At 46.4% G+C, this 72,089-nt stretch overlaps 1 protein-coding gene and 2 non-coding genes across 3 annotated transcripts; 1 reads left to right on the top strand and 2 right to left on the bottom strand.

The window, feature by feature from the left end:
• Positions 1-6,379: 6,379 nt before the first annotated feature.
• Positions 6,380-14,018, bottom strand: LOC144118794 (evasin P1180-like). Its single transcript, XM_077651615.1, has 5 exons — positions 13,825-14,018; positions 9,861-9,902; positions 8,648-8,688; positions 7,752-7,823; positions 6,380-6,670 (listed from the first exon to the last, which is right to left on the bottom strand). Exons 1-5 carry the CDS (start codon positions 13,967-13,969, stop codon positions 6,518-6,520), a joined length of 453 nt encoding a protein of 150 aa, XP_077507741.1. The 5' UTR covers positions 13,970-14,018; the 3' UTR covers positions 6,380-6,517.
• A 29,661-nt stretch (positions 14,019-43,679) lies between these two features.
• On the bottom strand, positions 43,680-43,751 carry TRNAS-ACU (transfer RNA serine (anticodon ACU)). The gene has a single exon. It is a non-coding gene; the product is annotated as a tRNA-Ser (tRNA).
• Positions 43,752-44,807: 1,056 nt separating this feature from the next.
• On the top strand, positions 44,808-44,879 carry TRNAA-UGC (transfer RNA alanine (anticodon UGC)). The gene has a single exon. It is a non-coding gene; the product is annotated as a tRNA-Ala (tRNA).
• The last annotated feature ends 27,210 nt before the right edge of the window (positions 44,880-72,089 follow it).

Here is a 72,089-nt window from a genome sequence, read left to right as displayed (position 1 = left end):
TGAAAGGACCCCAACGCCTGCATCCTGAAATTCCTGTAGAATTTCTTGCAGGGACGATGCTGGGTCGACACCTCTTACGATACCCTTGACACATGCAAGCTTTTCGGGAATGGATGCTTTCACCGGCAGCGAGCTGAAATTTTTGCACTTAAGCAAGTCTGCAACACAAGCGATGTCCGAGGACTTGCACACAATTCCTCGACGGCCAAATGGACGCATCTCAGAGATCTGCAGGTATTGGGCAGTCAATTATCTTAGCTCCTGTTGAATTAGTTTGGGGGTTTTCATTTTGATCACACCCTCACCGATTGGGACGATAGCCACGGGAACCGCATCAATGCCATTTTTGTGAAAGGACTCAAGTGGCAGGCTTTGGGCTAGCAAGCTGGCAAACCAAGCTGCCGACCCTCCACCTGGGGAGGTCAACGACATCTCTCAGCAAAACGCACTCTCGGGTTCACATGAACTGCGTCTTAAACTACACCTTGGCCAAAACCCCCCAACGCAGAACGGGCTCACCAAGGATGAACAAGCCGGAACCACCAGAAGATGCAGAAAACAGCAGCGGCCTGCAAGAACACGTCAGCGCCTCTTGACAGCGGAACTTCTTCCACGTATCTTCTTCTTCTTCTTCTCCTCAAGTAATATGGCACATACCCACGTGGGGGGGATTGGACAAGGTACAGAGTAGAATGCCAATGAAGCATTTGCGCGGGGAAGGAAACGTCAGAAGACTGAATCAAGATTAAAAAAAATTGGAAAAATAAAATGAATTCAAGAGGTATGAGTTATCCGGAATAGAATCAATCTAGCCTTTTTTGGACATGCGAAAGAATTTTGTATATAGCTAACAAGATAATCGATTAGTTGCACTTATGTAATCGTGAAGGTAGCCGCATTCACTGCTTAACGGGAATCCCTTGGCACTCGCACCGAACGATAGAAGAACTGTTAGAGACAGAGGCAGTCCTAGTCTCGAAAGAGGAACCTCCAGATATTGTTTGCTCTGAACCGCGAACCGCCGGCAAGAGAGGAGAAAATGATCGATTGATTCAACTTGCCCACATGATACACAAAGGTTTGTCGCGGCGAACCCGCACCTGCATAAGTACAAGTTTAAGTGAGGGATTCTACATCGCAGGAGCGTCATGGACACTTCACAAAGCCTTGACTTACACCACCGGATATTCCATGGGTACTTTAGGTGTTGAAAGTCCACGGTATTAAGCAACGGATCAATCAAAGTGGCTGAAATATGTTGGAACCGCTGGAAACGTGAAGCTGCTAACAGAATGAGGTGAGGGACGGGATATATTACAGGTGCGCTGAGAGCTGATCTTGCCAATAAATCAGCCACCTCGTTAAAATACACGCCTGAATGCCCAGGTACCCAGACCAAACGGATCTCGCACACTCTGCTCGGAACAAAAAACCTAAGTGAACGAGTCAAGAAAGATTTTTCTGAATTTTGGAGAGAGACAATAACTGAAAGGCAGTCTGTAAAAATAAGAACCCGTGCGACATGTCTGGGAATTTTGAGAAGAGCCAAACCAATGGCCAAAAACTCTGCGAAGAATATAGGAGTATAATCAGGGATACGAACGGAGTAGCTCCAAGCTAGATCCTGCGAATATATGCCAATCACCGCCTTCTCACAACTGCCGGAGGCATCAGTGGAGAGAACAGTATGATGTGGAAAATTCTGTAGGTGTTCAGAAAGAAGACCTTTTAGGGTATGTGCGGGCATATGCTTCGCATGGGACGAGAAAATAAAGTCGTAATAGAAGACGGGATCAGCCTGCGTGTCAGCAACTCGTTGCAAGGAGATCAGATCAACCTGAAGCGGAGCTATCCGATTCTGTGTGAACCTAACTTGCAGAAGCTGATAACGTTGCCAGTGATTAGTCAAAAAAAGGTGTGGTTGGGATACAAAAATTGGAATACTAACGCCTGGGGCCGGGTCAAAAGACTTGAGGAAAGTACGCACTGTTAGAAGTTGGAAGCGGGAATAGAGGTTGGGGATACGGGCTTCCAGATAGAGGACAGCATTGGAAGCTGATGTTGGGAGCCCGAGGCATAGCCGTAGGGCACGCCTTTCCAGTAAGGCTAATGGCTGCAGCTTGTAGTTCGCGCTACCAGAAAACAAGGGGCAACCAAATTCCAGAATCGGTCTCATATAAGCCTTATAGAGCAACAGTAGCGTGTCACGACGCATGCCAAACTTTTTATTGCCAACTCGGGTCAAACGGCCCAGTGCACGTTCCCCTTTAATAACATTATTCTTAATATGGTGTCGCCAGTCCAAATTTTGGTCATAAGTAACACCTAGGAGTGGAGCGGTAGGCTAGCGAGATGTACATAGGAGCGTCGGGTGGAAATACCAGCACGCCACATTTGCTGCCATTAAGTGATAAATTGATTTGGTCCAACCAGACTTCAAGAGCATTCAGATATGCCTGCAAATACCCGTAGAGCACATGAATATCCTTTGCTGATGCGAAAAAAGCTATATCATCTGCGTATACATAAACTGTAACGTTGGGATGAATGGGGATGTCCCGAACTAATATGTTGAAAAGCAGCGGAGAAAGAACAGAGCCTTGCGGCACACCTCTTGATTGACCATAGGTATTAGAACAAAAAGATCCGTCTGTACAGAAGAAAAATCTATTTTTTAGAAATTCACAAATCCAGGCGAAGAGGTAATGCGGTGGTTGTAGTTGAGCAAGCTTCTTAATGAGGACTGTGTGCTCCACGCTGTCATAGGCCTTCGCAACGTCAAGCGTCACCAAGGCCGAAACTTCTCTCTGGCGCATTGAGAGTCGTATTCGGCTCTCGAGATCCACATGCGCGGACCATATTGAACAACCGCGACGAAAGCCAATCTGTGCGGGGCTGAGGCCGTTAATATGATGAACATGCTTTGTGAGGCGACTGTGTACTACTCTTTCTATTAGCGTTACTAAATTTGAGGTTAAAGCAATCGGCCGAATGTTGTCTAATTGAAATCCATTGTCTGCATTTTTTAAAAGTAAAATTATTTTCGCAATTTTCTAACTGTGAGGAATCCAAGAGGTTTCCAATGACGCATTTACAATATCTAGAAGGTGAGATGGAAAGTCGTGCGCTAAAATCTTTAACATGCCCACAGTAATCCCGTCAGATCCCGGAGCAGCAGAGTGCATCGAGGAAACAATTTGCAGGAGCTCCGACACGTCGACCTCAGGATAGTCCGAGCTGGGGGTGAGAGTGTGCAAAGGTTCTGCTTTCTGTACCTGGAAACGTAAGGCCAGCCCCTGCGCGATGCGTTCAAGGTTTTGCTTAGCCTTCTGCGGAGACATTACCATTGACCTTATGCGATTGGAGGCCGGAGAGCTTTTATTCTGCGCCATGAATCTATTGAGAGCCTTCTTATTCTGGGGTTTTGAGAGATACGTGTTTAAATTTTGATTATAATCCTCCTTTGCCTTTTCAACAGTTCATTTGAAACATGCAGAGAAGAACTTATAATTTATCCAATTAGCTGGGCTCTGATTATAGGAAAGGCTTTTCCAGGCTGCTTTTCTACGACGATAAGCTTTCTCACACTCCTCCGTCCACCAAGGAGACGGCTGTCTGGCAGGAGCAGTAGTGCACACCGAGAATACAGAGCTCTCAGCAGCATCTTGCAGAAAGGTAATTGTCCGCTGAGCTCTTTGTGCTCGACCTGAGCTAACTATGGAGGGGAGTGAGGCAGATATCAATTTTTTGTACATAATGTGGTTTACAAATTTCATGGTTGCACCACCTTTTCTGATAGGCGAGGATATAATAGAAAAGGTTATTGGAAAGTTGTCACTAGATGTACCTGAGTCTTCAGTTGACCATGCAGATACGCCAACCCCACGAGATGCTAATGTTAAATCTATGATTGAACGGGATCCTCCTCGCATAAAGGTTACTGCTCCGGAATTACAGCAGCGCACTGCATTCTTTGACATCCAGGACCACAGAAGCTGGCCGCAGGAGTCAGAGCGACTATCCCATACACTGTGGTGCGAATTAAAATCTCCTGCAATGACTGTGTTGTTTGCGCCGCTCAGTAAGGTATCCAAACAGTCTGTCCTATAAAACACCGATTGGGAAGTAGACGTTAGCAATAGTGACTTTGGCGCACTGTGGAAGGGAGATTTCAACCGCCAACAACTCACAGTCAGGGCGCATAACTGTCTGCGAGATTGATGCCCGGTGACATATTTTTGTAGAGATCATAGTTATTAACCCACCACCCCTGCCATTAACGCGATCTACCCAGAAAACACGAAATTTTTAAATGTGAATGATATAAGTGGAGAGAGCCACGTTTCTTGTAAAATCACAATATCTGGATTATGTTTATGAAGAAGTAATTCAAGATCCGGTAAACAAGAAAGTACGGAGCGACAATTCCACTGCATAACTTTTAGACCCGCCATGATTATCGACTGGTTAAAGAGGCATCAACAGCCTCCTTTAGCACATCAGTCTGGGGAATTAATTTGGGAGGTCCTTTCTTTGCTTTGACTTGCGGAACAGCTGACTTCGAGGGTGAGGAAGAAGCTCGACGCTTCTGGGAAGTGGTGAGCATTTCAACGTCCATGCTACAAGTATCTACGGGAGCGACACTGTCAGGAGCGCTGTTGGCAGGCGGTACTTGGGGCACGGTAGGAGGCGACATGGAATGACTCTTACTAGCAGCACTTGGGAGTGATGCCGGCGTAGCCACCGAAACATGTGATTCAGTAGGCAGAGATTGGCCAGCAATAAGTTGAGATAGAGCCTCGATGAAACTGCCCAGCATTCGCTCGACCACCACAGAAAGAGCCTGTTCTACTGAGGACACTATTGAAGTAGTCAAACTTGACGGTATATCAGCAACAGAGCTTCGCGCACGGCTGACATATGTATTATCCCTCCGATCCAGAAGTGCATAAGAATCTGCTCTCGAACATCGTTTCGCTTGAATGATATCGAGCAGGCTTTGTTCGTCGGCTTGTTTCGAGCAGTTGACATCATCAGCTGAGTGGTTGCCCTTGCATAGGCAACACTGGGGCTGATCAGAGGCGCAGCTGTCATCTGAATGCCCTTCTCCACAAACCCGGCAGCGGGTCGCCGACTTACACGCTTTACCACTGTGTGTGTGTGTTGTTGCACTGAAGAGGACGGAGCTGCAGAGGGTCCACACGATACACTATCGGCCAAACCTTGAGTTCAGAAGGACAGGAGGAACCAGCAAACGTAGTGATAACTGACTCTGTCGCAACACGCACACCATTGAATTCTCTACTGCACCGGTAGACAGAAAGAACCCCCACACCTGCATCCTGAAACTCCTTCAGTATATCCTGCGGGGAAGATGCTGGGTCCACGCCACGAACAATACCTTTGGAACATGCGAGCTGTTCCGGGATAAAGGCTTTAACCGCTAATGACTGAAAGATTTTGCACTGGAGCAGGTCTGTGACACAATCAATGTCAGCGGACCTGCAAACAATGCCTCTCCGGCCGAACGGTCGCACCTCAGAGATCTGGAGGTAGTGGGTAGTGAGAGATCTTAGCTCCTGCTGAATGACCTTGGGGCTTTTCATCTTGATCGTTCCCTCACCGATCGGCACGAGAGCCACAGGGATGATGTCAATTCCATTTTCACGAAAATTTTCTAGCGACAAGCTTTGGGTGGGCAAGCTGGCAAACCAGGTTGCCGACCCTCCACCCGGGGAGGTCAGCGACATACCTGAGCCAAACGCACCCTCAAATGCCCATTAACCTCGCCTACAGACCTAACCTGAGACCTGGCCAAATCCCCCACACAGAACGGCCTCACCAGAGATGACCACGTAGGCACCACCAGGACACCACAGTTGAGCTCGAAGCCAAGCACCAGCAAGAACACGTCAGCACCGTCCAACACCTCTCAAACTTCCCTCAAACTTCCCTCAAACGTATCAAGTCAAAGCCTTCTTCTTTTTCTTATTCTTCTTCTTCCTTATCTTCCCTATTGGTGGCCCCCAAAAAACTTCTGCAGAAACTTCGTCTTCTTAAGAAATTTTTGTCAGCGCTGTTTACACAACCACTTAGGAGAAAAACTGCAAGCAGCAGTTGGTTTCATGTAAGCAGTTTTATCAATTCTAATCAGTATTGAAACACTTCAGTAATTACTGCGTATTAAGTGGCTGTATGCCAAGAATTTTTGTTTCATGTTAGCTAACATTACATGCCATGCACACCAGTTTTATTTCTTCTGTCTGTGCTCATTTTGAGGCTTTCCAAATTTTTTTATGCCTGCCATTTCTTAGACCCGCACGTAAACGCGATACCTATATGAATCCGCTTGAAGCCATACAGTAAGGAAACAGGACAATTTCTTCCGGAGCTCAATTTTATTTTCATTTATTGTAGACTTAATGCCAACCGAAGTAAGAGAAGCCTCGATGGATATCTTTTAGCGCAAACAGCTAAAGTCAGCAGAAAATTGCGCACTGAAAAAGAAACCTCTGGCTCAGCGGCCAGGAGGAGTTATCCAGTATACTGGAAATTTCTGGCACACCACAATTCTGTTGTTCCTCTTACAGACTCCGTTCTTACATCTACCAAGAGGGCAGTAGAATTCAACATAGTTTGGCATCCTCTTAATCACGTCAAGTGGAATATCCTGAAACGAAAACGCTATGTTAGGAAATGAAAAATCAGGTGTTATACCCAAAACGTTTTCAAGGAAACGAATTTTCAGAATGCGTTCGTATGAAATATGTCAACATGAGTTTTTGACACGACGGGAAACATGCCGGAATGTTTTTGTAATTATTGTTAAGTGTTGACAGTAGTGAGAAATTAAGAGTTTAATCATTTTTAGAGCAAACATGTTTAAAGAAAAAGTACAACAAAAAAGAAGACTAGATGTTGGCAGTTCGATCCGAACCCACAATCTCCACATGTCGCCTACGTAGATCTATCAAATAAGCTACTACGGCGGCGGCCCAAACCATCTAGTTTGCTTGAGCCTTTCCTTTAGATTCCGCTCCCGTAAAGTTTCACAGGTTGGAGCCGTCTGAGGCGGTTGCATTTCTTTGTGACGGTCCTAAAGACACTACTGCGTCGTGCCCACCACTCCGTGGTCCTTTAAACAAACTGGGATCACAAGAACACCCCGTGGTGAGAGAAGCAGCTGTACCAGCCACTACAACCAGTGCTGCTTACTGACGCGCTTCGAGATTTTAGACAAAGAGGTCACTTTCAAGAACGGTCTGCATGCAAATAAAATAAAAACGAACGAGAACGTTCGTTCGAAATTAAAAACCGGCCATTAAAATCACCAGCATCTTTGAAGAATGCTGCGCTTGTCGTAGCATGCCCTCCATGGTTTGCTAAAAGCACAGAATTTCCTTTAGCTTTTCCTGTCGGCGTAATTTAATTCGTTTATCCAAGCTGTCTTGCAAATTTTGATTCTTTGTTTCACACAACAACCAAATTGCTTAACCTAAATGCGGTAAATTTGTAACCGGTCTATATCCTATATTGCTTCACAACCACCCATTTCTGTACTTTTGGGCAATAAACAAGTTGGAAACGTGCTCAGCCTTAGAATTCTCTAATTTGTAAAAACAGGAATGGTTGAATCCTAATATCAGTCTAAGTGCTTCTCATTTGTAGCTAACTCTCATGTTATCAGTTAAAAAGAACTGGCCGATGTTTTCTTTATGCTGAACTGCACTATTTTAAAAAAAGGCACTTACGAGACATTTTCTTCCATTTTTCAGGCTCTTTGTGCTTCCGTCGATGCATTCAATCTTGCAACCACTGTTAAGCTACACGTAAGAGAACTCGTATTAAAGGTGCTGAACTCAAAATAGGGTATTCTCATGTGCCTGAAGAACAAAAGTAATCAGTCTCTTGTAAAGTGGAATTAAGTAATGTTGTGGGTGATGTGCAAATGGCCGCAATACATGTGTTTTTCATAGAAGCAAGAGGCAAAATGAATTAAAGGCCCGCACTAATTTTTAATGCCTGTTTAGGCTATAAATAAAACGAGTTGGGCGCACATAAAAGAAGAACACCGAAACCCATTGAAGGCGGAATGAGCACAAAGCACTCTCTCCATCTTCATCGCTTTCCTGTGTTCGTCTTTCCGCTGAGCGCCAATCATTCTTAACATTAGCCATGCACCAACTCTACCAGTAAGATGTTGTTCTAATCTACAGGTTTAGGCGTGTAATGAAATTCTTGCCTTCAAGTGCATTCATATTTAAGCCACTACAAGAAAAACTTCGAAGGATACACGTACTAGTCATTCGAAATTAGGGAATATATGGATAAAGAGACGCGTCAGGGCGCATGCAAAAAGTACAACGCGGTACATGCGGGGTTTCGTATCGTCTTTGTATTCTGATATCGGTGTCTGTCCAGTTCTATATTAAGAAGTAAAGCATACATTTAAGTTCAACTGCCACATTCCGTGTATTTTAAATAACAGGCTGCAGCATTAACCTTTTAATATTCATTCGCTCCTTATTGTTGTTTGTGGCCCGCATCGATGTCCTAAAACTAATCAGTGAAAAATCTTTACATGGCTAATAATTAAACTCTCAGCCTGCCGCATCTGTTCAATCAAAGGCCAGGAGTTATGACATACTGGGCCTTTCGTTGTCTTCAGACCAGGAATAAGGCACGGCTCTGAGAATAAAAACGAAAAGAATAAAACAGAGAAAACGGGCGGGAGTTACAATATATCCCAGCAGAAAACGCTCAGGAGGTGCAAACATTACTACGACCAAACACATTCGTTCTTAGCAGTTCTTAGTCTCGCCGCTTGTAATTGATCTGAGCACAATATCGGAAATGCATTCGGATGGTACTGATCCGGAGTTCCCGGGTTTGAACCCGACCGCGGCGGCTGCTTTTTTATGGAGGCAAAACGCTAAGGCGCCCGTGGGCTGTGCGATGTCAGTGCAAGTTCAAGATCCCCAGATGGTGGAAATTATTCCGGAGCACTCCACTAAGGCACCTCTTTCTTCCTTTCTTCTTTCACTCCCTCCTTTATCCCTTCCCTTACGGCGCGGTTCAGGTGTCGAACGATATACGAGGCAGATACTGCGCCATTTCCTTTCCCGAAAAAACATATCATCATCATCATCATCATCATCATCATCATTATTATTATTATTATTATTATTATTATTATTATTATTATTATTATTATTATTATTATTGTTATTATTATTATTATTATTATTATTATTATTATTATTATTATTATTATTATTATTATTATTATTATTATTATTATTATTATTATTATTATCATTAACAGCAGTAATTTGTTTTTATTCCGCCTGGATTGCCTCAGCGGTCCTGTTTTTTCATGTCTTATTTTGTTTCTCGCGTTACGGTTGATGCGTATGTGCGCGTCCAGAGCATCAAATTATTATTATTATTATTAACAGCAACAATTTGTTTTTATTCCGCCTGGATTGCCTCAGCGGTCCTGTTTTTTCATGTCTTCATTTGTTTCTCGCGTTACGGTTGATGCGTATGTGCGCGTCCAGAGCATCAATACAGCTCTACTGTGCCAAAAGGCATCATCAATGTTTACATTGATTGATTGATTGATTGATTGATTTGTTCATTGATTGATTAATTAATTGTTTGACCCGTCTCCTCAGGAAGAATTCATTTGGTATCCTGGAGGTAGTTTCCGTATATCTAACTTAGGCTATTAGAGCAAAGTGATCCACAGGAAGTGGTTGAGAAAAAAAATTCCCCATGCAGCCGCAAATCAAATCTCGGGGTGGCAAGAAGATATAAGCAATCTTTCTTCCTTTATTTTTGTTTTCGGCAACACTTACCTTTCTCGTCGTATACGTCGTTAGTGGCCAGCACATGGTATTCTGCCAATAAATAACAACCAGTGGACAATACATTACTAGTAATGAAAAATTATATTGTTTGATTAATAAAACAAATTTAGTAAGAAGCGTTTACCTACATAATTCCCTCAGCCTCCGATCTCCATTCTAGTATCCATGCAAGTAGCACACTTACGTTGTATTTACTTTATGGGGCATTGTGCAAAGTTGCATACATTAAAATGTCGCAGCTTTTTGTTAGGGTTGGCCACCACTAACCGGATTTATTTCTTGCGAGCGAATCTTCAAAAGGCTGACATTGTAAGGGTGGTGTAGATTACGTTAAGTATCCAGCTGAGTAAAGTGCACGTCACGACGCTGTGAAAATAACGGCACGTGTTTCGACATTGCCTTGAAGGCGATATTCTCTAATTTATTTTAGCTTTATGGCCTCAGGTAAACAACTTCGAAAACTTTTTGCTTAATGGCAAAATGATCACATTGTTAATTCATCAAATGCCTTCATTAACAGCGAGCAGTAACCTTACACCACCCCAAATTGTGCATGCACACAAACGTGTACAAAGCACGCTGGTGACACTCAGCTGTACTTAAGATTCCCGCCATGGGGCCCTCTTTTGTTCCATTCAAGTTCTCCTCCTCCGCCTCCCGCCATGGGGCGTATAGCCGCACTTAGCAACGCGGATGTGTATTTCCGAGTCAGTAGCGTTTGCACGCAAATTGTCTTGGCTTTCTTTTTTTTTTTACAGTATAAAATACAAGGTCCGACAGAAAGATATGCCCTATGCACCCAACTAACACATGTTCAGGAACTGTGCAGAACGTTCAATCTGCCGAAACAGACAACAAATTAACAGAACGTCCCTATTGAACTGTAGCTACCTTTCATTATGTTAGCATTAATACTTTGTTTTCTTACTTCCTATCTCGCACCACTCTCCTCCCCCTTTCCCTCCTAAGGCTCCAAGAATTGCATCTGTCCGCCGCGGTGGCGCCGCTGTGGCTCCGTGGTTACGGCGCTCGGCTGGTGAGCCGGTGGACCAGGGTTCAATCCCGGATGCGGCGTCCGCGTTCCGATGGCGACGAAACGCAGAAATACGCCTGTGTGCAGAGCGATGTTAGCGCGCGTTAAAGAATCCTGAGCCGTCCACTAAGGCGTTGCCCATAGCCCACGTGTCGCTTGGTGACGTTAAACTGGAGAATTTAAAAATTGAAATTAAAACAATGTCATCCTCGCCACAAGATCCGCATGCTCTGTTTCTCTCTCCTCCAATGTCACTGCACCTAGCCACCAACAACAGACCTCTCACGTTCCCAACCCAGCTGTCACTCCTTTAACTTTATGCTACGCTTTCCTCCTTGTACTCCTACAGTTAAAAGAACGGGAGCTTAAAAGCTGCACTGTAAAACATTTGGTGGTTTTCCCTCAAAACACCCGGGGGGTATATTACCAAGAAGCTTGATGTGTTTGTATTTGCTTTGGTTAGTTTATCCCCGCTGGCCCTTCGTCCGATCCCGATGTCTCTGGTGGGCGATGAATTTCCAGTATTGTGAACAAGCGGGATCGTTACACCATGTTCGAGAGGACTGTAGCTAATTTAGGCGCCTGATTTCGCAACCTAATCGGCGCTCTTGAACTCGGAGCAGCCTAAAGCAATGGACGTACATTTTTATCACGAGGTCTACATAGTACACGTGCCAAGTTCTTTTCTGTTCGTTGGCTCATGTTCTCGCAATACATCGTGTGTGTTCCTCGTCAGCGGGAGTTTTTGCTCTTACCATCCTGCCTATGCCCACTACCATGATATTCAATTGAGGTGCTGCGTAAGAGCGGTTTTAGCGCGCACACCTTCCGAAACTGACGGTCGCCACCGACCTCCAAACTAAAGCCGCTGCTGGGTGTCGGCGCGAGGGCGCCAAATCATCCATGACCAAGTTGAAGGAGTGCCCTGCGAAGGCATCATCGAGCCATCGAGGAGCTCCCGGACTGCAATACTCCGTTTTTACGTCGATTGCTGTAGATTTAGCAGCTTTCGCGCAGCAGCGACACGTTTCATTGGACCGACGACAACAGCAACTTTTTAATGTGGACGGACATTGTGAGCGGCTGCTGGGCAATCTAAGTTCACGTAAGCAGCCCTAGCAACACAAGCCCCCTAACGCAGGATAGTTTATTCGAGTTTCAGGTTATGGCTGTTCGACAGCACCAGCAACACATGTCCAACATTCTGGAAAAGAAAATGCTGAAACCTAGAGTACTGTAAAATTGCATAGATGCAGCTAAGTTAACCAATGAGATGATTTCGAGTGGATGACGCAATGAGCGTATTAATCCCCTACAACATCTGACGCTCGAAAACTGCCTCGTTTTTGACCCGCCGCGGTGGCTCAGTGGTTAGGGCGCTCGACTACTGATCCGGAGTTCCCGGGTTCGAACCCGACCGCGGCGGCTGCGTTTTTATGGAGGAAAAACGCTAAGGCGCCCGTGTGCTGTGCGATGTCAGTGCATGTTAAAGATCCCCAGGTGGTCGAAATTATTCTGGAGCCCTCCACTACGGCACCTATTCTTCCTTTCTTCTTTCACTCCCTCCTTAATCCCTTCCCTTACGGCGCGGTTCAGGTGTCCAAAGATATATGAGACAGATACTGCGCCGTTTCCTTCCCCAAAAACCAATCATTACGTTTACGAAAATATTGAAGGTAATGATCCATTATTCTGATCTGCACTAAAATCCTTCTTTTAAAGCGTATCCGTCGATCGCATCGAACGGTTAAGACTGCCATAGAAAATCAACGGAGAACGCTTCTGACGATCACAAAAACGTTAATAGAAAACAAATGCGAGACTGCTGTCGGTTGATCAACGGATATGTTGATTGTTGTAGCGAAATTTTACATCTTATTAAAAGATTGCGTTCATAAATGGTTCCAGAACTGTTGGGTGTGTTTCAGCGAGCTATGCACACTGTGTAATCGGAATTAAAGTGCGATATTTGCCCGGTCTGCTAGATGCCGTCATTGCGCTCGGCACTGTGACGACCAACTGCAGAGGCTGCAGGCTCTATTTGAAGCCATCAAGTCTTCTAAACTCGCTCTAAACGCAGACAAGGGCCGCTTCGCCTACGAGGCGCTCCTGTTTCTCCATCATATCATCAACAAGGATGGAGTACGCCAGACCCATGGAAGAAAGCTTCTTTACGCTAATTCCCGCCGCCTCACGAAAAGAAAGCTCGCAGCAGATATCAGGGGCTCTGTGCGTATTACGGACAGATTGTTTAAAACTTTTACTCATCCCCAATCATGTGACGCAGCTGATAAAAGCCGCCGTGTCATCCAAATGGTTACCGTCGCTTTGAAGATAATTTCGCACTTCTATATATACGACACAAGAGATCAGTCTTTGAACCAAGGCAAGATCATGCATATATCTCATTGTTTATTTTTAATTGCTCATTATCGGTATTTAAATTTAAAAACGAAACGGAGCCAAATATCACTTGGAGCGATAAGCATGACATACGCATGCCGCACGCGATATTTTACAGCTGACCCGCCGCAGGGTAGTCAGTCCACTGTTCTACTTTGGTCAATTTTTCGCTTTAGCCTTACGCACCGCACCCATGCAAACTAGCAGATGTCGTAAGCAGGACCCGCTCAGACGGTGCATTTTTAACGGAACGCCAGTTTAGGCTGTAGTCCGGCCTCCGAGCAGGCCCGGCTACTGCGCGCACGCGCGGTCACGTGGTCGGGTGTCGGATTTTGCTTACCTGAGATTTCCTGGGTTAAGGTGTTACGCAACGTTTAGATATATGCTGTGTTACGGCAATAATGGCGTGATTTAGTCGCCATCTCGAGATCTGAGAGCGGACGGAGAAACAAACGCGAAACGAGCAAATGTAAGTAGATAGAGCTAACGCTCTTACGAATAACATTTGGAACTTACCGCACAGTACAAATAAGGCTAAAATATAGCCGACGGCTCCTGCATCCATGCTGCCTAGTACTCGTACCGGCGCACTATGCTCGTCGGAAAGTGTGTCCCTTAAATATACATATACGCCATAGCAACAGTTAAATAAAAACAACATGCCTAAAATTTCCTAGCATTGTTTCTGAATCGATGCTCCAGTCGATTGCGAGAAAGCGCAGCTAAAACACGAAAAACTCACCTCGTGAAAGGTGATGTCTCAAATAGAAACCTACAATGTGGGCGCTATTTCGGATCCGTTACGAAGTGTGCGGAACACAAAGAGCCAAAACCCTTTGTGCAGATAAAGACTGTGGAAAGATATAAAAGAGGTGAGTTTATGAAAGAGGCGAGTTTCCAACAGCTGCACGTAAATGCTTGCCGGCGTGGCACAGCAGCCTGCACGTAAGATCGGTCATAGCATGTGGATGACAAGAACAATAGAATTGCTTTCGGAAGCCGCAACAATCGCAATAGCACCATAGCAGTTGCTTGGTTGCTCGCACCTGCAGAATTCTACATCTCCAGCGTGTTGCTTTTTCCGAGAAAAGATCTCGACGCCACTGCCAGCAGGTTAAGATGCAGTATTGACCCCAGCAGCAACAACGGTCACTATAACGAACCATTTGTGCTTTGTATACCTTCATCTTTTAACTATAACAGCAAGAGACAGCACTCACATCATGCACAGACTCCTTTAAACAAGCAAATGCAGGTGAAATACTAGTAGACCTTCGTTAGGCTTCGCATACAATATCACGCGCACGTGCCTCTTATAAAGGTTTCAAAAATGCGTCAGCACTGCAGCCTTAAGGGCCACCCCGGTCCTCCCACGTAATGAAAGTCTGCACAAGTATGTGCCAATATGGGCATTGCGAGCAGTCTTGGAGTTGGCTGCTTCATGTAGATCATGTTCCTTTTTTCAGCGGTGAAATACTTAACTTTTTTCTCGCGCCTGCCTAAGAGGCAATTTTTTATTTCTATACAATTTTTTGTACGACCGCAAACATTCATCACTATCTGAGACGTGTATGAGGCTACTGCCTTTTTCGGAGAGCACACAGATCCGTAGCATAGAGAATGTTCACAAAAGAAAGAACTGTTAGACTTCGGCTGGAAATTATCTTTGCGGGGTTTGATGTGGGTCACCTGATTTAAAAGGATTTGTTTTCGTTACCACAAACGCTGGCAAAAGAAACTTTTTATCACATCTGAAGAAGGTGCCAAAGCGTTTTCTACGGGATAATAATAAGCATATTAAACGAGGAACATAAACATTGAATCACCAAGGCTCAAGTGCATGTGTGCAAAATGTCATAAAAAAGTGGAATTGTCGAAAGATCGAAAAAACAAGCGATAATACATGTGCCACAGGATGTAGAAAAAATTTCTTAAAACGCACTCAGCAAATTCTCTTAAGAATAACGCAGCCAAGGCAGGAAAACAGATGCGCCATTTTGTTATCCGAAAGCCAAATCAACCTGAAGCCTAACCATTGTGTGTCCCATTTAGTTATGGTTAAGGCTCCAAAGAACTCACGGCTTTACTCTTTCTTGTATTACTACATGGTGCTGCACATCTGAGGTTTTGAGGAAGTCGCCTATCTTGCAATCACCTGCCGAGTGGCCATCTCACTTCGCTTGAACGGGTCGTGTGTAATTGTGGAAGCGCTCGTTAGTATACATGTCAATTTATTCACACTGACAAATTTTTTTGAATTTTATATATCTCACTGACAAGGTACGGTGATGTCCTACGCAATGTTGCTCCGACAGGTGACAAGTTTTTTATTGCAGCGTGCCTCCGGATGCTGCAATACATTTTTCTCAGCTCCCCGGAGATCAGGACAGACACCGAACATATCCTACACCCATGACACGCATGCATTACCTCCACTTATTTCCTTTATCATTCGTATTCTTCATCTAGTGCTTGGCTTCACTCGGCTCCGGCATAGCCTTGGTATGAGCCTTGGGCACAGTTTCTTTCATGTCCTCCTCCGATGAACACGTTTCTAACTGCGTTCATCGGAGGGAAGAAAAGTGTTTTACGCTAAGGTGAAATTCATCTCAGCTAAACCAATACAGTACGTAAGATTGGAAGCCACCAAGGATAAGAATACTTGATGGTTTCCTCTCGGTGTTTTGTAGCGATAACTTTGAAGGTTAAGCAATGATTATCATCAGCAAGTGCAGAGCTGAAATGCAGTATATTTAGCTTCTGAAGTAAAATGTGAGCTGCCTTTCGAGGCTGCTTCAATTATTTCTCGATACCAAAAATCTGCAGCCCTTGCAAAAAATGGCGCCTGCTGTACTTAAAGCTCCAAGCTGGAGTTTTAAGCCCAGCGGTGTTGTGTATGTGCCTACTTGTTCTTGTACTGCGTGTGTTTCGCTGCTTCCGCTATTGCGCATTACGAACCAACTAGCCCATCAATTTACTCTATTAAATTATATATCCCTTCTCGCCAGGCGAACAAAATCCTTCCCTGGAGCAACTGCACCAAGAGTTCGCATTCGAACCTTCGTAACCTACGATGAAAATTGTCCAAAGTTCTGGGTTTATAGGCACCCTAAAAAAAAGTGGTTCGTCTCCGTAATACTGATAATCTTTTCATGCAGATGTACTTGTGTTTATGTCTGGGGGATCCAGCCAGGTTTATCGATCTCGTTTGCCGTCATAGGAATTCTGAGGTTTAAATGACAGCTGCTATGGATCCTCCAGTGGGCCTCACACAAAGAGGAAAAATAATGATTTATTAGAATGCTCAATCATCGTCTGGTTAAGCTCAAATGCTTACACAGTCAGCAAGATTACAACAGCATTATCCCTTATATTGATGTATATGGTTGTATTGTATTCTATTCCAGTTGCGTTATGAACTTAACTGGCCATTCAGAAGCAGTCCCACGGCGCACCTATCTACCGCGAAGTGTAGTTCCACGACGCCATTGCCGCGCACGACTAAGCGAATGTTCCGGTCATCTCGTCGGGAAGTCTCATCGCGACTCAATTCATTCAGCACAAAGCCTCAGAGGGGCTTCTTGCTCCATTGGCTGACGACGCTTTGAACAGATCACTGAGATTGTGCTACAGAATACAATGGCTGGTCCTTCCTAGAAAAACTTGCCCTATTTTCTTTTCTTCTGCCAGCACGATAACACGATGACAAAATTCACCGACTCAGTGAGCAACAAACAACGACAGTGGTGACTTACCTTGCCACGTGAACTCCCTGCAAGAGGATTCCTTGCTGGGGCCAGATTTCATGCCTGGACGTAAAACTGTATTGACCCCATTTAAAGATATCGTTCACCAAATCTTATCAGCTTCGGAACCCGTAACATAAAGTCGAAAGAATGCGTTCGATCACACTGCAGAGAATTTTACCTAAATCTTTACCTCACTTATTGGTAAAGAAAGTAACATGGACTCCCCTGCGACCAATATACAAGTAGGCGACCATGGCAATCATGTAAGGACAACAGTGTTTTCAGTTATTGCTCATGCTTTAATGCAGTTAAAACACCTTATCGCGGGCGCATTTTTCCCTAATCGTATTTGCTCCTTAAAGATAATTCCAGAACGCATGAAGACAAAGACGATGACAAGGAATTTATTTAGAACAAGTGTAATGTGATCAGCAGGTGGCGGCATCCTAAGGGACATATCAGCTACCCTAGTGACGTCTCGCTTGCTGTGTGCATCACTGCCGCCAGCACTGCTGGCAGGTTACTGCCATTTGATTTTAGCATGCCATCTGAAACCTCCTATGGCTTTCCAACCAGACAACGGAAAATGGACGCTCTCTGTGGTTCTTTTCGTAATTCGACTATGATAGAAAAAATGCAGTTTGTCAAATCACAGAACTGTTGAAAAGTAAGTCGAACCAATCTTTGTTCTCAATGAAGGATACGAACCCAAAGAACCGTGAAATTCTTAGTGCGCTTTCGCAGTGACAGTGGAGCGTCATCTGTTATCTCCCGTGGTCTTTTAACAGAGAGCTCAGGTTGCAGTTACGGAGGTTTCATTTCAACTCGCTTTTCTTCACTATGACAGGTATAGTTATTCATTCCCCATGAACGAAGACCGAAGACATCGTCTTACAGCTGCCATTTTGGTTACAGCATCTTCCATGAGAACTTGTGCGGGGTAGCCTAGGCTGTCATTCTGATTTAAAATGGTACGAACTTCCGTAGACTATGTTCGCTGCCAAAAGACTTTTTCCTCTCAATATGCGAAAATAGCGAAGTGTTAAGCTTGCTCTCATACAATGCGTCTCGCATGTACTGCACCTAGGTAGTTTGTATCATGGACAAAAACAACGACTGTTTAATGCTCTGCAAGCATTCTTCGTAGTTAACTTTGGAGTTGTTTGAGGTGCGTACATGGTGGAAACAGCCAGATCTTTTTTTGATAGATTGTGTTATTGCAGTACAGATCGACTACCTAAAAATGGACAACACTCCTCTATGTGTTTTTGTTTCGTATAAGACCAGCGGTGAGACCAATGTGGTTTAAGTACAATAGCAGTTTTTATATGAGCATCTGGATTGTCCACAATAGTTGGAAAATGTGGGAAGGTTGCTTTCCTTCATGATAAAACATGGCTTTAGAAGTATCGGCTAAATTTCTTTACACCTAGGCTTCATGCGTTATATGCTTAGGGTTTGTGACTACATTTTTGCTTTGCTTTATATTTTTCATCCAGATTGAATAAAAATATGTAGAAATAACCGTCCATTTCACTACCCGGTAATGCGACAGTTTAGTGCAGCAGCTGAGGTATTTTGAACCATAGGTGATAGGAGACTGAACACGAAGCGCGGAGCGGCGGCGGTTGTTGGCCTCGGCTTCTGTCGAGCGCACAAGGGTAGGGATCTTGACGCCGCCGGAGCTGAGCCCTTGCTCGGGCAACGCTTTAGGCTGCAGCAGGCACACAGAGAGCCCGACGTCAATCTGACGGTCTCACCTAGTCCGTGCTCACGCAGTGCCCTCCTCCTCCAGCTTCCTTGTACTGCATCCGCCCTACCCGCCTTCTTCGCTCTCCTCTTCGCGTTCTCTTCGCTGAACCCTCTTTCATTCCCCGCTCCGCTCCTCGCTCGATCTCATCGATCTGGTTGTACTTTCATCTTTGCTTCCCGTTCTCTCTCCTGGTTAGGAGGCGAACACCGACACCGCTCAACCAGACAACGGCTGCCTGAGTACTGCGGCTTAAAAAGTTTTCTGAAAATTCAATGCAGTAACTATTGGCTATTTTGTCGAAACAATATTAATGTCAGGAGTTAGAACAATAAACCAGCTACCACTAACGCACGCAAGAACGGCCACTCTTGCTCGTAAAGCAACCCTGGGGCGATCACTACACCGCTGTCGACACCAGTATTAGCTCCTTTGTTGGAATTTCGCAGTACGTAAGATCTGAATCTAGTTGCGTAGTACATAGCTAAGAGGTGGGCTAGCCGGAAACGAAGTCCTGATCTTAGCGCACGCTTTGACAGTAACCGTCTCACAGCACGATAAGCTTCTCAAAGGTTGGCTCACGAAATGCGTAAATCGTCGTACAGGACTAAAATTAAAAATTAAAGAGTATAATGGCGTCCTCCTCAGTCCATCCGCGAGTGTCACCCGGTAAACCTGCGGAACTATTGCAGGGCAGTATTATTATGTCTTACATTCTTAATCTAATACAATATCTGAAGAAGGGAGCAAAAAAACAGCACAAACCTTAACCACTACAAACTAAATCGGCACTTCCTAAACGTCATGGTGAAACATTTTTTTCATTCATTGAAAACTTTATTGAACCAAAAAGGTTGCGTTGTCAACGCCGTGGATGTGGTGTTGAGTCAAGGCTTCAGGCGATGGCCGCGACTTCGTGCCTGCACGAGACCTCCAGTGCCCAATTCATCACCAGCCTCTGAACTTCAGGTTCCGAGCTGGTTACCGCAGTCGCCCACTGTTCTTTGGTGAAACATACATCCAGCGAAAAAGTAATGCATTGTCCCGTATTTCCACGCAGTTATTGTGGAAGCGGAACAATACTTTTCTAGAAAGCCGTTCGTTGTCACTTGCTCGCCCTAAGGATACTAACCATTGGGCGGAGAAAGGGACGGTTTGTTTTCCCACTGTGACGTTTCTTTCTGTGCGCTATCCCACGGCAAAGTTCTTACAGCTTTCTTGTGAGCAGCGGTCAGAAAGTCTCTTTTTGAGAGCTAGAATGAGTATAAAATATTTTAAAAACAATATTTTAGGAAGGCCAACAAATATTTTAATGCTTATTAGAATTCCAAGAGACGTACTGAGAGGGAAAAATGGCTGGTGGTTTAGCATTGCTAAGCACGAAATATTCTGCGAAAGCAGAATTTTTTTTTTGCATGAGGACACAACATCCGGGTACCAGGAAGCGCGATTGAGTTATCCAGCGACAAAGTGAGCCAGGCATGCGCAAAATCAACTTTTCCATCGTCAATGCCAATTTGCCCGATGCCCGCTGGTGGCTTATGCTCCAGTGCTCCAGTACCGCGTTTCTGCAGCAATGCTGTCAACGCCGAAGCGTATTGCTCTTGTGCCTTGTTTCTGCCACAACGTTGTCCACGCCAAACACGGAGCGCACATCTCTGTCACTACCGCCCCATAGCTCAAAGAGCAGACCTTCGTTTTATAGTAGTATTAGTTAAGGAGAAGACGATGTGCAATACACAGCGCGAGAGTGTGTTCTGGTTTAGCAGGAGGCGAGGTCGGCTGCGGCGATAGCTTAGAGCTCCCGCGCAGTGACAAGTGAATCTGATCTGTTCGCGCCGCCATGGGTTCCAATCCGAGTCGCTCCAATATTTATTTGGTTTATGTTTATTTGTTTATCTCACTGCCTACAAACTTACAAATACCGCAGCATCTTGCTCGGGGCTTGCCCATCGGAATGGTGCTTTCGCATTAACACTCTAGAAGGCGAAGTCAGCTCATTCAAGAGCATCTTTTCTGACTCCTAAACAATGTATAAAAATCCACAAGCCATAACTCCTGGAAGACTGCACGCAAGTATAAAGGGATATTGTAAAGAATTCGGTTCAAAATTTAACGAACGCAGTGGCGCATACATTGGACTTTGCGGCTTTCTGGTGTATTGAGCAAAATATTCCTAATGTTCAGTTGAATTTACGCTCAGAATCAATGCTGCAACGGAAAGAAAAATAATTGCGGAAAAACAGAAGACGAAATACGGGCCGCTTGAGGCAGATGTCTGCCTGCAATCGTATGCGCATCATTGTTGTATTTTCACGTATCTTTGCTTTGCAAGACACGCAAAATACTCGCACAAGCGAAAACAAAAAAAGAGATATTACATCGAATGTGAAGCACACTATTTCTGGCACTTGAAGAAACCATCACATACGGCCGGCTTCTATTTCTTAAATGTGGTCCTAAATCGCTGGCTGAAATCTACCCTCAGCCATTCGCATAGAAATACGAAACAAGGCAACAATAGAATCATTGAACAATTTAAAACTTGCACAGTTAACATGTTTCAATATCGCTTAGTTTTAGCAAGCACAAAATAAAATGATTGATAACAAGAGCGCTTTTTTGCAAGTCAGAAAAGTTGTGTTTGCCCCATGAAGAGAAGCACTTCCTATACACAGAAAGTTCATTAGAACTCTAAAATCGAACTTCTCATTGTTAATCAACCTTTCAAGGAAGCCAACAGTCGCTGAAACCAAGTCAAGCATAGGGTGATGTATGTATTTTTTAAACTTAGACTGGATCGATCAGTGCTAAATTAGTAGTGTAAAAACTTTCACCTCACCCTCTTCACCCTCATCCATAACGTTCTACGTCACAATCGCGGTGATACAGGACGTGCTACGTCCACCATTATAGAAGAGGGTGGCACTGATGAACCCTCTCAGATTCTCTTACACGCAATAAGCATAAATACCCACGAGAGCAGCAGATTGGACAGCCGTCGCCGTAGCTCAGTTGGTAGAGCACCGGCCACGATATTCAGAGGTCGTGAGTTCGGATCCCACCGCCGGCATGGTTTCTTTTTCTGCTGCTTTACCAGTTATTTTGTTTAAGCGACAGATTAGTCAAAGAATTAAAAAATATTAATTAAAAAATAAAACACAATAGAAACATTCCTTTCCGCGCGTTGGCTTTGGGGACTGTTGCCTTAATATGTTTGTCAAACGAGCCCCTCATTTCCTTTACCTTGCCTGGTTGTTTTTTCTGCTGGTTTATAAATAATTTTCTTTAAAGGCAATTGATTGGCACTAGAAATTAAAAAATAGAAAAAATTCTCCTATGCACCGGGGTTTTCGGTGACTGTTGGTTTCCTTAATATGTTTGTCAAACAAGCCCCTCATTTCATTTTGTTTGTCTGCTAATAGCTTAACGGGGGTCTCGGTTGTGGCAGTCTTGATGCCATAGGTAGCATAAGAGGGCTCTCGCACAGTTTCTGCCCTCGCCAAAAGATGACGTTCTACGTCACACTTGCGGTATTACAGGACGTGCTACGTTCACCGCTATGGACGAGGGTGGCGCTGGTGAACACTCTCAAGGTTCGCTTACACGCAAAAAGATAAATACCCACGAAAGCAGCAGATTGGACAGCCGTCGCCGTAGCTCAGTTGATAAGAGCACCGGACGCGATATTCGGAGGTCGTGGGTTCGGATCCCACCGGCGGCATGGTTGTTTTTTCTGCTGGTTTATAAATAATTTTCTTTAAAGGCAATTCATTGGCACTAGAAATTAAAAAATAGAAAAAATTCCCCTATGCACTTGTGTTTTCGGTGACTGTTGGTTTCCTTAATATATATATATATATATATATATATATATATATATATATATATATATATATATATATATATATATATATATATATATATATATATATATATATATATATATATATATATATATATATATATATATATATATATAAATATATATATATATTGTAAAGGTGTTTATTCGAACCGCAGGTCAATAGGCGTTGGTCGGAGGGTAGCACGACGAACACACCCACAGGCGTCACTCGAGAATTGCAGCTGCACTTCGTCTACCTCTTCTCTGCGCTGCTTGAACTGCTGCCAGTCGGTCCCATTACAGTTATTTCCTCGCCAAAAAAGGAGCCGTCCTGGCGACTTACGGGGAGGAAAGCATGGGCGGATCGTAATAAGACTTGAGGCGCTCGACGTGCACAGTTTCGCGCCCCCGGCGGCGGTGGTCCGCAGAGGGGGCGAGCGGCTTAACTATGTAATTCACGGGAGAAGTTTGTTGCACCACGCGGTAGGGTCTGCGATAGCGGGAAAGCAGTTTTGTGGCGAGGCCGGGAGTGGAGGAAGGCACCCAGAGCCAAACAAAGGCGCCAGATGGGTATGACGCGGGAGGGTACGAGGAATCTTGACGGTGCTTCTGATGCGATTGGAGCTGAGCAGTGAAAGAGCGGGCAAGTTGCCGGCATTCTTCGGCTTACGGTGAGCTTCGGAAAGTGATGTGGTCTCGGAAGGCTCAGGCGATAAGAAAGAATGGTGTCCATGGTAGACGTAGGCTCCCGGCCATATAAGAAAAAGAAAGGAGGAAACCCGTCGTTGTCTGCGGAGCCGTACTATACGCGTACGTGACGAAAGGGAGCACGTGGTTCCAGTTGGAGTGGGCGGTGTCAACGTACATGGCGAGCATGTCACTTTGTGTCCGGTTGAACCGCTCAGTCATGCCGTTAGTCTGGGGGTGATAAGCGCTGGTGCAGCGATGAACGATTTGGCAATGCTTTAGAAGGGCCTCGACGGCGTCCGAGAGAAATACACGGCCGCGGTCACTTAGCAGTTCTTTAGGGGCGCCGTGACGAAGAACAAGACTGTGTAGAATGAAGTGAGCGACATCATTTGCGGTAGCAGATTTGAGAGCCGACGTTTCAACGTAACGTGTTAGGTGGTCAACGGCCACGAAGACCCAGCGGTTGTTAGCCGATGTATTTGGAAGCGGTTCATAAAGATCAGTGCCGACGCGGTCAAAGGGACGGCCAGGGCAATGTAACGGCTACAAAAAAGCGGCGGTGGGGTGAGTAGGTTTCTTGCGATGTTGGCAGGTGGTGCACGACCGAATGTAATGACGTATGTAGCGGTACATACCTCGCCAGTAATATCGCAGACGAAGGGGAGCATACGTTTTAAGTACACCAGCGTGACCGCATTGTGGAGGGGCGTAGAAAGAGTAATAACAATAATAATTGGTTTTGGGTGAAAGGAAATGGCGCAGTATCTGTCTCATATATCGTTGGACACCTGAACCGCGCCGTAAGGGATGGGATAATGGAGGGAATGAAAGAAGAAAGGAAGAACAGGTGCCGTAGTGGAGGGCTCCGGAATAATTTCGACCACCTGGGGATCTTTAACGTGCATTGACATCGCACAGCACACGGGCGCTTTAGCGTTTTTCCTCCATAAAAACGCAGCAGCCGCGGTCGGGTTCGAACCCGGGAACTCCGGATCAGTAGTCGAGCGCCCTAACCACTGAGCCACCATAGCGGGTGTAGAAAGAGGAGCAGATGGCAGCACGGAGGTGTCGAGGGACCACCAACAGCCACTTCTGCCCGTCGGAGAGGTAGTTACTTCGGTATAGGAGGCCATCACGAACGGCGAAGTCGTGGGCTTGGCGGCGAAGGGGCCGGGACGAAGAATGCGGCGAGGAATTGTTCAGAAAGGTGAGCAGCGAGGTGATCCATGGATCCTTCAGTTGTTCGGAGAGCATATCACGGACGTCGAACGGCGAGAAATCGTAGGCACAGACGAGGGCAGAGGGTGAATCGCACGGGAGCGGTGATTGATAAAGGGCGTCGGCGTCCGAGTGCTTCCGGCCAGGGCGATAAATGACGTGAATATCAAACTCTTGGAGACGTAAAGCCCAGCGGGCGAGTCGGCCTGAAAGATCTTTGAGGGAGGATAGCCAGCAGAGGGCATGATGGTCTGTGACGACATAGAAGGGCGGCCGTAAATGTAAGGTCGGAACTTGGCAATCGCCCAAAGGATGGCAAGGCATTCTTTTTCTTTGACAGATTAGTTCGACTCCGCCTTGGTGAGGGCGCGGCTGGCGTAAGCGACAACATATTCCGGATACCGAGGCGTTCGCTGGGCGAGAACTGCGCCCAAGCCCACACCGCTCGCATCAGTGTGAATTTCTGTCGGAAAGGCGGGATCAAAATGGCTAAGGATGGGGGGAGAGACCAGCAAGCGACGTAAAGTGCTGAACGCTGTATCGCAGGCTGGTGACCAAGACGAGAGGTTTGGTCTGCCGGCAAGAAGCTGCGTTAAAGGGGAAATGATACAGGCGAAATTGCGGATGAAGCGGCGAAAATAGGAGCATAATCCTATAAAACTGCGAAGTTCTTTTAGGGTCGTCGTTTTGGGGAAGTCAGCGTCGGCGCAAACTTGGGAGGGTCAGGTTGAACGCCGTCCTTGGAGATGACATGGCCTAATATTGTCAGCTGCGCAGCACCGAAGCAACATTTCTTCAAGTTGAGCTGTAGCCCGGCATCAGTAAGGCACGTGAGTACGCGCTGGAGGCGCTGCAGATGGGAAGGAAAATCTTTGGAAAAAACGACAATGTCATCCAGGTAATCTAGGCAAGTTTCCCATTTGAGGCCGCTGAGAATATTATCCATCATTCTCTCGAATGTAGCTGGAGCATTGCAGAGGCCGAATGGCATCACATTGAATTCATACAATCCATCTGGGGTGATAATTTTCGGCCGGTCAGCGGCAGCCGTCGGCACTTGCTAGTAGCCGTAGAGTAAGTCGAGATATGAAAAATATTCCGTTCCCTGCAAGCAATCCAGTACGTCGTCGATTCGGGGTAGAGGATGTGTGTGTGTGTGTGTGTGTGTGTGTGTGTGTGTGTGTGTGTGTGTGTGTGTGTGTGTGTGTGTGTGTGTGTGTGTGTGTGTGTGTGTGTGTGTGTGTGTGTGTGTGTGTGTGTGTGTGTGTGTGTGTGGGTGTGTGGGTGTGTGTGTGGGTGTGTGTGTGCGCGCGTGTGTGTGCGCGCGTGTGTGCGCGCGTGTGTGCGCGTGTGTGCGCGCGTGTGTGTGTGTGTGTGTGCGCGTGTGTTTGCGCGTGTGTGTGCGTGCGTGCGTGTGTGTGTGTGTGTGTGTGTGTGTGTGTGTGTGTGTGTGTGTGTGTGGCGATATATATATCGTTTGATACACATGCGAAGGAAGCGAACAGTCACCGAAACCTAAAGCTTAAAGAACATTTACTATAAAGCAGCAAAAAAAACAACCATGTCTAAACGGCGGCATGGTTGTTTTTTCTCCTGCTTAATAATCAGTTTCCTTTAGGCGGCAGAATAATTGAAATATTATTCTCCCGTATGAGCAATTCAATTATAAAAATAGAAACGTTCGCCTATGCACCTTGGTTTCGCTGACTGTTCGCTTCCTTTGTATATATATATATATATATATATATATATATATATATATATATATATATATATATATATATATATATATATATATATATATATATATATATATATATTGTTACGGCCCGCTCAGCAGAAATCATCCAGGATGTAGCAGCCCAGAAAAAACCTGGCCGGCAGCAATTCATTTTGGTCTCTTCCGCGCTGTGTCTTCTTTGTAACATCTTTCAACAGCTGGATAGGGGGGGGGGTAAGACCAGCTTAAGGTCATTGCGATCCGCGCAGGCAAGCGGTGGGCACGGCCGCCTTAGGTGATGCGTCCCAGCGCAATAGACACAGGCTCCACTGCATCGGGGCGTCGACTTTCTTTCCACGGTGGTCCCGTTATGTCGTTGCATTTTGTGAGGAAGGATCGAGGCCTTCCAGGTTCATGATGAGGCATTCTGTGTTTAGGTCCTTCGCTCGCACGTAGTTTGGTGCGCTCTAGTCATCTACACATAGTGAAGACGTGAAAGTTTAGTTTGGCACCGAACTATCCTGGCAAAGTTCAGAGCCATATATATTTATATATGGCTCCATTTTCAAGGGAGGTATTGAATGTTTCTCAAATACTTCGCTGATAATATCAATGACATAGTTAAAGGGTGGCACCTGGAAACCATCTATATCACTAGACCTGCTATTACAAAGGGTTGCATAGTGGTTTTTGGATTTATATATATATATATCAGAAACAACTACACAGCGAAACTGTACCTCCCCATAATGTTGAATAAAGTACAATTACGGCTAGAAACAAATTCATACACACAGTTTTGAAAACATTATTACAGGAACGACAGTTTCATAAACTTGCAAAAAATGAATGATCTGTGCACTGTCAAATCAAATTGTTTAGAGAAAGTGGGCCGTTGTAATTAATGCTCTGTCGTATGAAATTGGTGCAGGTTTGCCGATTGATGACATGAATTTTTATCCGCGTACAGTAATTGTGGGACTTGTGTTCAAGTGTGTACATTCCCTTGAAATATTTCACTGCGTTTGCAGATGCAGTCCTGTAGCGCCTTAAGGAGGTATGTTTGTATAGCTGCAGAGTAGGAATGATGTTCAATTAATGAAAAATGGCTTCTTTAGGTTCGTCTCGTGAAAAGTTGACAATTATCATAGGTACTCGTTTAAGTAATTTTGTAATGTTTGCAGTAAAAAGCAGTAGCCTATAACAGAAGGAAAAAGAAACTGAAATATGATTGTTTTCACACAGCGTGGAAAAATACCGATGCCTAGAAAGATACCCACTACCTTTGCTATTTTTTATCGTGTCGTCTATATGTTTATTTCATGATAAATTTTTGTTGAAATACACTTCAAGGCTTCTGAATTCCGAAACAAGCTAAATTTTAGTTGACCCTAGGCACTGTGAAAATCCCAGAAAATCAATTATCCTTTTTCTGGGACAAAAAATTATTGTTTTGGTTTTCTTAGTATTGATATTCAAGGAATCAATGGCTCTCTAGTTATGAAGAAAATGCAAACACTGATTTGCCTGCCGAAAGATATCCTATATATAAGTTAATTTTAAAAAAAGGCAGCTTATCAGAACCCGTTATAAATGTGCATTTGTTTTCTAGATTGTATTGTCAGTTATGTAAAGATAAAATGACAGCGGACCCAATATTCTGCCTTGAGGGACACCAGCTCGTACAGCCTGTATATCGGAAAGCTGATAGTCAATTTTGACCTGCTGACCTGCTGACAACGAAAGGTTTAGAAAGATCGAAATAATTGAACTAAGACGTCGCGAAAACAGAATATGTCTAGCTTGGCTATTAAAGTCTCATAGATAATATGATCGAACGCTTTTGAGAATTCTACAAATATGCTAAGAATAAGCTCTCAGGCGCATAGGAGGGTAGTAAATGTTTCAGAGAGCGAACACATCCGTAGCATAGAGAATGGTCACAGAAGAAAGAACTGCTGGACTTCAGCTGCAAAATATGTCTGCGGACTTTGACGTGGGCCACCCGACTTAAAGAATTTTTATCAATTACCACAAACGCTGGAAAAAGAAACTTTTTGTCATGTCTGAGGGAGGTACCAAAGCGTTTCCTACGGGATATTGAAGAGCATATCAAACGAGGAACATAAAGACTGAAGCACCCAGACTCAAGTGCATGTCTGCTAAATGTCATAAAAAAACTGCATGTGTCAGAAAAACGACAAATCAAGCTGGTATACATGCGCCACAAGCTGTCGAAAAAAATTCCTAAAACCCACTCAGAAAATTACTTTATTAACGAAGCAGCGACTACAGCGAAACAGATACGCCATTTCGTCATCCGACAGGCGAATCGATGGGAAGCCTAACCAATTGTGTGTCCTTTTCGGTAGAACTCACGGCTTTACTCTGTTTCGTATTACTAGATGATATTGCACTTCTCAGCCTTTGAGGCACAGTCCCCTTGCTTGCATTCACTTGCCGAATTATTATCTTACCTTGCCTGAACGGGTCGAGTGTAATTGTGGAAGCGCTCATTGGTATATTTGTCGGTTTGTTCCCACTGACAAAATTTTATTATTTTGTTTTACAAATCTCACTGACTAGGTTATTCTCCAAATTACGGAGATGTTGTTTACAATGTCGCTGCGACCGGTGACAGGTTTTGTATTGCTCTGTATCTGCGGATACAGCAATACACTTGTCTCAGCTCCCCGGAGATTACATCACATACAGAACATATCCTACACCCATAGAACGCTTGCATTACCTCCACTTATTTCTCTTATTATTCCTTTTTTTCTTATTGTGCTTGGCTTCACTCGGCACCGACATAGCCTTGTACGGGCTTTGGATATAGTTTCTTTCATGGTCTCTTGCGATGAACGCGTTTCTAACTGCGTTCATCGGAGGAAAGAAAAGTATTTTACGCTAAGCTGCAATTCATCTCAGCTAAAACAATACATTACGTAAGATTGGAAGCCGCCAAGGATAAGAATACTTGATGGTTTCCTCTCTGCGATTTGAAGGGATAATCGCGAAGGTTATCGCTTAACCGCAAGGGTTAAGCACCGAGTACTATCAGCAAGTGCAAAGCTCAAATCCAGTATATTTAGCTTCTAAATTGAAATGTCGGTTGCCTGTTGAGGCACCTTCAATTAATTCACGATCCCAAAAATCCGCAGCCGTTGCAAAGGATGGCGCCTAGTCTTCCTTGGCTATATCAGGCACCGTAAATAACCAATCTGATTCTGCCAAAGCGAAGAGCTCGTATCCACTGTTCGGCATATTACCAATGCAGTGCTTTCTTCTCAACCCTAGTCACACAGCCGTGTGGACACCCGAACCGTGCGCCGTAAGCGAAGGAATAAAGGAGGCCGTTAAAGATCAAAGGTACCGTAGTGGTCGTCTCCACGTCGAAGCGATAGTTTCCAACTTGATGCGGCCTCCCCGTTCTTACCGTTCAAGCCGCCGCGACGACTGCGTTGGTATCCAACTGCAAAAGCGTGCTTTGATTGTGTTCCGCACACTAGATAGGCAGCGAGCTCTCCCTGCCACCCTGGGAGGTGGCATGCAGTTAATGATTGATCGCGAGAGATTGATTACCGAATGAACGCTGCAGTGCCGCATGTCAGCCACAACGCTGTCAGTGCTAATACATTCAGGCCACATCTCTCTTTCACCACCGCCACATGTATCAAAGCACACGGACGCCTCATACCCCTTGGTATGAGGCGTCCACATATCCAGGGAGCCTGTTATGCGCCCTTCCTTTCCTCAAGGCCATCGCCGTCTAGACCACTGTCAACGCCAGCGCCAATGAACAGTGTGAAAACCGACATCTTTCGCTTTGTATATCCTGGATTAGCTGATCTAATCCGGATTAATTTTTTTTGCTTCATCATGAACTAATCACGCGCGCCACATCTACACGTTTCTTATTGTTTAAATAGTTTGTGCATATTACCTCTCCCCTATCCTCTCCTCGAGTCCCCCTCACCTTTTCCAATTCATTTCTCCATTCTTCCTGCTGAACGTAAAAGCGCAAGAAACAAGGACGCAGAATAAGACAACAAGAGCGCTCCCTTCCAACTCATTTTATGACATACAAGAAACCGAATTTTATAGTCTTGATAATGACATCAAGGCATTACCACAGAGTGGTGAAAGATAGATTACAGTCATCGAGCGTCACACTTGAACGATAAAAGATAGGACATCTCTTTTTGATAGAGCAGAATTGACGGAGCCCTTGCGCAGTGATCGACATTCTGCGTAAGTGCTCCGTCAATTCTGCTGTCACAAAAAAAGATGTATCTTTTATCGTTCAAGTGGGACGCTCGATGACTGTTATCTATCTTTCACCACTATGTGGTAATGACTAGCAGGCATTATAAAGAGTATAAAATTCTGTTGCGTGCATGTAATAAAATCAGTTGGAAGTGAGCGCTCGCGTTGTCTGTCTTATTCTGTGTCCTTACGGCTTAACAAAAAGGAGAAAGACCAACTAGATGCTATTATTCGAAAGGCAGTTAAGACGGCGCTGGGACTCCCTTTATGCACATCCACTAAGCGCTTACTACCGCTGGGGATTCATAACACCATCGACGAACTAATAGAGGCCCACCGTGTAAATCAAATTGTCAGGCTCACAACATCTAAGCCCGGCAGGAAAATATTACAGAAGCTGAGAATCAAACCACCCCGGGAAGTCGCTGGCAAGATCGACATGCCCATGTAGATGAGATCACACATTACGACTCACCCCATACCAAAACGCATGGATGAGGAATATAACAGAGGACGGAGACTAGCCAGAGCTAGACACCTCTCTAAGCGCTGGGATGGAAACAAGGGCACGATCTACGTCGATGCGGCTGGACCCGTTAACGGAGTCGCGGCAATTGCAGCAGTTTCCCCCCGGGGGGATATCATTGCAAGCAGCCTTATCCAAGCGGTGGATACCACATCGGCTGAAAAAGCAGCTATCGCACTAGCGATATCAAAGAACCGCGAGGCAACGGTTATGTCCGACTCACAAGCAGTGGCACGCAATTACCTCAGACGCCGCGTTGGCGCTCCGTGTTGGGAAATTTTGGAAAGGTCTAATCCTTCCAACATCCAGATCTTCTGGACGCCAGGACACCTCTCAACGACGGGCAATGAGGCGGCCAACACAGCTGCTCGAGCTCTCTTCCTCCGAGCATCTGGAACGCAGCCTCTCTCTGACATAGTTGACAACCCATCACCCTTACTAAGCTACGCAAAATTACGGAGTACTATAAGATCACAAGAAGGAAATATCCTCTTCCTCACAAAACCCTAAGTAAATATGAAGAGCACATAATCAGACGACTACAAACTAATACTCTGCCCAGTCCTTACCTAATGAGTAAATGGTACCGAGAAACCTACCATTCGTCCTGCCCCTTCTGTGGAGCAGTTGGCACACTCTTTCACGCGGTTTGGGAATGTCAAGAAAACTCAGACTTGGACAGCAATCCCGATCCGACTCATGAGCGCTGGGAGGCAACCCTTCATAGCCAGAACCCACTCGACCAGAAAAAAGATGGTTGAGAGGGGCCTGATTATGATGACGACCAATGCGTTCTCGTACTGAACCCACCCAGTTTTTGTGCTCTGAATAAATGTTTTTCCTCCTCCTCCTCCTCCTCCTCCTCCTCCTGTGTCCTTGCTTCTTGCGCTTTTACGTGCAGCATGAAAAACCAACACACCAAAATTCGGCATTTATTGAATTATCTTCCTGCTATTTTTTATTTCCGCTGCGCCAGCTCAGGTGCTTTAGAATCGATGGCAGATGGCGGGGCTAGCAAAAAATTTGGAGGCCGCTTAAGCTTCGCCTTTAAGAGCAGGACGCCACAGCTTGCTGCAGCGTTGCCAAGGAATCCACGGAACGTCATCGTCCTTGGTGCGACCACTTACCCGACAACTTAAGGAAAGGAAACATATCTTTGTGGACACCCGAACCGCGCCGTAAGACAAGGAAAATGAACATAAACTTTTTTAAGGAAAGGAAAGGACGCCTGTCTCACGTATCTCAGTGGACACCCGAACCGGGCCGTAATGGAAGGAAATTGTAATGAAAATTGGTTTTAAGGAAAGGAAATGATGCCTTTCTCACAATTCTCGCTGGACACTCGTACCCGCGCCGTAAGGGAAGAGAAAATCTCTTCCCTTGCGGCGTGGTTCAGGTGTCCACCGAGATGCGCCTTTTTCGCTCACGGCCAGACACCGGCTTTTCCGCGACACGAGTTCCTTAACGCTGGGGTCTTAAAGACTTTTCCTTCCGTTTTGATTAATACTTTAATAAACCACTACTTCTACTGCCCCACTTTTGCGCCCCAGCGGCACCTGCCGCGGTGGTTCAGTGGTTGGGCCGCTCGAGCGGCTACTGATCCGGAGCTCCCGGGTTCGAACCCGACCGCGGCGGCCGCGTTTCGATGGAAGCGAAACGCTAAGGCGGCCCTGTGCTGTGCGATGCCAGTGCACGTTAAGGAGGAGGAGGAGGATAAATTTTATTTTCGTCGACCAAGGTAGCAGTTGGTGTGGGGTTATATCCCCATCAAGTGGCCCATTGCGTTCGGCGACTTCTAGGGCTCTTGTCACAACCCGGATCTGTATGTCCGAGTCGCAAATGAGCAATGCGGCCGCCCACTGGTCAGGATTCGAGAGCTGCAAACCTCACGGAGGGGAGTCCTGAGGGCAAGCCCAGAATATGTGGGATAGAGTGGCATGCTGGCCACATAATTGACAGAAGGGAGAGTAGACCTGAGGGTATATGCGGGCATATATTGCTTGGTTGGGGAATGTGTTCGTTTGGAATTGCCTCCGCGCAACCTCTTGGGTTTTTGTTAGAGAAATACGTGCTGGGAGATATAGAAGTCTACCTAAGCGGCAGTTCATGGTTATATCATGAAATGTAACCATACGGTCTCTCGCCGTCCTCAGTACGGGCGACAACACATGCCGGTCGACGAATCCTCGGGCATGATTGTGGGACGCCTCGTTCCCTGGATGGGATAGTGCGCAAGGAGCCAGATCAATTGAATCGGGCGGAGTTGGTGTTTGCTAGAGCGGAGGAGAGATAAGGTGACGGGGGAGACCCGGCCTTTGGCGAAATTGCGAATCGCAGATTTATAGTCGCTGAAATTCGTTTCTGCAGAGGTGGAGACCATCGCCAAGGCTATGGCCGCCTCCTCGTCCTCTTCAGACGATCTGGCGGGAATGAAGCAAGCAACCAACAGCCGTCCATAGTTGTTTCCAACCGCGAGCGAAAAAGCATCGCGATTATAGTATTTGGCGGGGTCGACGTAGACCGCTGTCTGATCTGCTAAGTGCTTTTTATGCGGAGACAGCCCTGTACTTGCGGCGAGCGACATGATAATCTGGGTGCCTGCTTTTCGGGAGAGAGGTAACGATAAGGTTGCTGTGGATATGGGACGGAAGCTGGGCCTTGTCGGCGACGGCTGTTTCGAAGCTTATTCCAAGCTTGTCGAGTATGTGACATCCCGTAGAGGTGTGGGTGAGACGGTCGTACTGAGCTGTGAGATGAGGTTCCGAGAGCTCCACCATAGTGTTGTAGACACCTAATGTCAGTAGTTTATACGGAGAGCCGCCTTGTATGCCTGTCTAATAAGGCAGTCAACGCGGTCCCGTTCCTGGCAGCTATGGTAGAGGTAGGGGAAGGTGTATGTGAGGCGACTGATAACAAACGCCTGAACAAGACGTCAGAGGTCAGCCTCTCGCATGCCTTTGTGTTTATTAGCAAAGCGACGAATTAGACGAATGGTCTGCGAGACAGACTGTGAGTTTAGCCAGTGTCGGTGTTTCTCCGATTGCCCTAGATGAGAAGCCCCTATACCCTAATGCGGATACTTCGCGTATGTGTTGCCAATAGCAGTAATGCAGATGAGAGGATGGCAGTGGAGGCCGGGTTGACCACGAATGAGCAGCAGCTCGGACTTGTGAGGTGAGCACGAGAGGTCGGCTCCGGCTACGTGGCGCCCAATGACATCGACCGCTTGCTGAACTGCGGATTCAACCACAGCATCGTTGCCTGTTAAAACCCAGAGGGTGATGTCCTCTGCGTGTAAAGTATGGAATAGCCGGGCGATAGCGTCTAGTTTTGAAGGTAGCTTGAGCAAGGCGACATTGAAAAGAAAAGGGGACAGAAGTGATCCTTGGGGGTGCCAATGCTACCGAATGTTATCGGGTCAGAGAGGAGAGAGCCACAGTTAATTTCAGCTGTACGACCAGAGAGGAAGGTGCGTATATACTCGTAGGTAAGGTGACCAGGATTTAGTAGGTAGAGGTTAGCGAGAATAACCCCGTGCGAGACATTGTCAGATGCTTTAGTTAAATCAAGCCCTAGAATAGCCTTTGTGCCGCTCTGGTAGAGGGGCACAGTATCTCTCTCGAGTGAGAGCTGGAGCATAATGCCTTGCGTAGAGAGATTTGAGCACAAGCCGATCATGGTACGAGGTAGAAGATCATTATCTTTAACATAATGATTAAGACGGTTGAGAATGACGTGCTCCATCAGTTTTCCAGCACAGGAAGTGAGGGAGATGGGGCGAAGGCGTTCGAGAGCTAGTCGTTTGCCTGGCTTCGGTATGAAAGTCACGCATGCATGTTTCCATGCTGCTGGGACTTCACCCTCTCTCCAGCAATCATTCATGCAGGCAGTAAGAACCTCAATGAGCGGGTCATCTAAATTACGGAGAGTTTTGTTGGAAATGCCCTGCGGTCCCGGGCCAGAGTTAGAGGGCGCAGTGAAAGCGAATCTTACCACAGCCTCCGAAATCTCCGCTTCGAGGGCAGGGTTGGCACCACCCATGTACGGAGGAAGGGGATCCGGGGAAGTAGTATTGAGATACTGGACACGAAGTTCATCGAGAAGATCCTGGTCTGAGCCGGGGTGTTGATGGATTATTCGGGAAATGCTGTCTCGTAGGGATGTTTTGCAAGCGTCCGGGTCTAAAATGTATCGGAGAAGGTTCCAGGTGCGGCTTAGCCCGAGCTGACCTCGCATGTTGTCACAAACTTCACCCCGTAGCTGGGTAGCCAATGAGAGAGTGTGCCCCTCAATCTGTTTGTCTATCTCAGCTATTCGACGCCGAAATGTTCTATTGTGGCATTGTGTTTTCCAGCGGTTTTGCATGCGTTCGCGGGCCTGCCATAGGCGGACGAGACGCTTGTCTGTACTGGATTTATCAGCCATGGCAGGTGATTCCTGAGTAATAGCAGAGACATCTTCCTGGAGATTGGAGATCCACACGTCCAGGTTATTAATCCGGGTATGGGCGTTCAGAGCATGTAGGGAACGAAACTTGTCCCAATCTGAGATTAGTCTCGGGCGACTTTTCCGATGGTACGAGGACGTGCTGAGGGTGGTCGCGAGGATATAGTGGTCACTGCCAAGGGTATTTCCAGTGTTGAGCCTCAAATCGATCCTCACGTTTTTGCAGAATGTTAGATCAGGTGAAGTGTCAACAGACACATTGTTTCCTGTGCAGGTGGGAGTGTCAGTATAAGTAACAAGGGTGAAGCCCAGTTCCTTTGCCCGTAACCGCAGATTGTTACCCTTTCGGTTGGCGGCACGGTAACCCCAAGCGGGGTGATGGGCATTTGAAATCTACAATGAGACCTCAATGGTGCGCGAGCTTGTTGACATGGGAAAGAAGAGGGGGTGAAGTCACGTCTTCTGTCTTTTGGGGAGCTATAGAGGTTAAGAATGAAGAGGTTTGGTCGCCCCTTTTACATCGCAGATGTTCGAGCAAGACGCTGTCTACGCCAACGTCGTCTAAGGAGTGTTGGACGGCCGGCAGGTTGCGTTGAATCAAAATAGCGGTGTCGGGAGCGGTGACATCTAGAAGGTAGTATGGTTTATAGCCAGGTAGTTTCACTGTGCAAAGAGTTTCCTGGAGGGCGATGATATCAGGGTGACGAAACCGCCTGCAGTTTCATTGCCACAGGTTAAGTAGGTGGCGGGGCGCCATGGTGAAGTGTGGTTGAAGCTAAGATGGGTTTCGGGGCTGGAGCAGAAGGCAAGCGATCGTATGGTTTCACCTTCTCCGTTCCTGCGCTACCCGTCACAAATTCACGACAGCTTACCATCCCCAAACGGCTTTACTGAGCGCCTTAACCGCACCCTGACGGACATGCTGTCCATGTATGTCTCCGACCACCATCATGACTAGGACGTCAGTTTACCCTTCGCGACGGTCGCCTACAATTCCTCACGCCATGATACCACCGGATATTCCCCCTTCTACCTGCTCTTCGGCCGCGACCCGTTGCTACCCTTTGAGAGCTTACTGCCTTTTGACCCTTGCACTAGTAGTCATGCTTGTGACGCCATTGCCCGTGCTTACGCCGCCCGCCAAATCGCTAGGGATGGTCTCCACGCTCCTCAGACGGCTCGAAAACGTAGTTACGACCTTCATCATCGTGAGGTCCACTACCCTCCCGGCTCCCTGGTACTCCTCTGGCTCCCAGCACGCCGTGTGAGACTGTGTGAGAAGCTCTTGCCTCGTTGCGCCAGTCCTTACCGCGTCTTGAGGCAACTAAGCCATGTGACCTACGAACTCACATCGCTGCACCCACACTCTCCTTCTGTGCCACCCTCCACACAGCTTGTGCACGTCGCCCGTCTTAAGCCCTATCACTCGGACCCAACCCCCTAGGCCGCCCCGGATGTTTGCCTTCTCCCGCGGGGCGGAGGGGGGCGGTAGTGTTACGGTACACAGTCTCGAAGCGGAGAGGAGGTTGCTCTGACGCTGCAGCTAGTTCTTGAGTGACCTCGCTTTCTGCTGTTTCTTGGGTGTACGGCCGATCATTCCTGGCGCTGAACTAACCCCGAAATAATAAGCACCTGCCCCGGTGGCTGAGCAGCTACTCTGTGACCGAGCTAAGCGCCATACATGTCATCCGCCTAGTGAATCCAAGGTCGCTTGAACGAATCCCTCTGGATACAGCTGCATTTCGATAAGGGAGAGAGGGAAACACGTCCTTCTGCTAGCATGTCACTTTATATTAATGAATTCTAAGTAGTTGATCAGCTTGTGAACATAAAATAGGGTTTAGTGAGAATGATCCGAAAGGGTGCTGAATCAAGTCGAGTGGATACTTTTTCCAACCGCATGGTGTGTTATTGAGCGCACAGAGTGTGTGGAACCAGAAGCAATTTCTAGCCACTGTACTCATAAAATGTAAAAGGATGTCTCTTGCGCAACCACCAAGAAGCTGCACTTAAGTCACTGAACAGCATTGTTTCTCAAAATAGACATTAGAGACTACCAGATGCATTAAAAAATATTAGCTGTGCTTCAACTACTGCTGAACCTGGTTAGAGGGCGAAAGCGGCCCTCTATCGGGCAAGCAGACGCGGTTTGACGTCTGCAACGTTGAGTGCGTTCCGCACACTGGATAGGGAGCGCACCCACCCTGCCATCAACCGCCGCGGTGGCTCAGTGCTTATGACGCTCAGCTATTGAGCCGGAGTACCCGAGTTCGATCTCGACCGCGGCGGCAGCGTTTCGATGGAGGCGAAACGCAAAGGCGCCCTGTACTGCGCGATGTCAATTGACGTTGAAGATTCCCACGTGGACAAAAATATTCCGTAGCCATCCACTACCGGAGTGCTGCGTTTTTATGGCTCCTGTGTTTTTATCGAGACAAAACGCTAAGCCGCCTGTTCGCTGTGCGATGTCAGTGCACGTTGAGGATCTCCAGGGGGTCGAAATTATTCCGGAACCCATAAACACGGCACCTCCTTTCTTCTTTCACTCCCTCCTTTATCCCTTCCTTTACGGCGCGGTTCAGGTGTCCAAAGATATATGAGACAGATACTGCGCCATTTCATTTCTACAAAAACCAATTAATATTATTAGCCATCCACTACGGCACCCTTTCTTCCTTTCATCTTTCACTCCCACCTTCCTCCCCTCTCTTGCGGCTTGTTTTCGGTGTCTACCGAGATATGCGAGACAATTACTGCGCCATTTCCTTCCCTCAAAAAACGAACTTTCAGTTTCCGAGTACGAACCCGACCACGGCGGCTGCGTTTCGACGGAGGCGAAACGCTAAGGCGCCAGTATGCCGTGGAAATGTCAGTGCACGTTAAAGATCCCCAGGTGGTCGAAATTATTCCGGAGGCCTCGAGGCACTGCGGCACCTCTTTCTTTCTTTCTTCTTTCACTCCATCCCATATCCCTTGCCTTACGGCGCGGTTCACGTGTCCGCCGAGATGCGAGACAGATACTGCGCCATTTCCTTTCACAAATAACCAATATTATGTTCATTACCGAAGCGGAAAGATTGACTAGCGTTTTCTCGTCACGGTTATGGGCACAAACAGCGCAACTGAACGAGTCATGGAGAAGAATTCGCTAATGTGCTTGGAAAAACGAATGAAGTCATCTCAGTTACCATTATCATCAAACGGAAGTCAGAGTGCTTGGAATGTGGCTGTAAAACACAGGACGAAGTAGCAAAACCATCGCCTCTCTTAAGAGTACAACAGAGCAAGTCGCCAGAATCAGGCGAAGAGTGAGCAGTAAAAAAAGGGGATGATAGAACAGGATACTCTGTCTCATAAACAGTCTCGTCGCGAGCAGGGTAACGCGCAGTCTCCCCTGCCACGAAATAAACACGCAAAAAACTCTACAAATCGACACCACACTACGCAAATCGTACAAAACGGCGCTCAAACTTCCAATGTCAACACCAACCGAAAACCTAATGGGACTGGGAGTATCGAACACCTTCGACCAGCTACGAGAAGTGCAACGTAGTGCGCAACCAGACAGACTCACTCAAACGAGAACGGGAAGACACCTAATGGAGAAATTTGGGCTACCCCTGGGCACCCAAAAAGACAAGGAGGAGAATAATAATGAAGACAAAAAAAACATCCGGGTAAGACCCTTACCCAGACACATGGACCTCAATATACACCATGAAATGCGACATGCCAGAGTCCGAGCACTCAGCTGGAAATTCAGCGACAATCCCAGCGTAGTCCACATTGACGCAGCAAAGTACCGATACCAATGTTAATAATTGGTTTTTTTGGGGGGAAGGGGAAAGGAAATGGCGCAGTATCTGTCTCATATATCGTTGGACACCTGAGCCGCGCCGTAGGGGAAGGGATAAAGGAGGGAGTGAAAGAAAGCAAGAAAGAGGTGCCGTAGTGGAGGGCTCCGGAATAATTTCGACCACCTGGGGATCTTTAACGTGCACTGACATCGCACAGCACACGGGCGCCTTAGCGTTTTTGCTCCATAAAAACGCAGCCGCCGCGGTAGGGTTCGAACCCGGGAACTCCGGATCAGTAGTCGAGCGCCCTAACCACTGAGCCAATGCGGCGGGTCCGATACCAACGCAAAACAAAACTGAAAACGATCACCGTTGTAACAGACTAAGGAGGGAAGGAAAGAAATAACCAGCGCAACGATAAACAACCCAAGCATAGAGGCAGTTGAAGAGGCTGCCATTACTCTGGCAATATCGCACGGCAACGTAACAGGACAGAACCTCACTATAGTGACGGGCTCTAAAGAAGCACGCAGAAACTACACAAGAGGCAGGATCGACAGCATAGCCAATCATATTCTACACACGAGAAGACGGATAAACACTAAACATAACATAGTATGGGTTCCGGGACATGAGGGGATGAGGAGCAACGTGGCAGCAGACGAGTTATTCTACAGTACGTCAACCGAGCAGATTCAACACTTTGCGCCACGGTCACCTTTGACCCTGTTACCCCACGTACTGAGACATACTCGATCATTACAGGGGTCAGCGGAAACGCTACCCAGCCTCACACAAAAGGCTATTCAAAGAGGAGGCTGTAGACGGCCGCCGACTACAAACCGGTACCTAACAGCACATGCACAAACAACACAAGATTTTCCCTGCACTATATCCAGACGAATGTCCGTGGTGCCAATGAAAACCTACACTCGAGGATGTCACATGGACGTGCCCCCATGCATACTTAGAGCCTAAAATAGACCACCCGAGTGTGACGCAGTGGGAGCACTTGCTGGCCAGCCAGGACGAGGAATCACAACGATTTCGCGTACGTCGAGCCACGCTGGCAGCTGTCAAGTGGGGCATCCTGAACCGAGGATCGATAACGGCGCCTAGTTACCCGTTAGGGTCACGAACATTTCAAACTGGATGCCATTACAGTATTTTCTATCCATCCATTCATCGTCGTTGCGATCGCCTTCGCTCGCTTCGCCAGCAGCGTCGCACGCCTGATAACATGTCGGAGGACTGAAAAGGACAGCTCGCGTGCGCCGCAACCACAGCTCTGTCGTCTTTATTGCGACAACAACATAGCTAGACAACCAGACTAACCTGGACCTGCAATCATGATTAACCAAGGCTACCATGCTATGCCTAGGTTTCGCTACGTATATCCTGGCATAGCCGAGCTAAGCCACTGTCAATTTTTTTTTTAATTTTGTACAATATTCTGCGCTAAGAAAATTGGATTGCTTTATGAGAAAAGAAAATGGCACATTAATTGTCTCGCATATCCGTGGACACCCGAACCACGCCGTAAAGGACAAGAGGAAGATGGAAGTGAAGCAAAAAAGAGATAAAGAGTGCCGTAGGAATAATTTCGACCACCTACTTAGTGATATTTCATGTGCACTGATATCGCACAGCACATGGCAGCCTTTGCGTTTCCCCTCCACCGAAACGAGGCAGCCACGGTCGGTTTCGGACCCGGGACCCGCGCGCAAGCCATTTGTTTACTACTGTTACCACTGTAGCTTGACTCACTGGTATCCTATTTCTCTATTTGTAGCTTTCGTCTTTCACTTCTTTCTTGACTGCGCAGTTAGGGGTTTTAGCGCTTTTGTTTGTTTTTTATCATTTCGTCCCTATTTTTAGCGCTACTACTATGTCCTCTCGAGGAGCCCATCAAAAGTGTGAAACGTACTAGCGCTATTTTTTAAAGCGAGCGCTTCACTATTCCCCTCCGTAGGTTATTCGCTGTGTGCGCCGTGTGCGCGGGTTTGACCTTGAACAGACCATGACCCACATGACAGCTACGTCGTCAATCAGCCGCCGCCATCGCCGAACCCAGCGCTCGCATGCTTATATAGGCCGTCGACGTTCATTGTGTTCATTGGCGTTGACATTAGCGTTTACAACGTTCGGCACTCCGTTGATTTTAAGGAAATGAAAGGGAGCTAACTGGCTCCCTGGGTCAGTGGACGCTTCAATCGCGCTCTGTGGTACGTAGAGGTGGAGAGATAGGAATGTGGGCTGCATTAATTAGCACTGGCAACATTGTGGCCAGCCGCCGACCGCGGCGGCTGCGTTTTTATTAAGGAAAAACGCTAAGGTGCCCGTGTGCTGTGCGATGTAAGTGGACGTTAAAGATCCCCAGGTGGTCAAAATTATTCCGGAGCCCTCCATCACGGCACCTCTTTCTTCTTTTATTCTTTCACTCCCTCCCTTATCCCTTCCCACACGGCGCGGTTCAGATGTCCAACGATATATGAGACAGATACTGTGCCATTTCCTTTCCCCAAAAACCAATTATTATTATCAACAATGTGGCAGACACAGAGCACTGAAGTAATAAGCCGCAGCGTTTAGGGTGACCAAACTGTAGCACTGCCTATTCGGTGCGCGGAACCTTCTCAACGTTACAGACGCCAAGCCGCGTATACTTGCCCGATACACCACAGCTTTCACTATCTAACCAAGTTCAGCAGTGTTTAGCAACTAAGTTTTTAACCAGGGTCACTCAGTGCCAACGATTCGACCGAGCGAACACGGCTTCTCTAAATGTGAAGTATACAGTTCAGCAGGCTGAAATAGGAACATTCAGTCGTGTACGCGATTTAATCGCTAGAAGCTAAGGCTGCCGCTATCCTCGACGCGCTCGTGCACATCCCCTGCCGTCGACCACGCCAAAGAAAATATGCAGGCCTGTGAGGCAGCACAGCAACCGCTCTCTTCCCGCCCCAAGCTTACAGAGGGGAATGGCAGGCGGCCCTGCTTGGTGAAATTAAATGAAGTGAAACTTGGTTTTAAAGCGAAAGCTCTACTATTGCCCTTTGTAAGTTGTTCGCTGTGTGCGCGAGTTTGACCTACAACTGAGTAGAAATAATGACAGCTATGACGTCACTCAGCCGCCGCCGCCGAAACCGATAAAGTGCGGGAGCTTCGACACCAAAGGAAAGGAGCATAAATGGCCGCCTGGGATAGTCGACACCTCAGTCGTGCTTTAAGCTACGTGGCGGTAGGGACAGTTGTGCGCTGCAGGGTGGCTTCCTGGCCTTACCAGCCTGGGATCTTGGGGTTCTCGCATATGTGGCGGGGTCTCCTGGTCACCGGGGGCATCTGTTGCTAAACCGTCGTCGTCGCTTCAGATGATACGGTTCTCGCGATACGCGTCCTTTCTTTTTTGATCTTTCCTCTCGTATCTGTTTCAACCCTTCATACTATCTGCACGTGGCAGCGATTGTGGCTCCGCTTGAGCCAGTGGGCAGGTTCATGCACTTTCCTTTTCATTTTTCCTTCAGTCGCAACGAAAACACGCCGCATGCGTTGGCATTGACAACGCTGTGGCAGAAACGCGCCACTGAACCTGTAGGAAGCCGGCGTTCAATGTGTCACCAGCCTATCGTGACCAACCATTAACTGCCCCGCCACTTGCGAGGCTGGCCGGGTGGGCGCGCCACCTATACAGTGCTTCAATACATCCTTTGATGGCACGTGCCAGTTCTGTGGGGAGGTGTCTGACACCTTCCACATGGTTTGGGCGTGTCAATCTAACCCATCTATCCCCCCCAACCCCAACCCCACCAGAGAGGACTGGGAGGCGGCCCTGCTCGGCTGTCAAGACCTGAAGAGCCAAAAGGCCTTGGTTCAACGGACGCGGGCGGCGTTGCTTGCCAATGTGGCCCCGGAATAGGGCCTCCACCTAGTACTGTGAGGGGAAAGGGCCAATAGGGTCCTACCCCAATCACCTTTCTGTAAAAATTTAATTGCTTATAAATATTTTTCACCACCACCACCTATACAGTGTGCGGAACGCACTCAACCGCCAAGCCGCGTCTGTTGAGTACACCAGCGATGTACCACAGCCTTCGCACTCTAACCTAGTTCAGCAGTAGTTAAACCCTAATAATTTTTTTAGGAAAAGAAATGACGCAGTAACTCTCTCTCATATATCTCGGTGGACACCCGAAACGCGCTCTAAGGGGGGGATAAAGGAGGGAGTGAAAGAAGAAAAGTAGAAACGGGTGGCGTAGTGGAGGTCTCAAGGTAATTTCGACCACGTGGGGATCTTTAACGTCCACTTTCATCGCACAGTCCACGGGCGCCTTTTGCGTTCCGCCTCAATCGAAACGCTGCCGCCGCGGCCGGGTTCGAACCCGGGTACTCCGGATCAGTAGTCAGGCGCTCTAACCACTGAGCCACCGCGGCGGGTGGCCTTGCTTGGTTGCCCGGACCTTCAGGCCCAAAGGGTTTTGGTCAGGAGGGTTAAGCTGACGGATTCGACCACAGGGGTCCCGGAATAAAGACTCCACCTGTTTCGGGGCTCGTTAAAGATGCTCACCTCTTTATTTTGGCTGAACAAAGGCTTTTCAGCACCATCGCAACCATTCACGGCGTTTCCAGCAAAACAATGGCGTTGTTTGTTCCGAACGCCTGCCTTCATTTTTCGTCGGCTAGCCTCACAAAAAAATTGGCTGTGGTCTAGCTCTGGTTAACCCTAGTTGAATGGCGAAAGCTTCGTTTCCTAGGCACCTCGTCTACGCAGGGTCTCATTCCGATGCTCACGAGAACTCAAAGCGGTCTCTTCCGCAGTTGAAGAGTCACTCCGGGACGTGGCACGATTACTTCTAGCCGCATCTTTGTTTCGACGCTTCTCGAGTCGTGCGGCGCGCTGTTCTGGCGTCTCTTGAGCGCGTTCTCTCTTCCTCGCTTCGTTCTGTCGTTGTTGCGTCTCTTTCGCGCTGCCCATAACGACTAGAGTCCACTGGGGTGAAGCGCATATATAAACCTGCCGCGAGGCGACACCTTCTCTCCCTCTACCCCAGCGGAGCACATCTGGTGGAGCGAGCGGTGACGGCAGCGGCGTCGACGGCTTCGCCATCTGTTGAAGCGCGGCTGCGGCATTGCTAGGCAACGGCGGCTCAAGGTGGTTCGTTGGCCACGGCATACGGCTGAAGTGCACGGCGAGCCGAAATGGCTCGCTAGCTGTAGTAGTAAAGCTTTCGCTTAAAAACGTGCAGAAAATCTTGTTCTCATGCTGAATTACGAGTCAAAGAAGTGCGTTCGTTTAGGTGCACCGCGCTACACTTTTTGTACACTAGCGAAAAAAATGGAGTCATGCTATACCGATCACAATAGTTTAGCCAGTGTAGGTAGAAAAAAATGGCTCTGCTGCTGCTTTCCTTTCATATACTAATCATTTTTGTTCATTCGTAGTGAACACCGACAAAAACATTTGACTCACTAGTGCGGTGAAACGTCGTCGGGGGTGTAGCTCAGAGGTAGAGCGCTCGCTTTGCATGCGAGAAGTCCCGGGTTCGAACCCCGGCTCCTCCACTTTTTGGTTTCTGTTCTGTTTCCCATTTAAATGTCTAATGCTCTCTAGAACATAACGTACAGACCTGCAGCCTCTGTGGTGCTTTTTTGGCCGTTCATACACCTTCGCGCAACGCTTCAAATTACCTCTTCACCTTACCAGCTATACCGCCGTTCTGAATTTTTTTTAATGACTAATAATCATGACGAAAACCACAATATGCTGTTGAGCAAGAAGTCGCTAGTTTCCGCATTGTACATGCGTCGGAAATTCTGTGAAGGCGGATTTGAGGACGCACGGCTTCCTGACCTTTGAAAGCAGGCTAGAGAGGCTCCAGCTGTTGAAATTCTTCCTTCAACGTGGACCAAAAATATGCATTTTAGGTAAAGTAAAATTGACGCCAAAAATTGAACCTTTCTACGAAATCGCCGGACATGGTGCTATGTGCATGCCACGTGAGAGTACCGTAATTGTTAAGGGATGAATGGAATGCTGCTGGTTTTTGTTTGCCCTTTAAACTGCTTTGGAATAAAAGTGCTTGAAAACCATTCGTGCAATGTAAGCCTGATATTCTTCCTTCCTGTCCTGAAGACGCGTTACTGCTTTCCCAAGCGAACAACATTTTTCCAGTTCTTCCTTTTCATCTCATCTACTCCTTATTTTGTTAGTTTAGGGGTGTTTCTTTTCTGAGCGGGTAATAGAAAAATTTTGATGCAAATGAGAAAAAAAAATAAAGATTATAAATGCTATTAGGTTGGCCGATGGAATCAAGTGCAGGAGTGACCGTTGATGCATTAACTGCGTTCAAGCATGATAAGATGCCGAACTGACCGATAAAATTCCCGTTGCGGCCGGACGCCAGTACCTCGTCGTTTTCAAAGTTCGGGGACCCGCAGTAGATGGGGAATTTCGACCTCTAATGCCTGGAAGCGGCATATCAAAAAAGCCTAAGATGGAGAAAAGGCTTCGGCAGTGGAGCCATTACCGCGTGACGGCCAGCGCGAGTGCAATCACGACCCGGATTCTACGAAACGCTGCCTCGTCTATTGACGGCGGGAGAGGTTTACCGCCGACTTATGGCCCAAAGCAAGTGTGCGGCGCAGGGAGTGCTCCTTCCTCGTCAAATAGAGGGCGGCGGAATCTAGACTGAAGTGGTGGTGGTGGTGGTGGGGTAACACGTTTATTAAAACAGCCTTTATATTGTGCGTTCAACAGATCCTAGGCCTAGGTGACGAGAGCACGTTGCAGGTTCACGTCCCGGGAGGCGAGCCAGGTGGGCCACGGTGGGGTCGGGGAGAACAGATAGGCAAGGGACTGGAAGGCCGGGTAGCACCGTGTAAGGCAGTGCTATATATATGCATATGTGAGTGAGCCGTTTGAGCCCGGAGGTGTGGATCTGTACGTTTAAAAACAAAATTTTGGTGGTGTACCAAGGTTATTGAATTGTATTCGGCGACGAATGCGAGCTTCATGGATGTGAGGTGACTGGGAAGTTGAGGTGGTGTCGACGGATAGATGGGAAGGTTGGTCGCAAAATTTGGGCGGCATTGTGAACACTGGAGGCCACAAAGAGATTAGGGTGCTCGGAACTGATCCAGAGTTACCGGGCTCGAATCAGACCGCAGCGGCCGCGTTTTGATGGAGGCGAAACGCAAAGGCCCCCGTGTGCTGCGCGATGTCCGTGCACGTTAAAGATCCCCACGTGGTCGACATTATTGCGGAGCCTTCCACTACAGCACCTCGTTATTCCTTTCCTCTTTCAGTCCGTTCTTTATCTCTTCCCTTATAGCGCGGGGTCCGCCGCGGTGGCTTAGTGGTTATGGCGCTCGGCTGCCGGCCACAAAGTCGCGGGTTCAATCCCGGCCGCGTTGGTTGAATTTCGATGGAGGCGAAATTCTAGAAGCCTGTGTGCTGTGCGATGTCAGTGCACGTAAAAGAACCCCAGGTGGTCGAAATTTCCGGAGCCCTTCACTACGGCGTCCCTCATAGCCTGAGTCGTTTTGGGACGTTAAACCCCCTTAAACCAAACCAAACCTTTTAGAAAGGTTCACGTGCCTGCCGTTATATGAGAGAGATACTGCGCCATTTCCTTTCTCCCGAAACCAATTATTATTATTATTATTATTATTATTATTATTATTACCTTTCAAGTTAAAAGCTTCACTACGCCACATTTTCGAGCCGTCAGCGGGGACACAATGAATATGATGACAGGCGACCAGCGTGTGGGATAAACGAGACGCCTCAGTGATTCAAGTTTGACCTTGAATGTAGCTAGAGGTCACGGTGGCCGCAAGTTTCACTTTGAATGTAGGTATAGGTCAAGCCGTCAGAGGAGCCGAAATTTTGACCTTCAATGTAGCTAGAGGACACTGTGGCCGCAAGCTTCACCTTGAGTGTAGGTAGAGGTGAAACCTTGAGCATAACTGGTGGTAGTCAGGCAGCGACACCAGCGGCAGGAGGTAGGGCAGGAGGGAACCATGCTCAGAAACGGGCCGCGAACCAACGTAGGCGCGTGGGTTGACTATTACGATGACTATAGGGATGAAGATCACGCAAGTCTATTTCTAGCATCAATCAACCCAACAAACATAAAAACTCCTCAAAATCTCCCAGAACTATCCCATCTGGACATTTGGAATGTCCCCAGGAGGTTCTCATTTTTTCCCGAAGCACGAAACAAAGAAGAGAGAGGCGGGAATAAACGCTGACTAACAACCAGATTTAAAATCCACGTTCTATAGAATATATACATCTCGCTCGGGCAATAAGGGAAAGACAGAATCATGACAAACGCATAAGGTGTACACATGCTAAAAGATTAGGACAACGCACGCTGATAATCAATTTCTCTGAAACAAAGCGCTATTGAAGTTATGCAGACACACTCGTCGCTCTTTGGTCGGACGCTGAAGGCTTCTTCAATCTCCCTGGTTCGTTGATCAAAATACGACGGGATGACCATTCTGCAGATAAGCTGCGGAGCGCATTCATGCTATCTGCACTGTTTCGCTAATTCACTGCTGATGGCGCCCTTTAGGGATCTTTTCTGCTCTCAAAGCCGTTTATTCGAACAGCTCCCTGTTTGACCAATGTAGGTGCGTCCGCATGACAGAGGTACTTTATAAACCCCCTTTTCACACATTTCACATGTTTTTTCTGGTGCGTTTTTCTTGCATTGATTTTTTTCTTTGCTCGCTGTTGACTTTGGCGCAATGGCTCCTTAACTTGTTGGGTGCTGACATGAACACTTTTACACCAGCTCTTGCTCTTACCCTTTTGAGACTGTGGGAAATGCTATTAATGCAAGGAATGACCGCGTACGGCTTCCTTTATTCTGATGTGGTTGTGACATAATTTCTGGCTCTAGGTTCTGCTCCGTTCTGCGACACTGGATAGCAGTCTCGTCGGGCATCCTGCTGCTTTTAGCCCACGGTTCTGGGTGTCAAAACTGCCTTGAACCTCATGATGACAGGATCTCGTCAATGCGGCTCTCATTGCTGCTTTTTTCTACCCCCGCTTGATGATCTTGGAGTGCGCAGATGCGTAGGGGAGCAGTCGCTTCTAGCTTCGTGGTCCGTTCCGCCAGCATACGTGAGCGCCTAGAAAGGCTAGCCTCAAGTCAAGAAATCGCATAACGCTGTTTTCTGGGAGTTCACTTGTTATTCCTAGTCCTAGTTCTTCTAGTCTTTTTATTCCTTAGCAAAAGTAGCAATGAGAGCCGCATTTACGAGATCCTGCCATCATGAAGCTCGAGGAAGTTTTGACGCCCAGCACAGTCGGCTGAACGCAGCAGTTTACCCGACGAGACTGCTATCCAGTGTCGCAGAAGGGATTCTGCAAGCACTTAGAGGCAGAAAATATGTCTCAACCACATCAGAAGAAGGGAAGCCGTACGCGGTCATTCCTTACTATAATGATATTTCCAACAGTCTCAAAAAGGTAGGCGCAAGAGCTGGTGTAAAAGTGCTCATGTCAGCACCCAACAAATTAAGAAGCCTGTGCGCCAAAGTCAACAGCGAGCAAAGAAAAATCCATGCAAGAAAAAGTACCGGAAAAGAACATGCGAAATGTGTGAAAAGCTTGGTTTAGGAATTACCTCTGTGATGCGGATGCACCTACATTGGTCAAACAGGGCACTGTTTGAATGAATGACTTCGAGAGCACAAAATATCCCTAAAGGGCGCCATGAGTAGTGAATTAGCAAAACATTGCAGAGAGCATGAATGCGCTCCGCAGCTTATCAACACAATGGTCATCCCGTCATATTTTAATCAACGGACCAGGGAGATTGAAGAAGCCTTCAACATCGGGCAAAAGAGCGACGTATATGCATCAGCATACTTTCGATAGCGTTTCGTGACAGCGAAATCGATTATTTGCATGCGTTGTCCAAATCTTTTACCACGTGTACATCTTATGCGTTTGTCATGCTTCTGTCCTCTCCTAATTGCCGAGCGAGATGTATATATTCGATCGAATGTGGATTAAAAATCTGGTTGTTAGTCAGCGTTGATTCCCTCCTCTCTCTTCTTTGTTTCGTGCTGCGCTGCTCCCGCCACAAGAACATGAAATGTGCTAGAATTTTACACACAAAGGAAATATTTATTGAAAAATTCGCCAGATCCCGCCCATATAACAGGAAATAGGAGCGCAATACAGATGTAATTTCAGTTTATTAGATGTGCTCTTTGCTTTTAAATGAATACAAACAGGAGACGCATATGTATGCACCATTTAACACAATGTACGGAGCACTACGCCACCAGCAAATAATAATGGCCGAAATTTTCTCTAGCTCTGAGAAATCTGAAAAAAATGGAGCAATAAAAACATAATACAGGCTGAAAGTTGATGCACCTTAAACAAACATTCTAAAGGGTACAAAAGCATATATGCACACGAAAAAGCAAACGCATGTAAAGAGCAACCTCGGTGCCAAAAGAAAAGACGATATGGGCGTACGATACAGATACGCGGTTTCAGGTTACGGATATTCTGCTGGGTCAAACCTCCCTCTTGCTCGAGCCTCGGAGTAATCTTGAGCGTGTTATGAAAACACGAAAAAAATTAATTCTACGAGGCGAAAATAAAAAACGAGCATAAACCACATACCTTGACGACGTTCCCAACAGAAACCCGGGGATGAAATAAAATGCTGCAACTGTATATATGAGTTCAACGCAGCCTTCTGTCCTGCGCCTTCTCACGGCGCAGCGAACGCTCAAACATACGCCTTACATCCTCGTTACACCCCCGTTCCGTTTTATTTTTTTGTGACTAAGTGTGGAGACAAGACAGCTTGGAGTCGGATGGAAAGGAGGGACGTCTTGAGGTATGAGCCCTGGCTCGCCGCACCCAAGGTACAGCAGACAACGCGTGCGGCACAATACGGCGTGGGAGGCGAGATCAAGGTGATCAAGGTACAAGTAATCCGGTGGGGGTAGGTTGGGAGTCAGCGACGCGAACACAACACAAACTATACCGCTGCGACAGGACGGCAATGTAGGTAGAGGAGGTTAGTCTGGTATAAGAGTAAGAGTCTGGTGGGCTTCCGAAGATCTATCCCGCCTATGACCGCATTGGACGGCCACGCTGCCACCAACAATGCGGCACAGTCGTCGAGGGGCTGAGGGATGCAGAGTGCGCGCTAGGAGTCGCCCATTGCCTTGAAATCCGCTGCCGTGAACGACGCCTGTAAGAGCGCCATTATGGCGTAGGGCCATGAAGCTGTGCAAAAGACTTGCGATGCGCCGCGCGCCGCTGCACCAGTTCCAAAAGGAATTACGTGGGCACGCCGAGGTGCGCGGGAAAGCTGCCATGAATCCGCAGCCACGAAGTTCACGACAGCCCAGTGATGAGAGAAAGAGCTGCTGAGCGCTGGGGCTTGCGCGCGAGCGGCTAGGGGCTGCGCGAATACGTGTGCGCAAGATGGCTTCCGTCCAGCGAGGAAGCCGGGCGAGCGACGGGAGGCCCATTACTGCGCCTCTGCTAGACAGCGGCGCAACGAGGACTGCTGGTAATTGGAGATGCCTGCAGGGACCGCCGCACCGTGCTGAAGTTGCAAACACTATTGAAGACAGGCACGTTGGTGACCGCCGCTCCCGGCGATGGAATGAAAAGGCAGACCGCCGTCGCCTGCCTGCCTGCAGCATGGAGCCGACGACCCACGAGAGAGATGCGGGGTGAACTGCGCTTCCTTCGGCTTTTCGAACAAAACTGTTTGATCTCTCAAAACGGCGAGTGCAAGCGCAAAACCTTCTCTCCCCGTAGCTTTTGGCGCGAGGGAGAGAGAAATGGGAGCAAGGAGTCAACTTGTAGTTTTTGTTGAAAAGCATTGGTCCCAAAAACGTTCTCCCAGTTACCTTTCTGGGAGCAAAATGCTAATATTTGTTTCTGTTTCTGCTTAACACCCTCGAGAAAACGTTTCTAGGACATTAGTGGGCGCACTTCCCTTTTGCTTGTGTCTCTATGTTCTGCCTCAACGGCCTGGAAATGTTCGATAAATGTTTTACTGGGACAGGGACATCCCATCCTTTCTGGGCGCTCCAGGGGAGGTACGTTGTTTGCTGGGAACGGGAAACTTGGGCGCCTACCCACTCCAGTAGAAAACGTGAATAGCATGGGACAGGCGGCTCAGTTTCTGTCGCAGAAATGCGGTGAATTGCAGGAAAAGATATCTAAGCTAGACAATGAAATCAAGGGCTTGAGAAAAAGAGTGACAGAAATGAAAGAAAGATAAAAGGCGCGTGTATCTGTAGGATCAGACCTCCAACAGTGGGTGAAAAATCTTGAGTTCCAAAGTAGGTGAATGAACCTTGAAGTCCACGGAATCCCCGTTGTAGAGAGTGTAAACTTGATGTCCACTCAAAATGAAATCGCTGAGAAGCTCCAGGTATCTCAGCTTGCAGCAGCTTCGGCTTACCGCTAGGCAAGGCAACGTGCAAGGAACTACTGTCTTCTTTACATAGCAAGGGACCAGAGACACGTAGCTCCAGAAAAAGTACCCCTTAGGGACGGCGCCCCACGTATTTTCTGTTCTGAAAACTTGACTGAGAAAGATGCATCAAAAGGGAAAGGTGCAAGTTTGCTTGGTACACAATCGGCAAGGTCTTTGTTCTAAAGACCGAGGAAGCTGATGCACTTCTCATTAAGGATACGGGAGAATTTGACGCACTGTAAAGAGTACAATTTGCTGCAATAACTAAACGATCTATGATGAAGTGGAGTTTCACTTGCCGAATGATGTAAATGAAATTGTGGCAGCCTTTCCAGTAGCGTGCCTAGAATGTATCTACCTAAATACGTAATCTGTGAAAAACAAGGATCCGTGTAGCTGTTTCCTGGATTTTCTTTCTAGTTTTTTGTAATCATACTAACTGAAGCATGGCTTACTAACGAAAGTGATGTTTTTTTATGTTTGGGATTAGCATTGTATATTACAGGTGGCGTTCAATGTCAAATCATTAGTTCTTATACTGCAGTTTCACCAGGGTATAAAATATTGTCCGTGGTCGCTAACAAACATGTATTTTCAGCGTGCTATCGACCACTGCCGAGTAATTTGTCTGCCTTTCTGCGGTTCTACGATCATTTGCGTGCATTTGTGGTTAAAAATGTTAACTTCAAAGCAATAATAGGCGGGGATTTCAACATTCACATGAGTGCAGCAGTCATTCATTGAATGTTTTCAATATGGGTACATTATCCAACGGTTTTGTAAACCTGATTAATGCGGCTACTATGGTTACACCCGAAGGTTACTCAGTTCTGTATTTATTAATCTCTAATTCCATGCCATCAAACATTAGATGTAGAGCACTGTCATGTTTATCAGCGATCATTTGCCAGTGTTTCTGTGTGCAGGAACACACTGGACAACCTCCGAAAGTCCATTGTGTATCTATATTTGTAAATAAAATTTTATGCCAGCAGTCATAATGCCGTAATAAAAGAACGAAACAAGCGGGTCGAGGGAAAACCTTCCACCAGTGTTGTACCAGTTAATTACAGACGCGACTCCGAAATCTTTTGGCGACTCCCTGTTCTCAGAAGAATGGGCCGAACCTAATGGACGCCATTGAGGCTTACAATATGTTCACTTATATACCGACCATGTTATACCACAAAAGCTTCCCTTCCAGAACAGCCGCCACGGTGGCTGAGTGGTTATGGCGCTCGGCTGCTGGTGCGAAAGATGCGAATTCGATCCCGGCCGCGGAGGTAGAATTTCGATGGAGGCGAAATTCTAGAGGCCCGTATATTTTGCGATGTCACTGCACGTTAAAAGACCCCAGGTGGTCGAAATTTCCGGACACGTTCACTACGGCGTCTCTCATAGCCTGAGTCGCTTTGGGACGTTAAACCCCCATAAATCTTCCATAACCCATAGAAAAAGTTAAAAAAGCACAAAACCCTGAATTATAACTGAATTACGGCATGAAATTAATGTGAGGGACAAGCTCTGTGTTCTGCGCTGTTTTTTGTCCCTTCCTTGTTTGGCTTTGACGCGTTGCGGTGTTTTTCAAGAACAAAGCTATACCAACATTTCCTTCAGACGCCAACGTCCGATGAACATGTTGCATTTAAAAGCATCGCAGTATGCCAACCATGATGTCGCATTTAAATGAGGCATCTTTCAATCAGGCATCTTTCCTGGGTATTGAATGCCGTCAACGCAACACAGTGCAAACATTTTCGGAAGCTCCTAGCCGCCAGGGCTGCCACAGTGCGTTGACGCGCCGCAAATCGGATATGCACCCAAGAAACTTCAGGCGTTCCCGTAAGACGAGCGCGCACGGATGGTTCTTCTCGGCCCGTGCTTTGATTGCGTCGTGCGAGTACCAGTGTTGCTCGTTGCAACATGTTTTCAGCGGCCAAAATGTCTCCTGTGACCCCATCACGACGTGGACCGGTACCAGGCTGCAGCTTGCGGCCTGCAACCACCCTCCTGCCGGAAGCGCGCATTCAGGTTCCCTCCGGACACGGAGCGCAGAAATGCCTTGAACGCAGCTGTGCGGCAGGATAAATGGCTGCCCACGAAACGTTCGCATCTTTGCTCTGCCAACTTCGTTCAAGGTTAACCATTTTAATAGCCTGCTTGTACCGTAGTGTGCTCCTGCTCTTATGCTTGCTTTGATGCATGGCCGAAGACGCGATTGAACGGTATGAGCGACCAATCTTAACGTGCTCATTCGCTCAGTTAATAACTACATCTATCAATAGGACTGCTACTTGGAGCCTTACAAGGTTACGTTAAGTTTTTTTGCGGTTGTGTGGCGCGTGCAAGGCGTCGTAGAGCAGCACCCCATGCTACGCTCGGTTGGTGCTAAACCGAAGAACACTGGCTCGTATTTTTCTAGACCAGCCTGAGGCCTTTCCACTGTAGTACTGGTCACGACGCTGCGATACGAGCTCGAGAATCTGTTCGCCGAAAGCGAACTCGCTTGACGTTTCTTTAACCTTTGCTTGCATATTTGGCGCTGTAGTTGAGGCGTCCTTCCTCTCGGGATCGCGTGTTCGATCATGTCGGCGGCGACAGCATTTTGGCAGAGGAGAAGCCGTAAACCGTTCGAGTATTATTCGACGTCGGCGGGCTTTTAGAGCACATGGTGGTTCAAACATACTTTGTTGTGGTATAGCGTTCCTCGTAGCAGCTGTAGCTTCATTAGATTTGGTCTGCCTCTGGTCGGGTGGAGAAAGGATGGATGACGGCGCCAGTGCAGCTCTTTACTGTTGTCATGCAGTGCGTGCTTCTTGTAAAGAAAACAGTTAAAAACGCAACTGCTGTAGCTAGAGCGAACGACCTTATGCGCATGTTTTTCTTATTCTGGTGTAGTGCTTCCAGCGCCTGAAAAATTTTATTTAATTATATGTGCCCACTCCAAGAATCTACTTCTGTCCAAACACCCTTAGTGTTCTTTTCTCCATTCTCTTTTTTCCTGCCGTCCATGTAAAGCTAATATTGTTCTCATTTAGAAGCGTATTGTGACATTTTCATTTTTGTTTTATAGGACGAATATTAAATGAACCTACACATCCAGACTACGTACCATCTGTCTTCCCTTATCGTGCTTCAGGGAACATTGTCCAAAAAATTGCCAGATTTCAACGTGTGTGAACGAAAAGAAGCACTGAACTAAGCATGCATACACGCTACATGTGCTACCGGGCCTAATGGATCTGATTCCGGACAAGTGTTATGCACTTCTCAAATAGATACAAGTGATACAGGAACAGATGTCTGCCATACTGCCCCATCTGTAACTTCAGATGTCTGCATTGAAGAAAAGTGTAATATGAAGACACAAACCCCTCCCAGCATGCAAGTTGTGTCAGACTTGAAAAAAATGAAGCACTAAGGCAGCGTTTGGCTTGCCTAGAGCAAGATCTTTCAGCAGCAAATTAAAAAGTTGTTGAGCTTGAGAATAAACCGGCTAATAATGCTGAGATAACCAAAGATGAGGTAACGCAGACAATGAAAACTGTGAAGTTTTACACAGGGTTCGTGGCTGCAGCTATGTTCTCTGCATTCTTGCAGTCAGTGCTGTCGACGTAGCAGCCGTCTGCAACATGCCATGATCCAGAAACACAATTAATCCTTGTCCTCATGAGGTTGCGTTTGGGCCTGCTCACTTAAGACGTGGCTTGCCGATTTGGTATTTCAAACAGACTGGGAGTGATATTTTTCATACGTGACTGGATGTTCGATCTCGCCGCCAACCTGAAGCGGTTCATTGTCTGGCCATCTCGGCGGGAGCTTGAAGCCGATGGGCCAGCAGCATTTCATTACACTCTCTTTGATGATCTCGCGGGAATCATTGACTGCACGGAGATATTTATACAAATGTCGCTGGTAATGACTGGAAGTAGCCAGACATATTCCAGTTACAAGCACCACAATACGGGAAAGCTACTTGTCGTGACATAGCCTGCAAAAGCCATAACGTTTGGGTCGAAAGCATGGGGAGAAAGGATATCTGGCAAGGAAGTTAATTTGTTTAGTGGCCTTCTAGACAAGGTTGCGGAAGGGGACGTTTTCCTGGTTGACCAAGGATTTCGATGCAATTACATATTTGCTGCACGAGGCACGACACTGCTGATTCCATCCCTGCCCAAGAATCGTCCCCAACTACCAGGGGCTGAAGTTACAACGTCAAGGTTAACTGTCTAGAGTACGCATCCATGTCGAAAGGGCAATTGAAAAACTGACAGTTTTCCTAATTTTCCAAACTGTTTTCCCACTGAACTTTCTGAGGAGCGGCGACATAAACTTTGCAACCATTGACAAAGTTGAGGCAGTATGCATTGCATTATTTATTCTGCAAACTCCTATCATCAACAATCGTAATGGTGCAGGCGGCTTATATCTAGGTGCTATGATGCTGCTGTGCAAAAAGATGGACAGAAACAACGCACTGATGAACAACATGTAATGATGTGTATTCATGCGCACGAAGTTATTGCAAGTGGTTTTTATTGCACAAATTATCTGCTACACTGTACTCGCAGTGTATCTGCGCAATATACATAAAGGTTAAATCTCTTGCATCTCTCTGCTAAGCCGAGGAGTTGTAGCATGAAAAGCTGCCATAAAAAGTTCACTTTGAAACAGGCATAACTTTCAAGACTATTAATGACATAGTTCAGTGCCACCTGGTTTCATAGCACACAGGAGCATGGCAGCACGCCAGTGCGTTCAGACTTCGGCACATCACTGGTGTCAAAGAACAGAAAACCTGCTTAATCCTTCAGGTCAGAGAAGTATGTTGCATGAGGTGAAGGGAGAGTGCAATAAGAAAATTCTCCGTTCTTTAATCATGGTGACCAATTCCTCGACAAGCGTTGCAAGGCCATTGCCTGGGTGTGCGCCCAGGTTTTGCACACATTAAGTGAAATATTTCTTGAAAAAGTCATCGTTAAACAACTTTTCCTATTTGGTGCCTTGTCAGTAACACGTTTTCTTTGCACATTCAATTTGTTGAAGACGTCCATCGATTGCAGCTCGGCGAATATGTGGCTGAAAAATAAAAAGATTTTCCCTTACCTTTAGCCTGCGCCCAAAAGATCTCGTCAAAGGCTATTATTTCTCTTGCCGGTGAACATCCTGTGAACACCACAAACATTTGGGCCTGCACCGGCATATATTATGCATGATTATGTCCGAGAAGCAAGCATTCAGTTAGATATGCAAGTTTAGTGCAACCATTTGTGAGTGAAGCACCTTTCATTGTTGCAGGATATTTTACTTCCAGCACTGAATGTGCACAGCATGCACAAGGCACTATAGCATGTGGAGACGCACTAATCAAAGGCATGCTTCATGCAATAAACAGCCCATCTCTAAGACTACAGTTCATGTCATTTGGCGACCCGAGCTCGAAGAATGCTTGCTTAGCATTTTGCTCTGTTTCAGAGCCTCACTGCAAGTTGGAAACTTGAGCGGTTTTTATATACCCCATAATCTCCGCAACACGACTCGCTGCAACAGTTCTGCATGCTGCCATGCGGTGCAATACAGAGGCCGTAATTCTGCTTCAGCGTTGTTTTATCCATCTCAGCGACTTTGCCTGGCTAAGAGTTGACCCCTCAAATTGAGTGCAGCAATCAGCTGTCAGCTGCACTTTTATGACCGTGTTCAAGTCAGTATCCTGGTAGAGTTCCCCAACAGGCCGTTTTACGGATAGCTGCTACCCCCTTGGCTGATGGTACAGAATCCTGTGCAGTTGTCTCAGGAGAATAGTCAGTCTCCTCACTGTCTGTCATGAAGTCAGGAGCAAAGTGTTTGATGCAATTTCATGCAAAACAGTATATGCATTAGTACCCTACTTGTGACGCGGTCGCATCTTATTCTTTGCAGCAGGGTAAACACTGGAGCCATTTTAAGTGTTACAAGATTAGAATACAACTTTTTCTCCTAGGCGCCGAAAATCAGTCTGTGTTCTTTACACACACTTGGTGCAGAAAGCTGGACACTTTCTCATCTTTGAAAGTAGGTACTGTGTGGTCGTGCGTTTTGCTGACTTGAGATGGTGCACGGCCTATTTTCTGCTTGAAAAATTCGATTTTGGAGTCTGGTGCTGCCTACGAAAAGTTGAGTGCTTAGTTACTACTTTGCCAGAAAAAAAGCAGAACACAAGCAGTTGCAGAATAAAGGCAGAAACTTACTTTGCCTCCTTTCGATGCCTCAATCCATTTGCATGCAACGTCGACTGGAGGTGGGTTGTTAGGCCATACTGAACCTATGTCTCGACACTAAACAACAGTGCAGCCAAGTGCGTACAGCATTCTACAAGGCTGAAATTTGCATTGAAACAGGCTTTAAACATTAAATAGTGTACAAAGAATGCTGATAAATGTGGCAATCAAAAATGTGGAAGAGATTTGAACAAGAGAATATTACAGCATAGGACCACAAATTTTCTATGCACAACACGCTTCACTTAGAATTAATGCACTGTTTTTACGCAGAAATGTGGAGTAAAAGATGCGGCCTATTAAAAAAAAATCCCCGAGCTGCTCTCACCTCGCAGCGCTGACTTAGTTGCTTTACCGTTCGCTGGATGATACCAAGGTCCGGAGTTCGATCCCGGCCACGACGGCTATGTCTTGGAGGCGAACTACAAAACCTCCCGAGTGCTCGTCGAAGAACCTTAGGTAATATAAATTAATCGTAGCCCTTTACAACGACATCCCGCATTGCCTGAGTAAATTCGGGACTTTAAAACCGCACAATTCACAAACAGATTCAAAATGTTTTATTACACAAGCGTCGCTGTTCAAGCAGTCGCGTTTTTCTGATTTCTGATGTGATTTATGCAGAATTTTCGAAACTACGATCGGATTACACGCGCGTGCGCACACACACAAAATAACAGGTAGGGACTATGGCTTTGCGCTTCGCATTCTGAATCGCTTACTTACCCGGCCATGCAAGTGCAGTGAGCATTTTCAACAGTTCCTTCGTCCTTCAAAACGTGTCATGATTGGTACTGCTTGGACAGTGCTTGGCTGGCCTCTACCGTCGCCGCGCTTTCCTTCCTTTAAAGACTTGAGCTGTTTCACCTTGCCGCTTATGAACATGCTCTACGCCTCTCCTAGATTAAAACATTTAAACTGTCGCCGTGTGCAAACGCACACTCCTTCAACAATTTACACGTAAATATCTCCTCCTATCGCAAGACGCAGATTCCTTGGGCCCGCCGTGAAGGCGAACCGCACAACGTCGTCGTTAAGTGGTTCAGGCAGCTCCTCGCCTTCAAAAAAATTAAATGAAAATTGATTTTGGGGAAAGGAAATGGCGCAGTATCTGTCTCACATCTCGGCGGACATCAGAACCGCGCAAGAAGGAAAGGGATAAAGGAGGGAGTGCAAGAAGAAGGGAGGATAGAGGTGCCGTAGTGGAGGGCGCCGGATTGATTTAGACCACTAGCCATTTTTAACGTGTACTCACATCGCACAGCACACGGGCGCCTTTGTGTTTCGCCTCCATCGAAACCCGGCCGCCGCTGTTTGCGTTGTGTAATATATACCTAAGGTAAGGGTATATATTACAGAATGGGGGAAGTCAAGTGAGAAAAATTGATTAATAAAAGCACATGACCACATCCAGCATAAATTTCTTGTTGGCTTAGATAAGATAGCCGCCCAGGAACTTTGGGGTGGATTTCTGGTAGGCATGTTTCGAGGATTGCGCGTATATAGGATTGGGGGAAGTGGGGGGGTTGGTAGGGGCTGAATTAATGCGGCTGTGCAGTAGACGTTCGTCTTCATGACTGAACCGGCTTTTGTAAAGATTATTGGCAAGACTTCGTTTCGTTACTGGCTAGGCTGTTCAAATTGGTCCTTACTACAGCAGTGCTTGATAGCCAACAGGTATGATTCCGCCCTGGCACTCTGCGTCAATAAGAGAAATGTCTCGAAAGCAGCTAATGGAGGACATGATAGAAATCTCAAATTTTCAGATGGCATCGCACTGCTGACGAACCCAAGGAGAAATTGCACCGCTCGATTTATTATCCAAGCAAAGCTGTTCTCAAAGCTGCTACAAAAAAAAACTTCCTCCAGTAATTACTTCGCTATTTACTGCAGTAAGGCTTAATTAGATATCGTGCTGAAACGCAGTGTTTCATCTTTACCGACGTTGACCCTCCACCCGTTAGGTCGTTAGCACTCCACTGCTGGTGCACACGTGAGGAAACTCCACTTTGAAAATGGGACACTAAACAATTGCTGAGCTGCGTTTCTGGTGGGCTTTTAGGCTTTTACGTATTCTTTTAGGCTTGCATCACCACAACTTTTACATACACTCATGGCACATTATGGTAAATAAAAACCCAAAAATTAAATGCAAAAAGAGGATCTCAGCAGATGACGTGTATAAAGCACCGGTGTTAGGTGGCATTGTTCGTGAACCAGCCGTACGTGGTGTAGTGAATAGCATATGCTAGGCTTTACTCCAAGAATTTCCTGTCCCTACGTTGTTGCGCACCTGCGCTCCACACATGCGGTGAGGCGGCATGAAAACAGCACATGTAGAGGCAAGATGGTGTTCTGCATAGCGCATGACGTCAGCCACCCGTGTGATTGGCAGAATGTATTCAAGCGCCTTTTTAAAACAAACATCACGCACCATTTCTATAAATCTGCGCCTGCCGGTTCTGCAAAAACGCAAGCGATATTATTGAGGCTGCTGCGCTCGAATAAAAAATAATTCACTACGTTGTGTCCAATCAGGCTTAGCCCTTTTCTTTTTGGATCACGCGATTCTCCTCTTGAATACCCTCCGTTTTCTTCGTACATGCACCAATAGGATACACTCAACTGCAAACTCAATCTGCAGAACACTGTGGCATGTGTCATGTTATCTTCGGTAACGTGCCCGACCGCCATGTACAACGTGGACGATAAGTTATGATAATATTACTTGAAGTTCTTGTGACACTTTCATTATTATTGTGGTTCCTACAGCAATACGGCTACATGCTTTTCTACTTAATACCTGCAATCAAGGCAGAAAATATCTGGTCCACATCCGCCAAGGTGCAAATCAAGAAGCGCTACAAAGGCGAAGACCAAGGAGTGACCAAGATGACGCAAGCTCTTCGCGGTTCCTTGGTTTCTCTGGCACGTTGTGACCGCGAATACATACCAACTATCCCCATTAGGGCTTATGAACGTCGATCTGGTGACAGAATGGTTCCAAAGCTTCTTATACAGTGTTAGACTGTGAGGTGACAAATGCTGCAAGGGAAAGGTTGCCTGATTCGGATGGTAGGTGCATCTCTATTGCATTTAGTTTCCGCAATATCTAGCTTTGGGTCGGTGGTGGTTGTGAAAAATATTTATTAATAAGAATCTACAAGAGAGAGTGGCAACTGACCTTAAGGGCCGGCCCCTTACAAATAATAGGAGGGGACCCTAGTCCAGGACCGTTGTGGCTTTCGCGGTAGCTCGGGCCCGAGCGACCAGGGAAGAAGAGAATCAGCCAACGCTCCTCGCTTTTGGCTAGCCCTTTCGCAGGGGGATGAAAGCGGCTATGCTGTGTTCGATATAATTTAATAGTTTATTCGTAAGTGATAACCGGGTTAGCTTCTGACACCTCAGGCGGCGAGTGTCGAAGCGATACCCGGTGGTTGAGCGCGCGGGCTGAGGATTCTTCAGCCTCGTTTCTCTTTAGTCTCGATTGTGCTGGGGTCCAAGTAACAACACGTGTGTCCGGGCGATCCTGGTACTCGCATCTATGTAAAATTTTGGGGCGAGTGTGAAATGTTTGGGGCACGGAAAGTGAGTCCCTGAACGTAAGTGTTCTGATGGATTACTGCGGCCGTATATCATCCCCTGTGGTGTGGGCCAGCAGCATTCGTGTAGAAGGCTATGTAGCGAGAGCCGCTGCGTCGCTTAGGGCCGTCGCACGCGCCGTTCGGCGGCGCTCCTGAGTCTCCTTCATCGTGTTCTGTGGCAGAGGTCGGACCTGTAGCGGGTGGCGCCAGTCCTCTGCAACAGTGGTCCGTTCCTCCGCATGCGCTTTGTAGGCAATGTGTAGGCGGTTTGGGAGGCTTTTTCCGGCTGAGGATTTGTTCAACGGCGAGTATTGGTTGTTTAAGTACGCTTCGCGTAGCTCCGCAAAGGTGTTTTTCATCCCGAGATCAATGAACCGTTGATTTAACATCGTTATGGGGAGGTCGAGGGCGCACTTATAGATTTTGCGAGGAATCACCTAGTGCAACTCTGCGTTCATTGTGATTTTAACTGACAGAAGTGACACTTTGTTCTTTTCTTTTATAAATTCCTGTTTTACGACATTCTTCTAAAGCTGCCGGCATAGCAGGCATGCAATGCATCATAAGCACACGGTCCGTTAGGCACCTGTGAAATGTGCAGCACAACCTGCTTAGGTTCTGCTGCCTACTCTGCACAACGGATCCACCTCACACTTTATCTTTCACAGCCGCCACCTGCCTGCCCAGATGACAGCGTCGGCTTTTAGTCAGAAGGCTGCGGCCCATTGGTAACAAAACCTTCCTAGTCGCGTTAAATGTGCGGACGTCGTGATGGCTGAAAAAGAAAGGCAAACTCTTTCTGCATCTGTCCCCTCACCTCTTTCATTTCATTTCTCCATTCTGCCTGCTATCCTTTATTTCCGCTGCCCCAGCTCAGGTGCTTCAGTATCGATGGCAGATGCCGGGGCTAGCAAAAATCTTTTCCTTCCTTTTTGCTATTATTTTTAATAAAACCACTACTACAACTACTACTGCTTTCTGCAATTTCGGGCGGTTTAACTGTCTTAAAAGCTGAGAGGCTCTGATAGCCACACGACTGTAGACACGGTTCACGATAAGTACTCCAGATCCTTGTTTCTTTTCATATGCCTCCAGCAATATAGGTATTCTCCGGTGCTTTGAAACCGACTTCGTTTTTTTTCCGACGAATAACAAGTACGAATACATTTTGTAGAAGAACGGCATATTGGGCGAGTTGGAAATGCTCCATAATGTTAAAAAAGCGCTAAGCAACAAGGACGAAGAAAGAAGAGAACACAATCAAAGGCGCTGATCTTACAACTAAATTTTATTTGAAGTAAGCAGGTCAATTTATACGTACACAAAAACTACGCACATGCGCATGGTCAAACACAGATGTACTCATTTAAAAATGCAAATAAAAACACACCGCATCAAAGGCTCGTGCAGTTATCGCCGATATGCTATCCCCTGTGCAACAGGCTCATTTCCTTGGAGGTTGGTAAAAGCTGGAATTGCTACTAGTTGTTTAAGTATGGCAGTAAACAAATCATGCCTTCATCAAATGAGCAGCAGTCTCCTAGCCCAAGTGCGCAAGTGCTGGGAAGGAGGATACCCGGAATCGGTTACTGTGTCAAGTGCTGATGAAGTATTAAATGCGATGAAGTCCTCTGAGCGCACCTCAAATGTGCAGTCTAGTCGAAAAGAAAGGAAGAGAGTGACTGTCATGCCATATGTTCACAACCTGTCGCACCATTTTAAAAAAGTGGGGGCTAAGTACGGAGTTCATGTTCTTTTTTCAGCCCATAATAAACTATGTAAAGTAGGGGCCGCAGTACAAAGAAAAATGGAAGGACATAGAAAGAGGAAAGTGTGTAACAGCAACCATGTCAATCAATATGTCCAGTGCAGGACTGGCATTGTCTACCAGATCCCTTTGTCATGTGGTTCTACGTACATAGGTCAGTCCAGCCGATGTATTAATGTACGCCTCATGGAGCACGCCAATTCCTTGAGAAAAAAAGAGACTAACCTAGCCAAGCATTGCTTCACGTGTAAATGCGCACCGTATTTGGTCGACATGGAAGTGTTGTTTGTGCACAATGATCGGCGCCCAAGAGAGATAACAGAGGCCTTCCATATCATAAGAAAGACAAGCTGTTGCGTCAGCACACCTTCAGTATTCCTAACCTCCAAGGAAATGAGCCTGTTGCACAGGGGATAGCATATCGGCGATAACTGCACGAGCCTTTGATGCGGTGTGTTTTTATTTGCATTTTTAAATGAGTACATCTGTGTTCGACCATGCGCATGTGCGTAGTTTTTGTGTACGCATAAATTGACCTGCTTACTTCAAATAAAATTTAGTTGTAAGATCAGCGCCTTTGTGTGTGTTCCCTTCTTTCTTCGTCCTGGTTGCTTAGCGCTGTTTTAACAATATGGAAAATATTTTCAGTTTCAAGGCCAATGTCAATAATCTGATGAAGCTTAGCTTATGGTCCCGTGTTTCTCTTAATCACATGCGAGGCTTCGTTTTCTGGTTTAATTTCTTCGCTGCGATGGCTGCCGTCTATGTCCTCCCTTTGTCTTCACGCGCGTCACGGAATTTTCTTTTCTCGCCATTAATGCAGTCATTCATGACCGCTCAATCTACAATTCACGCGCCTGTTTCGAGATGAACCTGGGAGACATTCCTGAATGATTCCTGACGCCGAAATCTTGGTGCGGCATTTTCGACCGCGTTGGTTTTAAAAGGCGTGCGCGAAGCAGCTGTGGTTCGACACTACATTTCGCTTGACATGCCTGCGTGCATACGGTCGGTGCATTGTAGGCAGCGGCAGTCGTCAGGAACCACCTGCAGAACGAACTTTAAAAGAATATCAAGCAATCGTTAGCAAATACAGGCAAGCAGGAGCAAAACAACTTTGGCAGGCTTATAATGCCGCAGAGAAAGGGGAAAACTGACTCGGGTAGCGAGTGTTATTGGAGAACGGCTGCTGCCAAGAGAAGTGGAGTCCGACACACGCCTGTTCTACTGAGGCCCAGACGAAAGCGAACCAGCAGAGCACTATTAAAGCTGGCGCAAAATGTACAAGAAACGGTCGCTAAGGGCACAACTTGGCTTTAGTCAAATATCTTATCAATGTCGATTGTCCTAAATTAGCCGTGCAATTCAGATTTGATAATCTTTGTATGATTTTTTAGCTGCAGCAACTGGCCGAAGCTTTAGTATGTGCTCCAACCCCGTTGTTGAGCATTGTGCGTGCGCAACACAACGTGCAATCAGAGCTGGTAGCGCCTGAGCTGTGAACAATGATTCTTTACAGGATGAAGCGAAAAACTAGAGTTTATCTTCTAAGAAATGATGAGCTCTAAACACTTCAGGAATGCTAAAAAAAACGCGTCTCATATTACATTTTACTGTGTATCTTGTCGGTCACTTCAGTTCAGCAGTGTTGAAATAATCGACATTACAGACAGATAAGTATGCAAGGTAAACTGGCTTCTTTTTATTATCGGTCTGCCTGGAACCCACTGGGTTAGAAAGCACGCACTATGGTGCAAAAAATTTCGTACATTTTAATCTACACACTTATAATTTTTTCACCATGTCACATTGCACAGTCGTGTCAGGTAATACCTGTCCTAAGTATCTTTTGCACGATTCAATACAGCGCATAACGAATGCAGCCATGCTATATTTAAGGCAAAGCGATTCCTCTTGATGTGAAGATTGCAGCATATGTCAATATATCTAACTCTTCGTGCTTATTAAGAATAAGCACTTTAGTTTATTTTGGATTGCCTAACGGTGTGCACCTCTTCAGAATATTACTACACAGAAACAGTACAAAATTTACTGCCTTCACTATCTCACTCACTCAATCACATTCGGTTTTCGAAGAAATCTCAGCTTTTCCAGCTTTTTCAATTGAATAAAAGGCCAGAGCCTGGACCAGCACTGGCATTGGCACTGCATGTCAGGTGAAATTAAAATTTTTACAGCGTCACAGCTCGGAACTGAAGAATTCGTGTAAGTCGAAAGTTATGTATTTTTTCAAGATAAGCCCATGTGTTCCAGGAGCAGTGCTTATTTTGTTAATTTATATACAACGTACCACTTATTCTGGCGCCGCTGTGCCTTGCGAACACTTATTGCAAACAAGTGTTTCAGTATTCTGCAAAACTTTTACTTGCATACCAGAATTGAGTGCTGCGGTGCCTCCGTAGCTATGAAGTCGTCTTCTGAGCCGAATCCAGTCTTTGACGGGTGCATTTCGGTTCACTTGAAATACAATGACGTTCGTTTGCAGTGCGAAGTCAGGGCACGTAGAGTTTAAGACGGCGCCGTCAGGTGCGGTATCTATCATATCCCCGTGCAGCTTTTGAACAATAAACATGCCGTACCGTACATGCAATACCATACCTTACCATACCGTACGAAACCATACATTACACTTCCTTTGCTTTTCATTCTACGCCGTCCTGCTGACGCAAATAGGCTGCTTGATGATTTACTTGAGACTTAAAGTGCAAGCGCTGGTTTTCCCCTATTGGGGTCGTTATCGTGCAAAAGGCCAGTGGTCATTTTGAGCGTACGATAAATCTCTAGTTAGCAAGAAAACGCAGCCATGCGCACATAGATAACCAGCGACTTCGTTCTTCCTCTTTTAAGACCCTGTCTTACATTTTAGCTTCAAGCATGGCGACAACTCTCAATGGAGAGCGAGTTCTTCACCACCAGAGAAAGTTTGCGTCTATCAGAAGATCTTTTTTCAATAAGAAATAATTGCACCCTCCTTCGTCTTTCATCCGGCTGAAGAAATAGCGACGAAAGTATTACATAGCCCCCTGCCCCCCGCAAGCGCATAAATATCATGGCCTTGCCCTTTGCGATTTGCCCTTGGGTGCTAAAGACTGCATTTCTGCAAATGGTAGGAGCACCAAAGAGATTTTTTCTCTCTAATCTGTCTGTCATACTGGTACTGCATATGCTGTTGGTAGCATCATAGTCACAGACGCGTCTTCAGATTTGCCCACTTTTGCCCTGCTCACTGGCATTTATTCTGCAAGCAGGTGCTTGCTTTTCATCTTTAAAAAGTTTGAAACATTCCAGTTTGATGAACATTTTAATAGCTCTGTGGTCAGGAAGCTTTCACAAAGGACTGTTGTAACTGACATGACGTGTCTTGGAATGGACAGCATTGCAATTCACATTATAGCTGATGAACACCTTGTGTCTGCAAAACATGCTATAATTCAGGACCTAATTCCCGGAAATTTGAGTAAAATATGGCTTGCTTAACTCCTAAAAACATTTGTCCTGACTAAGAGCGCATGCCATCTAATGGTTATGCCATATTGTGCTTATTCACGTCTTCATTTTTCTCTGACTTTGACTGTAGTACTAGATGCGCACTTGTGAATAAATCTTTATTGACAAAAAGAAGTTACATGTTCCATGCGTACCTGAGTTCTCTTATTGGCGTTTCATTCACTGCTGATAGTACCATTACAAAGGCTCAACATACAGGGTAAGGCTTCAATTTTTATTGCAATCGGTACAATCCAAGAGGATTAAGAACAGAGCTGCTAAACTATTTAGGAGAGTGGAGACTTTGAGCTAACCCAGCAAAAAGAAGCTGTGAAAATAACAGGACTCAGAGAAAAAAAAGCAATTCATTAAAGCAGTAGCCACCCATATATCGGGTGGATGCCCCTAATCTAAGCGCATGCTGATGCTAAAGAGAGAGACTATTAAATTTCGTCTAGAACTATTGCAATCCATCCCACAATTTTTGTCCATGGAGTGGAACTGATGTGATTGAGCTTATAGCTTCCACAGCATTGTGGCTGGCTCACAAGCATCTTCGGGCAGCACACTTATGAAAGTGATTGCCTTTTCCTCGAGGCATCTAACCCAAACAAGTTTTGAGAGGTAGTATATGCTACTCCTATTTCAGCGTATGACGAACGTGCTGTGTTAGGAGCAGTAGGCGTCATGGCCTTTATTCTCCCGCAAGTTCAAGCAATTTGGGTGCTGGGAATTGCTTTAAGGACCTTTTAAGTGCTGAAGAAACACAGGTTTGCTATAGTGCAGAGTGCAAGGTTACTTAATTTTTTCAAGCACCTTAGGAGTCGTTTAACATATGCATGAAAACATCTGTGCAACATTTCAGTCTACTTCTTAAGTTGCACACGCTTATAAGTCGTATGCATGAACTTGACCAGTTAAAAGGGACCGAGCTTTATTCGAAGAGAGGTTGTTGGAATGTTGCTGAGAGATGCATGGAGTGCTAAAATCACTTTGAATTTTCAACTGAACTGGATACTTATTTTTGCACTTTAAAGTTAGTAATTATTGCCCTATACTTAATCAATTACTTTTTGTCCTTTTTTTCTACCCCAGTTGTAATTTGATGGAGGTGAATTTAAAAAGAAATGCAGCTTATATTGTCGTTGAAAATGAATTCAAGCACGAAAACCACGCCAGGCAAGGCGTAGCACATTCTGTGACAGCCCTCATATTGATGTTGAATTTGCTTTGGATGGCGCACCTTCCAAACTTGGTTCGATAGCCATTGACAATGGCTAGGAGCACGAGCAAGAATCTTTTACGGGGGTCGTGCGGTAGCATTTATTTGAACACATGTGCTCTGCGCCATGGACTATTTGGTTGTCCTTATAAGTACTCTCACATAGATACATGGTACGTGCTTGTTGATCAATTGTTTAGCCGCACAATCTGGGGCGCAAGCCTTCTCAACCTTCAATCGCGCGTCGTCCAGGCCCACGATTTTCGAGCAATGAGACTGCTCGAGTTATGCACTGTGCTGGTAACATGAGCAGTCTTCGCTTGTCCGTCACTTTCGAACACCTGCACAGGAGCGGTGCCAAAGCATTAGTGGCAGAGGGGCTCGAAGAAGCAAGGAATGGGTAGGTAGGTCGGGATTTAAATGTTTTGTGGTTGATTTTAGCGTTAGAAGCAAACTCTAGCTATTGTGTAGACATTCATAACATCGTCATACTAACGCAACAATTACGTTTGCCAGGTTGAGGTTTATATACAAAAAGTTTTCTTCCTCTAGCTGTTGTCATCTTGTTTAATTACGCTCTTGAACGATAACTAACATTTCCGATCCGCCTGCCTCTATGATGTACTCCGACTGAAATTCACTGTCGCATCAAATAGCAATTTCGCCATGCGCTACAGCTACAGCATTGCAGTTGCTCGTAACTGCTTTATCTGAATTATTGAGTGGAGCACGAGATTATCCAAAAGAGCAATGAGCAATTTTTCCTACCATATAATCTTTACTGGCATTTGGAAAAAAGTGAAACGTGAAAAATATATGTTTTTTTAGCAAAAGTAAGCAAATATTTCAATCCTCCCCTAGCTGGCATGTATGTTCTTGGCCACACACTTAAATAAGAGCGTATACTATCGGCATCGTCCGAGCATTCATATACAGGACCCCTTTGATAATTCGTTAAGTTCAGTTCGCATTGTGGCATATTATACAGGGTGTCCAGGCTATCCTTAGCCAAGAGTTAAAAGATAAGATATTTGAGGTAGGCCAGGGAAACCTCTTACATACACTTGCGCATCATAGACAATTGGTTGTTTTGCAAATAATTAAGTAGCAATTAAGATTCCTATTTTAAATGCGTAATTATTGACGTTAACACCAAATGTGAATAGCAAAGTTGGAAAGCACTTTCAGAAACCCCTACTTCATTTATTTGTGATAAAGAAAGCATCACGTGTATCCATTTTCCGAGCTCCAAATAAAGCTCGCGAAATACAAAAAAAATCACGTGACTAGCGTATCCGCGCGCCACAGTTGTGCTGCTCTCAATCCTGGCTTGAGTGAATGAAATCAGATGCTGGAGAGGCGCGACGACCCCACTGCTCCGGCAGTCAGATATGTCGACGGTGGTTGCGACGTCTGCGCGAGCCAGTCTGCAAGGGTGACATTGCACCGTCCGGTTTAGCTTTCGGACATGAAACGTCGCATACCACAGCATTTACTTTTTATAGGTTGCGAACGCACCTCCTGCTACTCGTTTCGTCTTGGGGAGCTACGTACATTGAGGCAAAATAAAATTTTGTTTTGCCAACTTTGCAATTTCTCAAGCTCTTCTGGGGACCTAATTAACGTCAGGTCTCCAAGCTGCCTTTCTTTCAGTTCACACATTGGTTGCTTCTATAAATAGCTAAGTTTGGCCCGGTTTCTTGTGCGTGCTTTGATGCTTCAAGCAAAATGATTTCACACAGACAGTACTCCGACTAAAACAAAATGTCGCAAGACGTCAACGAAATTTTTCTCTGTTCACTACGACGCAGTCGCAACTGCTTTGCCTTGATAAGGATTCAGTAGAGGAGCACGTTATTATCAAAACAACCAATGAGCCCCCCCCCCCCATTAACGGCATAGGTATAATTCCAACAATTTTATTGGAATTTGTAATAAAATCAATCACTTGTATTTTTTTTCGGCTGCAAGTGAACAACATTTTTCGTGCCCTTGCATGTATGTTCACGACTGAAAGTGAAATCCTAACGAGCGCATACTATCGGCACCATCAGCGCGTTTGTACTTCTTTCATAACTATAGTTAACTTTTATCGCCATGCATGTGGAATGTTGCCTTAACAACCGCGTCGATGCATTAGTAAAACGTGGATAAAGCGCCTAACATTCATGTTACTGCTTGACATGTGCATGTGATATTGTCACAGGAACAATGCTAGCATACTTTGTTCCGTAAAGCACATGAGCTAGGGCTATATTTCTGTTTTCTGTTCGCTTTTTCTTCCTCATTTAGTCACACATGCAGCACTGAGGTGAAGCCAGCTTTACATTTTTGAAAGGAACACCCTTGCGTCTCGACGGCACTACCAGGAGTATTAGGGCCACATGCACCCGTTCATGCAAACTTCTAAAATTCTTGGGGTGCAGGATGGAAGCATCTGTAATAAAATTTCCTAATTTTTCAGGTGTAAGGTTGTGCATGAAATTATACACCATTTAAAGGTGTGAAATGTTTTATAGTGTAGTTATTAAAAGATTATGACGGGACTGCTCCAGGCTTTTTAATCCGCACGCGCCTCAGCCTCTACTTAACAGTTTGGTTAATAGAGTTTAGAGTTTAACTTCCGAAAGCGCCTCAGCTTATGAGGCGCGCCGTAGTCAAGGGCTGCGGAATTTTTGTCCTGCTCCAGTGTTGTAAGACTGGAGGGAAAACACGTCTTAATTATCAGATTTAATTAATACGCTGGATAACTAATTTCTGGTAACCCAAACGGAGATAGGTGCCTGTCTGCCATTAAAGATTTTCGTGTAGCTGTTAGTAACAGCCATATGAATGCTTAACATTACGAAATGGAATTACAATTTGTGCTGCGGCTCAGCAAACTTTGGTGTTGTCAAACTTTGGCCTTGTTTTGTCAAATGTCGCTCTTCTTTGATGCGCACACAGCAATAGACAGTGGTTGACAAGTCACTGCGAGTTGCACCTGTGGCGGCCTCCACTCCCCCGTCCGGTATCGAGCTGCGAGGAGTGGCGGCCACCGCAGCTCCGGCAAGAAAAAGCTATCATCAACAGCCATCGATGCTTTATTTGAAAAATTGAAGCAAATCAGTTATTCCAGAAAACCTGAGAAAATGTTCTTGAATTAAAAGTTCAGGTTCGCGTACACGCAGGACACTAAAAAGAATAAGTGCGGTGGCCATGCGACCGTGCGGACTAGGGGCAACTTTTCCGCAATCATTCAGGAACGATATCATTTGCACTGCTATTAAAAGTACACAGACTTTCAAACCTCTTCCAAAGTGCCTCCCCGAGCCACCGGAGAATTTGCTGAATCGCCCGACAAGGATCTTTTTCTAGTGTGGCTGTACACCTACTCTAGCAGGGCAAAGGGTCCCCCAAGGAATTATAATAAGCATTGCTGTGTATTCCGTGTACATACTTTCGACAATGGGTATAATATGAACACTATGTTGTACGCGGGAAACGCAACAGCGATGCTCGTCTCTTGTTTGTCCTAAGCGCTTCAGGCTGATATTCGGGCATCGATAACACACGAAAGCGATTACAAGGACGGTATATCGCACTGCGATGAGTGAAATAAGCTAATAGTGCTTAGAACTCACGGAAAAAATACGCTGTGAGGGTCCTGCGGTTTGTCAATTACCCCTTGGCTGTGGCCGTCATTTTGACAGTTGGGAAGTGATGCATCACTCTGCTTGTCTCTTAAAGCCTCACTCAGCCTAAACACTTACAATCACTATTACGCTAACCTTCGCTTTGGAATGGAATGCTAGCGAAGATGGAGACAGGCATCGCGACAAGTGCATTGAGTTTAGCAACCGCAGCTGGCACTCGAGAAGCTTACCTTCCAATTTCCAAGCTCGAACACCCATCCAATAAAACATGATTGGTCATCTCTGGCTGTGCTATCCGAGCCACCTCTGTGATGAGC

Source organism: Amblyomma americanum, chromosome 2 (assembly GCF_052857255.1).
Source record: "Amblyomma americanum isolate KBUSLIRL-KWMA chromosome 2, ASM5285725v1, whole genome shotgun sequence".
Classification (NCBI taxonomy): domain Eukaryota; kingdom Metazoa; phylum Arthropoda; class Arachnida; order Ixodida; family Ixodidae; genus Amblyomma; species Amblyomma americanum.
The sequence above is the reverse complement of the archived record's forward strand: the minus strand, read 5'-3'. Positions and strand labels throughout refer to the sequence as shown.

What these genes read in the sequence shown, in the direction of transcription:
- LOC144118794 (XM_077651615.1), bottom strand. Translation starts at nt 13,969, where the DNA reads ATGTTGTTTTTATTTAACTGTTGCTATGGCGTATATGTATATTTAAGG. An exon ending in TGAAGACAACGAAAGGCCCA is followed by an intron (nt 7,824 to 8,647) that starts GTATGTCATAAC and finishes TCTTACGTGTAG; the next exon opens with CTTAACAGTGGTTGCAAGAT. An exon ending in AAAATGGAAGAAAATGTCTC is followed by an intron (nt 6,671 to 7,751) that starts GTAAGTGCCTTT and finishes TTTTCGTTTCAG; the next exon opens with GATATTCCACTTGACGTGAT.